This window comes from Myiozetetes cayanensis, unplaced genomic scaffold (genome assembly GCF_022539395.1).
Source record: "Myiozetetes cayanensis isolate MyiCay16 unplaced genomic scaffold, myiCay2020 scf1, whole genome shotgun sequence".
Classification (NCBI taxonomy): Eukaryota; Metazoa; Chordata; class Aves; order Passeriformes; family Tyrannidae; genus Myiozetetes; species Myiozetetes cayanensis.
The window spans coordinates 105,762,918-105,834,310 of NW_026086604.1; the positions used below are offsets into that span (position 1 = coordinate 105,762,918).

A 71,393-nucleotide genomic window follows, 5' to 3' on the forward strand; every position below is an offset into this window, starting at 1 on the left:
CACCCAAGATTCTCATCTAAAAATACAAAGTGTGCAAAAACTCCACGCAAGCACACACTACTGTAGCTCTCACACAAGGGTAACCCACCTTCTGCCCTGGTAAACCAGAGTCTTAAGAGTTGGTCATTATCTTCAGCCACCTTAAGAAGTCCATCACATCTGAACCACTGACTTGTCAAACCTAGTTCACTCACTAGTCTCATATAGCCTTTTTTTGTGTGTGTGTGTGGTCTAAAATATCTTTAAATAATAAATTTCAGCCACTGAGCTTTGGACACTGTTTTATTTTGAAATTGTCAGTGCTCCTTTCTGAGATGACTTCCAAACACATTTTGAATGATCACACACGAACTGTTTACACTGCTTTGACACGCAGTGATTGCAGCCTTCCTCGCAGCCCTGGTCCCTCTGGCAGACGTGGGTCAAGCCCCGTGTACATAGAGGAGGGAGATTCTGCCATAAAACACACCCTCCTCGGCAATCTTTTCTTCCCATGGGAACTGGAGGAAAACTTGCTTCTGTTCCCACCTTCAAATATTTATGACAGAATTTACAGCCCCAGTTTACGTTAATCTGTCCTAATAGTGAGGAGCACCAAGTAAAGCACTGGCCACACCTCCTGCACATGAGCAAACATCTCCTAAACCTTGATCTCTAACAATAACGGTAATAAAGAAATGTCAGTTTTGAGATATTCCATGTTAAAAAGCTTTCCAAATGGTTTGTTACGAAACGGGGCTCCAGCCAAATTAACCGGAGAGTCTGGTCCTTCTACTGCCATTTGCATGAAGGCAGCCATGGCTTACAGTTGGTTGAGAGTTAATAACAAGGGTAAATAAACCAGACTTCACTAATTTTCCACTATGTATGAAGATCTAAGGAGACCTGATGAATTTCAAAATGCAGAGTTCCCAGCTGTCATGTCTGCAGACCTATGAGGGACTGTGTCAAGTCACAGCTTCCCAGTTGACTGGATGTGTCCCACTCTATCACAGCTGCTACCCGAAGAGCTCCACTCCTCAGGGGTGAAGACCCATGTTGGTAAGAAGGAAAGGCACTCGGAGCACTTTGCCTTCCCCACCACCACATACGCCTCTCCCCTCTTTGAGGAGAAGACTTGGGAGCACACAAGCCTAAAAGGCAAAGGCATTGCCCCTCTTGAGACATGGTTGCCAGATGTGGTGAGCTACGATGGTCTCCTGAAGCAGGGGGCTCGGAGCAAACAGCTCTTGACCTCTTCTGGGGACTTTCCTTCTTTCTGATACGAAGAAGAAAAAGGCATGAACCCAACTCCAACAGCATTTCCATCCACAAGTCTATTTTATGCTCCTGCTTGATATGGCAGATCTGCCTGTCATGATAGACCTGACAGGTTCCGATATGGAGGCTCACAGAAACGTGTCCTTAGGTTTTCTGTACATGCCACAACTGTGACTCACTTTCTGTGGTTACAAGAAGAGAGAGACAACCTAGCAAGCCCAGAGCAAACAAGTGATATGCCTGAAATGTATGAATGATGCATACATTTACAGGCATCATTATATTTCTCAATTAGGATTCCAACTACAGAATTTCCAAGGGAAAAAAAAAGATGTGGGCAGGGGAATGGAGACGATATCTTACAAATGATGATTCATGACACATTCACCATGCTGACACCTGAGCACAAGAGATTTAGCAGGTATCTGGATACCAGTGATCTGGTTGATCACACTGCATAAATGGGAATCAGCATCATCCAGTGGTGTAAAAAAAACATTTACAAAACGTTAAAGCAATTGTCAACTTCAGTGGGATGGGGGATGTGTTGACCACGGACAGTCCTAGCGAAAGCAGCTGACCCTTCACATGCTGCCTGTTGTACTGTACCAAAATTACTGTTTGACCTACACACAGCAGGGATGGTGATCCAAACTCCGTCCTGGTTAAGGGTTTAAAGGAAAGAGCAGCAACCTTACAATGAGTAACATGTGAGGAATGCGTAAGTGAATATTAAAGGTGTCAGATATAAATGGTAAGTTAAAAGGTGTATGTGAATGATATAGGAAGCTGAAGGAATTACTAAAAGGCTCCACAGCATTATAGGCAGCACCAGACATGGAGCCATTTTAAGAGACAGACAGGAAAGTCAGGAACAGTGGAACAGAAATATCAGCTGCCTTCAGCATCTACTTCTGATTGCAATTCTATTTTGGGATAGATTGTTTTATGGAAAAGTACCAATGCACAGGCACGTTCCACAGCCACCATGTTTACTTTCAGCCTTCCCTGAACTGGGAAAGCTCCACAGCCGCAGGGTGTGAAGAGGAGGAGCAGCTGATAAGCCTCTGGCCCTGATTTTCACAATACTGACTCAGAGTGGATCAGCTCCCTCCGAGGCTGTCACTGCCACCACACCACTGCCAACCTGCCAGGAAAGATGCAAACAACGTGACTTTGCAAGTCAGCAGGTCATCAGGTGAGCAGGGGTCAGCAGGTCCTGTGTTCAGGTCGATGTGTTCGGAGGTTGGTGAGGACTGGGGATGCCATAACGAGACAGGCTGGGGAGGGGCAGCACGGCACCGTGCCCCCTCCAGCAGCTCTCACTCCTTCTTCTCCGCCGGGACCTGCACCAGCTGGGGTGCAGATGTGTGCAGCAGCACGAGCCCGCCCAGTGTCACGGAGAGGCCGACCCACCACAGAGGTGACCACGTCTCGCCGAAGAGCAGTTTGCCCAGGACTGCCTGAAGGAAAAGAGAGACATAAAGCTTTGCTGGGCTGAGCTGCTCCAAAGCCTCCTGCACTGCCAGAGCTGTGAGGACTTCTCCTGGGAGAGATGGCCCTGGGGAAAAAACGTGCTTGAGGAAACTCATGCTGGGACAGCCAACAGAAACGGTTGCTGCGGGTGATGCTGGAAATGACCGACTCTACCATCCAGCCTGGAAGCGCAGCTATATTGTGGTCCCAAAGCAGGACTTTGGCAGATGTGTCTGTGCTTTGCTGCCTTCCCATCACTTCCCAGGAGCCAAATCTCCTGTTGACTGGGCAACTTCAGTCAATTATTGGACACCACCACGATCTGTCTGCCAGTTGGAGCACAGATACAAGGTGGATTGCTGCCAAAAGTGAAAAGCAAGTAGAAAAAAAGTGCAGGTCAAAGATCCTCTTGCTGTCACTAGCAGCAGCGCATCTTCACATCCCGCTAGGGTGACTCTGGCTTGTCACAGGTGAGGTGTTGCAAAGGAAAAGCAAAGCAAAACAAAGCAAAGCAAAGCTCCTGGCTCTGGCTCTCACTGGCAGTTACTACAGTTCAGCTGTACAGCTGCTGCAAGGCACCAGGCTGGGCAGCAGTGCTCCTCCTCCTGCACCATCCAGAAAAGTTCCACCGCTTCTGCCATGAACAACTACCAAAGCAGCTGAGGCCTGATGCAATCATTTCATGTGTGCCTGTAACCCTCCCTTTGTGGCCACTGATGCTGGTTCTGCTGGGAGATGAGGTAAGACCAGTGGCATCCAGTGTGAGCACTCTCACATCGCTGTGCTCCTCAGGCTTCAGTGCCTGGGGAAGGGATCTACTCACCGAAGAGATGAAGTTGGAGGCTGTCGTTGTCACAGAGGCAGCAGCTGAGGAGGAAGAGAGTCGCAAGGCTTTTGCAAAGACTGTCCACATCACCGCATTGCATGCAAACACCAAGCCAACACAGCTGACACGAAGCAGCACTGGCAGCTGTAGGGAAAAAAATGAAAAGCCTGTGTATTTTCACCTCACTAATTCATGGGCACTTTGGAGCCAAACCCAGCGGCGTGGGCTTTTGAAGCTGAATTACACTGCTATTACATGAAGGTGAATATATAAGAAGAAAATGGAAGCGAGGAAACAACCCTGGACAGAGTGTGAGCCTGGTGTGTCCCACTGTGAGTTCAGCCTCAGACTACAAGCTAGGAGGTGTTAGGACAACATGCGGCAGCTGCTACGCCAGAAGCCAAATTTCAGAACACTCTCCAGCTCATGATGTGGTGGACACAAAATGCAGGGATATGCCCTTTACTCATCACTATACATATACAGATGTATAGAAAAGAACATCTGAACTGACAGGGAGAAATACCAAAGATGTAAATGCCGGCGCTGTGTTGGGTCCAGGACCCAAATGGTGTGAATTTGGACTGAGACCCCAGTGGTCCCAAAGCACTGGTCCTCACCAGCTCCAAGGACCTGGCCTGCATTACTGCTGCAGTGAGGGCAGCAGAGTTCTCTGTGAGGAAAGAGAGCTGAGGGGCTTCATGCCTTATCTCGCACACTCAGTGAAGATCAGATTTACTGAGAGGTCTCTGCTCCAGCATTTAGCAGCAACAAAACCACCTCTGAATTCAAGGGCTGTCAAGGCCATTTGGGTCCTCAAGAAAGACCTCCCTCCTTAGACAACCTGACCAGACATGCAACAGCCTCAGTCTGAAAAAAGGGCACAGAAGCACAGGGAGCACACAATGCTAAGGGAAAGCAAATCTTTGTCTAAGCCCATAGTAATCACAGCTTCACAGCCTGCCACCTTTCAGTCCATGGTGGGATTCATCTTGAAGAAGACAGAAACATAGGTGTGAAGTCACCAAAAAACCCAACTAAGAGGTGGTACCTGTCCCATGGGAATGGCTGCATTGCAGCCCCCTACCAGCTGCTCAAATCAATAGGGGCCACCAACTGTGTTCTGCTCCCACTCAGAAGAAAAAATTATATACTGTAAGCAGACAGGGATTTTTGAAGCAAGCAATGTTGCGACTACAAAGTTAAAAGGAAAAACCTGCAAAGCAAATCCCTGCTCGATGGCTGGTGCAAGCTCTCCGAGGCTAACCCCATTCCAGCGAGCGACAGTGCAGGTGCATGGTCTCATTTTGCCTCACCTGTGGCAAAGATCTCCAACCTGATTAGGGCAACAGTAAAAATCCAATATGACTCTCACCAGTGAAGCACTTTGCTTTCCTACTGCCACCCTGGCCAACCCTGTAGGGAGGGATAAGAGGGACAACCATTCACAGACTCTACTACTCCTCTGAGGATGAAAACTTCTGCCATGTTACGGCTCTCCATGGGATGAGGTGTGCCTCCTAATTTCAGCCTCTGCCTCTATGACCAGACAGTTTTACCTTCCTCGGGGCAGTTATGTACATTCACACACCTCTAGTGGGTAGGCAGATCTGGGAGTAAAGAGATGAGAGGGTAAAACAATTCTCCATGTTTCACCTAAATTCAGTATATTTCCATAGTCCAGGGGTTGGATCAGAGACCTCCACAGGTCTTGCCTGACTGGAATTAGTCTGTGAGACTGGAATCAGTCTGGTGAAACAAAGCTGGCTCCACGACCATCACGGCAACTATGTTATGTTCAAAACTGACCTTCAACCCATAGGTTTTTACTCTGATCTTCTTCCATTGCAGAGCCAGGGAAATCAGCTGCAGTATGCTCTGCAGGTGGCATATGCCCAGACTAAAGGTTTAGCAGAGAAAGATCAGGTCCCTCTGCACCTCCGGCAGTGGAGTGGTCATCACAATGGCATGCAGACAGAGAGATAGGAACATCCCCACGTGTTTCCTTCCCCACAAGGAAGGAGGGAGATATAAATTCCTCCCCAGCTAAAGACTCAGCTGAGCCACCCCAGTGAGTCAAGGATTACTGTTCTGATTGCTTTTCTAAGCAGAGATTAATTTCAGTGTACATTTCAGATAATCCAGAATCACTCCTGAAGTGGCAGAAGTAATTTTAGATGAAGACTGGCAGGGGAGCGGAGAAAGCAAAGTAAAGCTTTTGTTCAAGAGAAATGACCCCTCCTGGTCAGTTTGCTCTCATGCTTGGCCATCCCAACACATCCTTCTGGCCAGGAAATCCCTCTTTGTGCTGCTGTTGAATATCCTGCTACCCTACATTATAAGCTCTTAAAAGCATCAATACACTTCTAACATTTCCTGGCCCATTCCATGCTGCACAACTGATGGCTGCTCTTATACTTTCTTTGAGATTTCTGTAGCTCTTCCTTAAACGCAAAACTCCTCCAATCTCTTTGGCCTTGAGGCTGCTCCGCAGAAATGCCTTTGCAGCAAGCATGCAGGATTCAAAGGGAGCCTCTGAAACGCTTTAAGTGTCTATAGTCCTGCACAATTTAAGCCACTAGGAAGATTATGGCATCTACATAAAGCCTGGCTAGTTTTACAGCTAAACTGATTAACTTAATTGTCACCTAGAACGGACCTGAAAACTGAAGGAACCAATTTACCCAGAAAAAAGAAACACAGTCACAGAATCACAGCATGGCTGAGGTTGAAAGGGACCTCTGGAGTTTATCTGGTCCAACCCCATCACTCTTAGAGCAGGCTGTCCAGGTCCGTGTCCAGACAGTGTCTGAATATCTGCAAGGATGGAGACTTCATCACATCCCTGGGCAACCTGTGCCAGTACCTGGTCACCCTCACAGTGAAAAAGTGTTTCTAGATGTTCAGAGCAAACCGCCTGTGTTTCAGGGTGTGCTCATCACCTCTAGTCCTGACACTGAGCACCACTGAAAAGAGCCTGACTCCATCCTCTGTGCACACTCCCTCCCTGCAGGTACTATATACATTGAGGAGATCCCCCGAGTCTCCTCTTTTCCAGGATGAACAGTCCCAGCTCTCTCAGCCTCTCCTCCTAAAAGAGATGCTGTGGTCTCTCCATCATCTTTATGGTCCTTTGCTGGACTCTTTCCAGTAGCTCCATCTATTTTTTTGCACTGGAAAGCTCTGAACTGGACCCAAAACTCCAAGTGTGGCATCATTAGGGCTGAGTAGAGGCACAGGATCATCTCCCTTGACCTGCTGGCAACACTCCACGTCAGTGACATGACACTTTGTCATAACACTTAAAAAAGAAAAAAAAAAGCACCAACCCTCCCCCCCGAACACATACGCAGTATTTTTTACAAATTTCATCAGAGAAAAATACTCAGAAAAGATGTTGTCAACATTTTCAGTAATTCCATGCTCTAGTATTCTAGTCAGTGCAGAACACAATTTGGGGATTTTTTTTTTTTTTGGGGGGTTGGAAAGAGTATCAGGATTTAAATTTTTTATTTTCCTTTCTGCCACCTTTTCTGATCTATCAGAGAAGATCAACAGGATTCACAGATACCGAGTTTTTGCCTTTTTAATCCTTCCTAATAATCACACGGATTGATTTTCTCTTTTTTTCCTGGTGCACGGCTGGATTTTGTCAGCTCTAGTTTCAACTCCAAATGTACATTTGCCACATGAGTAACAACCTATACCTAAGTTAATCTCCCCAATGTGTTTTTAGGAGACGTGTACGCTGCCTACCTCAGCATCTCCCCACTCACACACAACCTCGTGTACCTCCCCACCTCCGCTGTGCCTGTGCCAGAGTTCACCCCTGTAGGTAAGGACACTGCTGCTGGGTGAAAGGACAGCAGTCCCACGTAACCCCAAGCATAGGAAGGTTTGAGAAACAAAACCGAGATAAAGATCACCACCAACGAACACACGAGGATCAGCCGAGCAGCGCAGGGGAAATCAAGGGCTCCACCTGCCTGCTCTGGTACGGACTGAGCTGAGAGAGCAAGAGGGAGAAGAGTAATGTTATAAGCAAAACAGTGGACTAAGAACAAGCGCTTAACGCTAAAGAGTACTGACATCCTGCTTCTAAAGTAACACTGACGTAGAACCACTGCAAATGCAGGGTTGGGCTTGGTCTGGGGCATTCCCGCACTACGCTTGTTGTCTTTACATCTTAGCAGCCTCGCTTCCCTCTCCCTGCTCCTTGTTTACGTCGACACCGCGCATTAGTCAGCCCTCCAAGGCTGGGCTCCCCCAGGAGGTGACTCAGCGCTCCGCTTTCCCTACAAATCCAGGGCAGCCCCTGGGAGCGCAGGAGGGAGAGCAGGAGCGCTCCCGCCAGCGCAGCCGTGACGCCCAGAGCCGCCTGCGGGGCGGCCGCACAGGCACCCGCGGCACCGCCCCCCTCCTTCCTTACCGCGCCGCCGGCCGCCTCCTCGCCCGGCCCCAGCGCCAGCTTCGCCGCGGCCGCCGCCGCCGCCCCGAGAAGGCCGGCGAAGGCCGCCGCCGCCCCGCCGCCCGCCCGCATGGCCCTCCGCCGGGCCCCTGGGCCGCCTGAGGGGCGCGGCCGCCGCAGCGCCGCCCCGAGCACGGGCGGGCCCGCTCCCAGAGACACAGCGGCGGCCGGGAGCGGGCGGGGGGACGGCAGGGAAATATGCCACGGGTGCGATGTTCGTTTATATACAAAGGCTTTTATTTGAACGGACAGAAAAGGAGGGAGTAGGAGAACAACGCAGGTCCTGCCGTAGCCAGATACAACACAGAAAAAGGGCAGAAATCGCCTACGTGGAAATAGTCCAGTAACAGACAGGGAGGAGACATTTGTAAACCTAGGACGCGGCAGTAACAAATAAAGCACGCAGGGGGCAACAGGTGTGTTATCCTTGATGTACCCCTCTAGGCCTCATCTGAACTAGATTGTCTACGGGGAAAAAACCCCAAACCCTACCGCATTTATAAGGTCAGCCTTTTTACTCCTGTACATCACATCAGAGCTCAAGTAGGAACTTGAACTTAGGCAACTTTAAAAGGCATAGATAAGCTGGTAGAAGTTCTTCCCCTCAGCCAAATCATGCAGAAACTCACTAGGTCTATCCTGGCCTTTATCAGACACATCTTCCGCTTTGCTCCATTTTGCCCCAGCGCTTGTGGGCAAAAGAAGTACTGTATGAAGTAGCCAAAAACTAGAATGATAGGCTTACTGGCAGTACAAAAAGAGCCTGTTTGATATTGCTAGATAAGTCAACATTTTGTGCTCCACTAACAAACATTTCATGTATCTGCAATAAATCTGAAGTGCAATTAAGTGAACTTCTGCTGTACTCCTAAAATGTTCTGCATATTTTCACAGCTTCTTTCGTAACACTAACTTGTTTGATAAGAAAATGGTTGCAAAATACTTAGAATTTCCTACAATTCTAATACAGAAGTCTACTATAAGTCTATAATAGGGGAAAAAAGGGTTGAAAAACATTTTAATTTCATATAAAGAAAGAACAGAAAGGTAAAATATATTTATAGTGCTATTTACAAGTCTGTTACTAAATTCACATTTATGCTTTATGGAACAAAGTTCACTATGAAAATTATTTTTAAGCAACCCAGTAAAATCATCCTATGTTTAGCTAAAGAAATAATCACAAACAAATTGAGCTTTTAAAATTTTGCCTCTGGTGGAAAATGTAGCATTTCAGAAGAGGTAGGAACCTGAATAAAAGCACAAAAGGAAACAAAGATCCAGGTGTGTTCCCAGTCAGAAAGTTTTTCCTTGGCAAGGTACAAAAGTTCCAAGGAAGTATCTTCCAGCACCTATACAAAATCAGTTTTGGAAATTGAAAATTACTGGAAGGTGTTAATATGTCATTGGAAGCTGCCCACATAGCTGGTATAACATTCTCCACTAAGAGTTATTACCAGCAAAAAAAAAAAATCTATGAAGTAAAATACTTGATTATTCCATGACCACAGCAAAAGTCAAGTTTGACAGATGGCTTTTGCTTATTCTGTACACTTCAAAAATATGGCTCTGCAGTTTTATTTGTGTCATTACAGCTGATCATAATGTCTACAAATGTCACATTTTTTTGATTCTTTCAAAAAAGCGTTTTCAATGCGTAGTTTTTCAGTCTCCTGTAAAACAGAAAAAAAGCATGGGTATATTAAGGAAATTTTCCTCACGTCTTTTATATTTCTAAATAACCGGTATCTATATTTGTTTGAGTGTTTTATATACTATATACTTGGGAAAATAAAACAGGGTGATCCTTGTCTGGGGCTCGTGAGGAGATGGACCAGCCATGACTTACTCAACTGCATAAAATCTATTGCTCTTCAACAGAAAGGCAAGAACTTTAGTTGTCATTCTCAAAGCTCAGCTCTCTTCTGTGTCAGGCCATGACTTCATCTGTATTCTACTCTGCAGCTTACCTCAGTGAGCTTAGCGTTATCTTTCTTCAGTTTCACAAGATACTGAATCTTCTGGTTTAGATTTTGATGACCAAGTAATTTCCCGTTCTCCTCAGCAAGAGAGTCAACTTGCTTCCTCAGCAATTCTATTTCCTGTAATTATTATAAATACATGGTGTACCTGTTAGCAGTAGCCTCTCCTTTTTTCGGAAGGAATAGCTTCTTAGAGCTACAAACATACTAACATTTAAGTTTGTTGTAACATATGATGCAAGAATTGGTTCATTCAGGAAATACATATTTGTCTTATGTCTCCTTAGATACTACGTTAGATCCTTCTAAAGGTCAAAAAAGAGCACTAATTTATTTGTATTATGAATCGCAACACCGTTTTCTGTACCCAGACTTCCACTAGTGCACAAATACTACAAATACAACTAAACTGTAAGACCTCTACCACTGCTGAATAAGATTCTACTGTAAAGACGAAAAAAAGATTATACATGTGTAACCTTTTCAGTTCTGTCTCTTTCTTCATATGCTTCCTCCAGTTTTGATCTAATATCTTCTTTTTCTTTAAATGCTTTGAGCTCCAAAGTTCTTGTTCGTTGTAGCTCCAGAGTCATTTGACGACAGGCATTCTCTTGGACTCTGAGGATATTTTTGCTCTCTTCTAATCTGCCAATATACAAGAAGCATAAAAAACTTTAAAACCAATATGCATGGCATATAAGTGAATTACTAAGTCAGTCTTGGACATGGAGGGAGACTCCTTTAAAAGTGTCCTTCAGAGACAACAGATTTTTCTTAGAACTTAGTGTTAAGGGAAGGCAAAATTTCATTCTGCTTCACAGCTCTTCTGTTTGATACTATCAACTAGGCAGTGTTTTGGAGATGCTCTTCTCTTTGGTAACTGTGCTGTTTGGGAACTGTTTGCAATCCAGGAGACACAACTCCACTGAGGAGAAAGCAGAAACAGAAGCTTCGCCTACAAGGACTCTTTGAATTAATCCACCAAAGGAATGTAAATTTTTCAGCTAAACTCAGCCGCTCTTCAAGTTTCCCCTAGATTGCTTGTCTGTCTGTGACTTTTCCCCCAGTGGTTTTGTTGTTCAGAAACATCTCTGAGCATCTCTGATGGCCTGAGCTTGTTTGGCCTGGTAACAGAAGGACCACCACTTAGGATAGAATTAAAACATTCTCAGCAGGCAAGATGTCTGTAAAGCTCACAGAATATTAAACTGTGCCATCAAACTTCAGAGTCTGTCTACTGATTATGTGAACTTCAGTAATTTTCCAAGTCTATTCAAATATTGTATCAATTAAATTCTTTTTGTCATCAGTTTTGTTTTACTGAAGCCTGGTGTTGAAGACCAACTCTGTGAAAACAGTATTCATTTGGTACATTTGTCAAGACATTTTCTTAAAGAGGAAAGAATATTTCCTTCTTTGTGCATTATTTGTTTGTATGAGACCTTGTAGCACTGTTATAAAGCGTATTTCAGAGACCAGACAGGTACAAAATGATCCCTAATTGCCAGACTAGGGTTTCTGGAAAATTTAATTCAAAGTTACTTTTGAAATGACCACGTGCATAAAAACTATCTTCCTCCTTAAAAGAAGTTACTTACATAGAAAGAGTACAGATTAGGAAAAGAATAGCAGGACCAACATTTTCAAACTAATGTTTATCTATTAATTCAGTATTTTCTTTCTTTGCTACTATCCATCCAAGGTGCAAAACACTTGAATTTTGAGGACTATTTGCACAATTGTGCAAACACAAACTAGGAGTCCTCTAATAATAAAAAATGTTCATTATTCAACATGAACTGCAAAAATTTAAACAAATAGCATAAAAAGAAAAAAATTAGATTATATTTAAAATTATAAACCAGTTATGATACTAATAAAGAAATGAACAGTATTTCAATTCAATTTGAAAGGGGATGTGCTTAGAATTCATTGCACGTATAAAACTTAACACATAAATAACTTTAAACAATTAGAAATGTCTCTTCCAATTCAAGTTTTTATGGTTCTACCCATTTCAGAGTATTGTTCTGATATAATGCTATCCTTTTCAGTAAATGTAGTAATAGGTGCTACTACCACCTACTGATGAGAAAGAGTAAGAACTCAATGTGTCTTGCAAAAGTATAAACATTTCCAGATTATGTCTTTTATAAATTCAGATATTGGACTTCTAGTGCTTAAATATAGCTTTTTTGTCATTAATTAGTTTAATACAAGTTTCCAGTTCAAAGAACAATATTTAGACTTACTCTGCTTTCATTTTCAGCATTTCCTCCATTGCTTTATTCTGTAAAAATTCAAAAGCATTAGATACAGTCCTAATGTTTAACATACAGATGTGTATTTAAAATTATTTATGACTTATTTGATGCTATGTATCTCATTACAGATCCAGCCAAAGTCATCCTACTCCTCCATAGCTCACATGTCTAATATTCACTCTAAGTTCATCTCTTTGCTATATGCAGGTATTTCCCATTTCATGCCAGCACAAATGACCCACAGCATATCTCTCTGCCCACTCACACAGAGCAAAGCTCTAACAGGGGATTTTTCTGCCTGGGAGATCCATGGCAACCTCCGCTGTGACATATTAACTTCCTTTTGACACAGACCTGACATTAGCAAGTGACACAATCTTCACTTTCCAACTCTGTGGAGATGAGTCAGATTTAGCAATCCGAATCTGTTTTTGCTTCTTGTGTAATCTGACACCCAGTTCACTGGTGTCAGGCTGAGATAGAAACCCTAAGAGCTAAGTGTCAGGCTGTGCCTATTAGAAGTCACTACAAATCAGTGTTTGTTTCACTGCTGTGAAACAGAAGAAAACAGGTTCATACTTCACAGCAGGCCAACAGCAACTGACGTGAGAACGATAATATACCTTGGCAAGTCGCTCCTCAGCGATCTCCTCCTCTTTCTCTTTGAGCTGCTGAACATCAGGATGTTTCTGATCACTAGGAAATTCAAGAATGAAGAAAGTTTCTCATAAATATAAGAAACCAGTTGTAAAAACATCTTATCCAGATTAAACCAGTAAATATGTGTAGTTGTTTTCAAACGTGTTCATACTCAAAATACTGAACACATCATGAAACAATTGTGGAAGGGTTTCTATATTCTTCTATATTCCATGAACACCACATTTCTTCTATATTCCATGAACACCACATTTCCTTTTGCTAGAGTATGGAGAAACTAGTGTTTGCATTAAAAAAATTACAAATGTAATAGCAATGCAACAGTTTCTTAAGACAGTTTTGCAATTAAGGTAAATATTTTATTAGTTGGTGATGTTCAGGTGTATGTTGACTGCAGAAAGCAACTCCTTCCTACAAGATAACCTAGCAAGACCACTGATCAGTTAAGAAAGTAAAAGATTCTTGTATTTAGAAGACTTCAATACTTTTTATTTTGTTAGTTTTTGATTAACGTGACATTGGATGGAAGTAAGCAAACACCATACAATTAAAGTAACCCACAAAGCAACATGCCAGTGGAACCACTTTATCCTTGTAGTGTGCCATAAGGAAAGAACTGAATTGGTTAGGAGTTTTATAATTGCATCAAATTGTAATAAACCCACTATTTTCAGTAACTTAAAATCTTTGTGAACAGATCAGGCAGGATACTGAATGATGATGCTGTTTCTAAGGCCTTCTGCTTAGTTTGCGACAGACATTTGAAAGTCTGTTGTGAATTGAAATGGGAATTGTAGAAAAACAAGAATGGTGATGTTGCCATGGAACACTGGATTCTGTGGCTTTGTTTTTCACCCAGTTTATGGAATAGGTTTCCTGGATCAAATTTTTCCACAGAAAAGCATTACTTTTATATTCCCCACTTGCTGGATTCCTGACTCGGACCTTGGGATATAATCTGCATATGCATTAACAATTCCCTGCTCCTGTTAGTTGATTGGAGTTATGGTTTGAATAGACCAAAGGCTAATACTATACTGGAGGCTTTAAAAGTTCATTTATGTCTATGTTAAAACTTGTGTTGAATTCATCTGGACATTTGCTATCTACTGAATCCATAACTACAAGAGTGATATGGCAATATATAATACGTGGGAATGGTTATGCATATAATTATTTTACATTCTATTTCCATTTCCTTTATAAAACTTTGTTGCATTTGAGAATTTGTGATTTAAGGGCAATAAAGTCTACAAGCCAGAAAAAAGTTTCCATGGAAAAGTCTGAGTCCATCTCCACATTTACAAACAATATGTAAGACTTTATTTCAAATAAACAGTGTACATTTTATCTTGCTTAATTATTTCAAGTTAAGATAGATTTTTTGTGTTTTATTTAACTTTACCTGTTCTTACTTGGTCTCCGAGTTTCTACAAGGCTCTGTAAACTCCTATTGTTTTCCACCAATATCTGCATTTCCAGACGCAAGTTCTCCAACTCATTTAATTGTTCCTAAGCAAGGAAAAAGAAAGAAGTTTGAAACATTTTATTTGAAGACCAAATTGCAAGTCCTGTTTTCATTTCCATTGAATATGTTTCTGAGTAAAATAGAAGACAAAACTGTTTATCAGAAAACAAGCACAGTTCTCTGGCAAATGTCTGCATTACCCTTCCATTTACAGTTGCATTAAAAACTTGATTTAAAATAAGTCAGAACAGTTTCAGTAGTAAAACCAATGTTAGCACTCGACATTCACGAACTTGAAACAACTCAGTTCTTGGGAAAATGAGATATATTGACATTTCAAGCCTGTTGTCACATTTTGAGCCTAGGGAAAAAGAGGATCAAAACCTGCTTTCCTGCTTTAATGGACACACTACCAAGCAGAGCTCATTCAAAATCTAAACTCTGTATTTTGTCTTATTTTAACCTGTAGAGATTAACTCATAGTACCTTCAGCCTTAGAATTTCATCATTTTTAGCTCTTCGTTCTTCATTCAGTTCATGTACAAGGTGCTCCAGATTTATTGCAGAAGCCCTACGATCAGCTATTTCTTGCTCATGGGTTTCCAAGAGCTTTGCCAAATTCACATCAAAATTAGGGGGAGTTTTTGGACACTGTCAAGTTAAAAGAAACAAACCAGACAAACTATTAGTAAGGAACTGTTTGCCATATGTATTGGTTATATGTTTTAATACTTAATTGGAGACATATATTAATAAATTCCTGGCAGACAAGTCATCAATAATACAATTAAGTTACAAACTATGTGACTGGGAATTGACCATTCGTGATACACTGTAATTACTGGTTCCAGCCTGAAGCCATGCTGTAAAGTTTGTAGTCATTTATCATGTGTTTTAACAGGCATTATAACGAACATGTTTCTCTCACAAGTGCCATACCTGAGAAAATGTTACTAAAGATGAGTCCACAAAGCAATCTATTTGCTTCATTTTTAGTTCATACTCATTCTTCCTGTTCTCCAGTTCCTCTGTCATTTTGTCCAACTAACAGAAACACCAGTTAAGAATTAAATTAGCTCATAATAAACACAAAATAGGAAAGAAAACAGAAGCCAGATCTCTATTTTGAGCAGATTTAAGTTATTTTAGATTAAGTTAAACTTAATTTTCAAACTCTTGTATATTTAGCTAATAAAAGTTAAACTTTCAACAGTTGTATGTAGCAGGCATTTTTGAAAGAATCTATACATTATATACTTAATACTGTGTAGTTAATCTGAATTTTGTTTGTGTTGCTATTTATTTTCTTGGCTTACTAACACGATCTACGTTTCAAAGGGCTTGCTAGTACAGAAGAAACTATTATGAATTTTGTTGGCACATATTACTGCTCAAAACATGATCTGATACAAAGATTTTTGTGGTATAGATTTGATCAGTTTCCCCCAAGAGAATATGCTAACTTGACAAAAGAACTCCTCTTTCAAATAATAACTTACCAGAGTTTTTGCCAGCACATATTACATAGCCCTATGGCAATTATGACAACTAGAGCTAAAATTTGGACAAAAGCTTAACATAGCTATTTAGTCTGCAAAAGCTCCAAATCATTCTCAGACTACGTAATTTATAGAGCTCAACACTTACGTCTGTTAGATAATGATATTGTTTGTGGATAAACAGAGGAAAAAGTAGTCCCCTAGATGACATTGCTGATAACAATCAGGTTGCTCAGTTGTTACAGGTACTGATAATTTTACTCTGCTATCTCTAGACATCATTTCCGAAACATGTAAAAGTTACCTAGCCTTTGTTCAGAAGTTTTTAGACTACTATTTTGCTTTTACAAGGAGCATTGCTCTTCACCAAGAGTACAAGATGCTGTAAAATTACATGCAAAAACTTCTCAGCTCCCTCTCAATGAGCTAATTATCAAAAGTTCTCTGTTTTACCTGTTCCCTAAGTTCCTGGATTACAGCTTCTTTCTTTGCTATGTCTTCCTGAGCACACTGGAGCAATGAATCATGTTTCTTGGAGGCCTCTGTCAGACTTATCAGCTGATCAGTGGTATGACGCAATTCTTCACACAGAAGGTCTCTCTATTTTAAGTCATTGGATGAGTAAAGAAAGAAATGTTAAAGTTATTACTCCAAGTCAGTTTGTTGTCAGGTGTTTTGTCATTGGTGTCAAGATTGTTAACAGCTACAAGCATATCTCTTTTCCTTCTACTTTTTCATCGTGAATTGTAGCAAGCGTTCATCTATAAATTTCTTATTTTAGCGTGTTTTCATATCCATAGTCTTGGTTGCAGAACAAATGTAAGAACTTTCCCACAGTATAGTCACAGTTCTTGTGGAAGATCTTTGGAATCAACCACAGGTTTAAAGCATAATGTGTACTTAAAAAGAGATACAATTCTCTGAATAAAAAAATCCCCAGAAAATAACACAAAGATTTTAATCCATGCTGAAGCAATTACAGCTTTTTTAGAGCACTCAAATTCTGTAGATACCTCTGGATTTATTCTCCCACCCGATCTGATGGGGCATTATGCCTACACAAGGTGCATTAACCTAGAAGGAGAAACTGAACTTGGTATTTCAAATGCTACCTTGGATTAGTTGTTCTTGTCCAGTCAAGAAAGCATGAAGAAATTAGTAACTGAAGTACAAAGTCGAGGAGAAACACTATGATTTTATCAGGAGCCAGATACACCTAAGAATAACACTGGATTAAGAACTAGTACTTCAGTTAAAAAAAAAACAACCGTAAACAAAAACCCAAAGTGATCCCTTTGGCAGATAACTCAGTTTTGGGTTCCAGAATGTCACATTTAGATATGATAAATCATGAATGTAGTCTGTTTTTTCTTAAATAGATTTCCACTGTGTTCAAAGGGTGTTGAGAAACAAACACTTCTCTGGAAGACTTTATTGGTGCCATATGATTGATTAGCAAATCTAATGATGGATGATCTTGTAGAAATTACTTGTAAGGAGGTGCTAGTGGTTTTGACTGATGGACATGTTCATCAAAATAAGGGTAAGAGCGGTAACAGAAAAGAGTTAAAGAACGATATAAATTTAAAAGGGAATCCAACAGCTGAATCAACAACGCATCCTAAATCTGTTTCCAGCAGGTGGAGCTTTTAGTTAAAATTATGAGTAAAGAAAAGATGTTACTGCATATAGTAGCAGTGGGGGAGGAGATAGTGTTAAACATAATATATTCTTCCAACTATTTTAATTTCTCAGTTGCATCATCTAAAGCTGCCATTAAATTCAGCTGATGATTCCTTAGTGGCCTTAGCAAAATTAAACCAGGCTTTCAGCATAGGCTTTTATGAAGTAGCTTATAAAATATTTATGTCAAATAACGTGATAATTTAACAGAATTTGTCAGGTATCTCATGAAAAATTCTTTTAAGAACAGCTTAACTAGCTATAGTTTGAACTAAAATGAGGTTAAGTTTTACATGAATATTTTAAGCAAACCCACATCCAATTGGTCTCGTTAAACAAACAATCATAATACACCAGTGTTAATGTTTTTACCTCAATGTTATCAGCTATTTCTCTTCCCTCCAAGGCTTCCTTCAGTTCTTCAATCTTCTTTTCCTGATCCTCTATGATTCCTTTGCTTTCTTCTTTTGCAGCCAGAACAATATTATACTTGCACTACAAAACAACATTAAAACAAATTTTAGAATATTTTAGGAAACATGTTATCAAGGAAAGATGGCAAACATAATACAAATAAATGTTCATCACAAATCCTATGGCAATTAGAAACATTTAGAAATCTGTCAGTGAATAAAACCAGAATGATATATCATACTTGCTAAATTATAAAAACTATGTTTTTAGAAATTAGTTGTCAGAATGATAGGAAAAGATTATTAATTTAATGTTAATTAGTCCACCACAATACATATTACACACTAAAACCATTATTAAAAGATAACCGAATATAGAAATTTGTCTCATCAACATTCTGTCTGTAGAACCTTTTGACTTTGTAGTTCACACATAATATATAATCTGAAGCATTCTGTGGGTTGTTTCACCAGTTTGGAAACCAGACCTATTTTAATAAATCAGGTGCATCATATTTATTTACAGTTATTCAAATACACATTTTTAGTTCTTTATACTTGTTTTAAGATGTAGAAGGTAGTAATATCAGCAACATAAAAATTCACTCCCTCAGAAAATAAACTTATAATTCAGCTTCAATTGTTGAGGTTTTAAATTGCCAGTTTCTGAGAAAAATCTAAATGTGACTGTCAGCTGAGTGTAGTTTACAAGATGTGAATAGGTCCCTTCAGAGACATGGCTTCTTACCCACCACATGGAGAGGGTTCAGTTTTCAAGACAGCCTTAGGCATAAAATGTTCAGAAGATTTCAACATGTCAAAACAAAGAAGTTTCCTTCTAAAATGGTACAGCAAGTTATATTGTTTGAGACCCATGATAAGACATGTCATTTCTAAAGAACGATACCATGTCCTTCAAAATGACAGAACATACATTTATATCCTTGAGCTCTCTTGTCAACCCATGTATGGACTCAGTTTTATGATTAATTGAAGACCTCAGCTCCTGGATCTGTTTCATCAAGTCAGTTACAACTTCCTGAAACATAAAAAAAAAAAGAATCCTATAAAATAGATATAAAATCTATATAATGTGTTACTGGACTTTTTTTGGTATATAATCTGCCAATCTCAAATTTCAAACAATCATATGAAAATGAGGCCTCAAATTGCACATGTAAAGGAATAACAGAAAATTTGTTGCTAAATCATTGGCTTTTGCTCTAGCACTTAAATAAAGAATTAAATAACCTGCTGTGCTCATCAGAAGAGAACACTGGCTCACTGATTTAGTATTGGCTTGTAGTGGGTTTCTAATAGGAGAACAGAAGTACCACACTTTAAGGGTACATTTGCTTGTAATGGAAAAAGACACATTCAAGAAATAACACTGCACTGACAATACCAGGTTACTCTGACCTTATACATGTCAAATTTTTGGTTTTAGCATGCAAAAAACAAGACTTATCATCGCAACATGCTGGGTAGTAAACGCACTATGTGGTTCCTTATGCCTGTTTTACAGACAGGATACATACTTGCACTAGGGGAACTCCTCATACACTGCAACAGCCTTTACATGAAAAAGTGCTCTGATTTTATTTATAGATACACATAGTCACATTCCTTCCCTTTTCCATTTGTCCATTACAACATGGCACTGACTGGAACACCCTATTAATCATGAGGGGAATTGTGCATTGTTTAAGCATTGAATGTTTTATCCAGTAGACAGCTTTACCTTGATTTTTTTTTTTTTTGTTTAATCTTCAGTTAATTTGTGTTTTCTCTGAATGCATACCAGTTTTTCTATCTCCCTTGAAACTCCATGCTAGGGAAAGGCAGGATTTATTTAACCTCTATACACAGCCAGGATTGCCCAAGAGCACAAAATTACTTAGTATCATGGGCTTTCAACTCTGCTACAGAACAGTTACCCACAAAACCCTGTACCAGTAGCAGAAATAAGCCTAAACCTTATCTGTATCATTTGTCTTCTTCAAGGAAGCAATAGTCTCTCCAGCAGCAGCCAGCTCCTGTTCCAATGTCCTGATTTTTGCTTCCTAGAGGAAATAGTATTGTGAAGGAGAATCTTTATTACCTTTGAAGTGTGTTTTGTAAAGCCTCAAATAATGGAAAAAAAACCAAACAAACAAAAAGAAGGAAGTAAGTTGGTAACCTTAATAGAATGATTAAGCAGTAGCTTAACAAAATGATATGTAACCTGAGCACTCTACATTTATTTTGCTGGTAATCAATGGAACAGTCAGCACAGAAATAAAAGTGCACAAGCAAATCCATGAACACACAGTTTAAATATTCAGATTTTCTGCTGTACCTGCTGCTCACACTGTGTCACCATTTCAGAGAATGGTTTCTCCACCTGTGCTTTTTCAAGTATTTTCAAGAGCTCCCTGGTAAAGAAAACATTTCTAGTGAGAAATATAATTAAAACATATGAGAGCTTTAACAAATTCAAGTCATGGGATTTATTCTTATATGGTTTATTCTTATTTGCACTTAATTTTTTTTTAAGAGTTCTTCAGTAATCACCTGCTCAGTGCTATACAAAAGACCAATAGTTTAGTTACACTGCTATCAGTGGAACTTTAGTTTTATATGAAGATCTATACTTGCAATAAAATTACTTTTGTCATGTTAATTGAACACATTAAAATGAAGTGCTGTTCTAATTTGGATAAAATAAAAAAGCCCATTATGAAATTATTGTCAACCACCCGGGGAAATACACCTCTACAAACAGGATCCCCATCTGAATACGAAACATAGCATGGGACCAAAACAATGCAGTCAAAGGAAAATAAACCCCACCACTAATTAAAACTTACTTTGAATTGTTTTCTTTGTCTTCTTGTAATTGCAATGTTAGTTTTTCGTTATGTTCTTTTTCTGTTTTCAGAAGGTGAAAAAGGTTCTAGAATATCAAAATATATGTTGCTATAAGAAGTTACAATAAAAGGTCTTTAAAATAATCTAAAGAAAATAAAAATCTAAATAAATTCTTAAGATGACTGAAACCTGCCTACCCCCCACACCTTAAATGGAAACAGAAAGATCCTTAGCTTTGTTCTGGTCAAATTCAAAAGTAAACTCTTATTCATATTAGGTAATTAGTTCTTTTTACCTGCCATTGATAATAATTTCATAAAGCTATGATGTTCCTCAATATCTAAGGTTGTGAAGGCAGAAATTAGAATTTTCAATTTTAGAATAATTTAGGGGCATTTTTAAAATTCCAAGTTTGTTCAAAATACTAAATGAATAAGGAATTTATATCAATAATTTTCAGTCTGTCAGCATTCCTTTAAACACCAAAAAAAGGAAAAGTTTTATCAAGCTTCCTGAGCAGGCACAGTATATGTACACTGTGAAAAGCAGACAAAATCATTTGCAAAAGCCCTTGAGCAACCTTACTGCTGTTTTGCAGTCACTGCAGTCTGACAGGCTTTCAAGGACAGCATCAACTAAATTGCAGGACAGTGATCCACCACAAGCCATAGATCATTTTAACAAGATCATATCCACTATGAAAATTTTTAAGAAACTACTTTGTAAAGATAGAATAAGTAGGCTAGTCTTGGCTAGCACTGAGATGAAAGGTCATCTCAGCATTTCAATGTCAGGATTCTTTTTCAAAGAAGTTCCTTATTCCTTTACTAATTAACTCATCTCCCTTAACATTTCCAGGGCAATTTCTTTAGTCTAAAAACTTACTACTTCATGATGCTATTGGATATTTCTTGTAGCCTACGGTTGCAGAAAACTTGCACCAAGTTTGGAAAAAGGTTTTGGGTACATCTTCCAAAAGAAAGCACCAAGAAACCTATTATTACTGTGGAATCTGTATCAATGATACAATTGAATTAAACAGGAATTAAACAATCTGGCTATGGTATAATGAACTCCTCTGAAACCCTCGACTGTCTTACACAAAGCTCAGTTTTCATTGCTTCTGCTTCTTGTTTTCTGTCCTCAAGTTGTTGCTTCAGTTGATCCATCTCAAACTTAGTTACTTCCTGCAAATTGTCATAGTCATCCTGCAGACTTGCTTTTTCTTCAAGAATCTTTTCATGTTCTAGCCTTTATTTAAAAAAAAACAAACAAAAACTCTGATAAGGTTTGTGTCATTATAAAAATACTCCACAATCACTTGTACTTTAAAACTGTCAAATAATATACAGAGCACAGTTATTTTAGAAAGGAGTGACTGACAAAAATGGTAACTCTCTTTTCAACTCAGAAACGCCAAATTTCTGAAGGGCATGGGAGATTGAAGTGGCACTGGTAGACAAGGTTTTTTCTGATCCCGAGAAATAAATTACTTCTTACAAAATTCTACTGAAATTTCAGCCACTGTGTCTTGCTAATGGAGTTCATGATTAAAAAAATTTTCTTTTTTTTTTTTAGGCAGTTGTTGGGCAAAAGGCTCTGCTAGAAGAACCCTCAGTATCAAAATCTGCTTAGCTGATATTTAGGTCATTTATCCCATTTAAAATCTTTATATATTCTGGACAAGTTTGGGTTATTTCTCTCTAAATTGTTGCACTGAAAATTTACTTTATTTGATTTTTCACAATCTATTATAATGCAAAACGTAGCTAAGCTTTCCAAGATAAAAAAAACAAACCCAACATATAGCCAAAACACAACAAACAAACAAAACCCAACAACAGAAGCCAACATAACCAAGTCATGCTAATGATTCAAAACCTTGCTGATTTTCATTTCCCAATAATAATGGCAATTATTGCAGAGAAGGTAATGAGCTTTTCTAGTTTCAATAATCAAACTTCAGTTGTTTTTTATGAATTTCTTTCTGCTTGTATTTTTAGAGCAGCATCGTTATGTCACCTAATTCATGTGATCAGACTGACAAACTCTGTCTCTTCAGCCACTTAAATTTTGGAGAGCAATGAGTTTATAGGTATATCCTACTTAATGGGAAAATGCTAAAGTAAAGCAAAATTAAGGTAGCCTCATTTAATTTCTTTCTGCTAATTTCACCATGGTTCCTCCCCATCATGACTCTGAAATAAGCATAGGAGAACTGAGCACAAAAAAAAAAAAAATAAGGGACATAGGACATAAACAAACACAAAACAACTTTAAAAAAGCATGTAAAGTTCAGATGCAAGAGACAAGGACTAAATCACTGTATGCATTCAGAGAGGGTGTTAAGGCATTTTACCAAACTGCCAACATACCTCACACTGTCCAGCTGGAACTGTACATCCATATGTCTACCAGAAAGCTGACTCATTTCTTTCTCTTGCTTTTCCCTAAAGGCGTTATATTCCAATTTTACAGTAGACAGCTCCTTGTCTGCAGACTGCAGGACAATGCGCAAGTCATGGACTTCACTTTTTAATACTGTCAAAAAAATCCCAAATAATTTTCATGTTATTTGGAAAACTGTGCGTAATGCTACAGAGCCTCCTGGGAAAGCCTTACAAAATTGCTCATTTTCAGTGGAACTAACCTTGCAAGTCACACACAAAAGGGCTTTGTGAATGGAAAAGGTCAATGAAACATCTAGTTTAAGAAGTAAAGGTTAATCAAAAACATTCCAGACAATATCACTGCATTTCCATAGACCAATAGAAGATTTTCCTTTCTTTTAATTTAATATTTTCTTTTTAAATACTGTATCCTGTAACAACTTCACAGACTAAAGAGAGCCATTTTGAATTTTGTGCTGTGCAAGATTAAACAAAGATGTTCTGCAAGTATGAAAGGTTGTTTTCTTAAAAAAAAAATCAAACCAGTATGCCTAACAACCCAAATAATTACTCAGCATGTGCTATTGTTGATTCAATAAGACACCTTTAAAGTTTTTATGAAGTTTCAGTATTACATAGACTTACTATCAGCCTTGCTTTGACTGTCTTGAAATTGCTTTTCAAGTGATTTTATCTGTTCGAGGAGCTCCTGGCGCTCTTTACTCCAGTCATTCCTTTCAGATGAAAGAAGCTTGAGAAGAAAAGTAAAATTTTTAAATAGAAGGAAGTGTAGGAGTGGCCAAGTCACAACTGTAAAAATAATGTAATAATGTATTAAAGCATTTAATCCCCTGACTATGAATGCAGGGCACATTTTTCTTTAAAATCCCTATTTGGTGACTCTGAAATCCATACAAGTCCAAGGGAAAAAATAATTTATATAACTGAAGATATTACCTTATCTAAAAATTTCATTTAAAAGCAACCCACAGCTTAGGAGGTGAGATCTCAGAACAGAGCTATCAGAAGTGAGACTGATCTGAAAAGAATAGAGACCTCATTTCCTTTTCTATCATCAACCCCAGCGATTAAGCAGGACTTATAAATATTTGATAGGTAGCTCCAAATGAGACAAATAGTATTTTCAGCATTCCAAAGTTTAAAATTTCCTTGTTACTAATGTTGTTTCCCAGAAATCATCAAGTTGGCCAAACCCAAGAACAACAGAGTTTATTTGCTTATATTTCAGATAAAGCAGGTCCAGAATCACAAGATTTAAACCAACAAAACCCAACTCAAACCTGCAGTGTTATGTTAAATGAATGTCCTCTGCTCAGTCCAACTCCAACGGGGTTGGATTAGGTGGCCTTTAAATCAACCCAAACTATTCTGTGATTTTAAGTCCTTGTCTTCCTGCACAGCCCTGAGCTAAGGTGCTATGTAAATTTTTCAAAAGTCAAAATGCAAGGAACATTGCAAGACCTCCCTAGACAACACAGCAGTATGACTGTATTATATTGTTAAATGAGCCTTGAATTATATTGTTCTCTCACCTCCTGTATTTGTGTAGAATGATGCTCGAGTTTATTAATATGCTGCTGGAGTTTCAAATTCTTGCTTTCCTCTTCATCCAGCTTTGTCTGCATTGTGCTCAGTTGCTCCTGTGACACAACAGACACTTAAATTTAGAGCACCCATCTTCCACTTTTTCTCACATGCCATATGGCAGTCTGTGCATATTAAATATAAAAATGTCAACAAGTTTCTATTTTTATGACCTGAACCAACAGAAAACAGAACACTCAAAAAATAAACTGGTATCTCAAGTAGCTGATTTCTCCTATTTCAAACAGAACTGCCAAAACACAGGAAAATCCATCAGGGAATACAAGGATTGAATCCTATAAACACTTACTTTTCAGACATGTGTTTATCTTCGAGAAATAAGGCTTTAAAAAGAAATTATTCAAAATATACAGTAGTTAAATTCCTTACAGGTTCTCTGCACTACAGTAAGAATCAAAGAGGGGGTTTGGTTGTTCTGTCAGGGGTTCACATGCACTGAACTTATTTCCAGCTTCTAGAGAGCAGTTCAGATAACTTTGTAGAGCTCTTCTACGTGACAAACTGCCCATTACAAGAAAATCAATATTAATGGTGGGCAAGTATTACGTGGTAGGTTTCTTAAAATAATGCCGTGTTATATATTAAGTTTGGGTATTGTTCCCAGTGTAGCTGTCGACAGGGACTTATAAAGAGGACTCCTCAGGGACAAGTTATCAGGTTAAAAAAGTAAAAATGTTGTGTATATCTTAAACTATTATGATATTCAACTCTCAAATCCTTTTCAGTATTTTTGCTGTAAATCCTCTTTCAAGTACAATGTGTAATTAGAGAACTGTTTCATGTTAAGTATTCATGAAGTGCTTCAGTTTCCCATGCAAATTAAAATATAATTGGTGAGGGGAAAGTATTTCATGCCAAAGTCCACCCTATTATAAAGTTACACATATAGACACTTCAGTTTTTATTCAGAACAATCACCTGTGCCACTTTGAGCTCTTCAGCAATGGCTTCATATGCCTGTTCACTCATCTCTGGAGGAACTGGCTCTTTCAGAATGTCATCCATTATCTCTTCAGAACACTGAAAATCTTCAGAATTATAATCTGGACTTATTCGCGGCACCAGACGAGACCTTAGCTGGTAAGCTTTAGTTGGAGTGGTTATGTTCTGTTATAAAGATTACAAAGAAGTCTTTACGTTAACTGTAAATTTAAATCAAGCCTTTGTCTAGTATTGTACTTCATAGTTCTATAAGCAGAATAACGAAATAAAATGCTCGAAGTGGTTAGTTCTAAACCACTACCACTCGTTCAGATTTGTCATCTGATTACAGTAGCAAGTCATTCAGTTAACACTTCAGAACAACAAGTAGCCTATTTGGTTTATCGCATATGGAGAACTCTCCAGAACATTAGTTAGGTTAAGGGATCATACAAATGACTGCCTGTATTCTCATAAAACTTAGGAGTTAGTATGTGTGGCTTTAAATAAACTCATTCTCATACCTTAAGGCTTTCTCTATGTAGCTTCTGCAACTGAGACACTTCTCGGCGCTTGTGTGCTTTGGTTGCCTCCAGAATGTTTTCAAGATGTTGGTTTGCTTTGCGAAGGGATTGAAGCTCTGATTCCAGTTCCATATGCTTCTTCCTGTTTAGGAAGTATTTTACTACTGTCAAAACTATTCCAGCAGTACGCCCTACCATCAGCAAGAATACGCTGCAGCATTGCCAGTGAGCAAACTGCAGCTGAACTCTTGCCCAAACACTGAAATGCACTATTTTGAGAAGAAAGTCATCCCTTCTGTATTAAAAAGTAAAAATAATGTATAGAAAATTAAAAAGCTAAGAAGCTTATTTGCGCTTGCATAATGAAACAAGCAGATGGATAACTAAACATGTCAGAAAAAAATCCATTACACGGTAAGAAATAAGCTGAGAGCTCTGCAGTTCCTTTTATGAGAAAGTGATATCACCCATACCAATATGGTTTTAAGCTTTAAAAATGTTATCCAGTTATATGAGAAGTCTGAACTGGAGCTTGCCAGGATTAAAGAAAATCCTTTAAAGACTTTTTTTTTTTTTGGAAGTGCTGCTCTGTTAAGATTATTTTGCCCTCCAAGAGTACTTTAACTGAAATCCAACAGTTGAGCAGAAATTTAGGAATAATTTTCATTAGGTATTTTGCAGAGTTACAAGCTGTTACTGTGATAGTTGTGCATTACTGACATAATGGTAGAGTCAAAGTCTACAGACAAATGGAAACCTGCTATTTCATCTTCTGGCGGTTCTATCACTTTCCCTCATTTTTTGGGCATCTGCAACAAAACTTATGGAACAGAGTTCCTTAAGTTTAATTCTGACTGATATTACACAGCAGAAAAATAAGCATACATTGATTTTTGTGAAATTGTTCTTATGCTCAACTAGTTCACTTACACCATATAGTTACACTTGCATGTAAAATTAAGCATCCAGTTACTCTGAAACTGGAAACAAGTTCAAAATTTAGTGTAATTTAGTGATTCTGTAGGCTTAAAAGCACACTTGTGTTTGACTGAATTCCACTATGAAAATGTAGTAATTGACAAAAAAAAGGCATACATACTATCAAGAAAGCAAGACATGCACAAAACATGAAATACATAAAATAGGAATATATTTAATGGTCAGGAAAATAAAGTAATTAATATATGGAGATATAAATAGACCACTGTAATTAATCATACGGGACAATTGATGGACTGCTGAATTGATAACCTCAGTAGGCTGTAAAATTATTATTTATGAACTTCGTAGGATTTGATGCACAGAAATCTAAGAATAAAAATACAGATTTGTACAATTGCCTGAGTAAGCAAAAAGAACATTAAAAGCTACTTTGGAAAAAAAAAGTGGGGAGGCAAAAATGGAACTATCTTGTGCCTGATGCTTTTCAAATTACACTCTAAGTTCACTAAAATCAATAAAAAGCAACAATGTTAGGTACAAGCTAAAAATTAATACATAAAAAAAAAAATCAGGTCCCTTTTGCCTTCCAGGTTTGCATTACATTTGCTGGAAATGCAATGATTTTTCTTGTATCTCCAGTAATAAGGCCTGAATTTTTCAGAAATGGGGTTAATCAAGTCATGTTTTATTCACTTGCATATGAATATAGGTACACTGAAGGTATTAGTCAGGCCTTTCACATTATCTTGTGCTGCCCTCAAGAAGAATAATGACAGTAAATTCTTCACTACATTAGTAAGGACAAAGTAGACCTTTATCTCATGTTTAGATGTCAAAGCAAATGGACATAAATGTACTGCTGACACCATATCTTTTCGCTACTTTGAATTTAATCTCTGTTTCAGTAACAAGTTTCAAGACAGTGGTATTACTGCCTTCTTAAAAAAAAATCTTTGAAGTAGAGACAAAAACATTAACCAACAGATTAGCCAAAACTTTCTGGGGTTCTTGGATTCTACATTTACAGTGACTCAAACTTGCGCTCTTGAAGTGGTTATATTAAAAAGTACTGTTGCACTAAAACAAACTCCCAAATACCCCTTTATTCTCCCCGAACACCATCAACTCTTAGTTCTTGTCACTGCTTTCATCTGTAACAATTCAGTTACTGAAAAACAGTTGCTCAATGTGGAAACTAAGTCAAACTCTACCTGTGTTGTTAAGCAAGTAACTATCAGAATTTCAGGGTATGTCCAATCTCCTGCATGTTGTGAGGCATTTTTTTCTTTTTTTGGTGTGTCTGAGTATAAAGAGCAGCTTTGGAAAAGACAAAGAAATCTGCAACAGTGCAGTCATGCCTTCAGACTGAATCATGGTTGTTCCCTAGTCTGGAAGGAACCATGTTCACCAGGAGTACATTCTGTGTGCATGCCATTGCTCTTAACCTGGTCCTCTCTTTGCAAAGAACAAACTTTGAGTGTATGTTCAAGATCTGAGACTAACTTTTAAAAATCAATATAAATAATTACTTAAAGACATTTAATTACAGACAATTCTACACTGTTTTGTCTCACTTGGTTAGCTCTTTAAATTCTTCATATTCTTGCTTTGAACTTGCCAGTTCAGTTTGAGTCTGTAGCAGGCGTGCTTTCAGCCTTTCAACAGATGCCAGAGAGTTGCCTTCTGCTGATATGGTGGTGGAATAGAAACGATGACCTAAAGAACAAACGTACACCCTCTGAAATCACAGAGTAGCTCAAATATCTTAAGTTCTACTAAAAGGAAAGCATTAAGGCTTTTGAACAGCACAGCAGTAACTAAAATTGATGAAAACAGGTATTAGCAACAGTCCACATGAAAACCAATAGACTAATTAATATTACTGCAGTCTTCATGACAACTAAGGAACACAAAATGAGATTATAAATGGCATTCACAAGGTGCAAATCCAAATTCCTTATTGCTTGAAGGCCAATATGAATAAAATGAAGTAAACTTGTTTTATCAGTCTTCATGTATCACTTTGAAGAAGGCAAAAGTACATTGACAGTCACTTTCAACACTACACTGCACACAACAGAAATATGGTAGTAAACTTAGCTGGAAAAAATTAGCATATTCTTACCTCCAGTATTTTTCTCTTTGGCTGAAGCTTCCAAAAAAGCTTTTTCTAGCTCTGCAATGGTCTGAGCATCAATTTCCTCAGCCTTTTTAACTGACTGTAAAGAACGAAGTTTTTTATTCTCCTCTCTGAGGTTATGGTTCTCCATGGCATACTTTGCAATTCGTGGGTGTTGTTCCATCTGTGATATGCAATATTTTATTCAACAGTTTTCCTTTTCCAAACAATGCTATACCTATCTAGTTGTTACTCTAGTAATAAGCAGTAAATTGTAACGGAAGTTACAGGAAAAATAGTATTCCTGACAGTGGCAAAACCTGCGCCCTTATTTCTTTGTTAGTTTTCTTACTGTCTTGGAATCTACTCTCAAGACAAGACAGTGAGCGTACATCTTATGTAAGCTGGTAATAAAGTAGCAGACACTTTCCTTGATGCTCTTGACATCCCTTTTCAGTTTCAACTTTGAGGTTTCTTAACACTGGCCTTGCATGCCATAGGAATGTTTCTATAGCATTAAAGGACTGTCCTGACTTCTGCATTTCCCCATCCTAACCCTTTACTACAAAGCTCAGTTATGAGCTGCAGATTCACGCTAAAGAACTTGCCTTCTCAAGCTTTTCTGTTGTTCAAAACTGCCTCACAAATGATGCCACACCTACCAGATACATGAATAACCTGAAGCCTTCTCTCCTGAAGCCTTAGGTATGTACTTTGCTATTTGCCTTCTTCAAACAACTCCAGGACTACATCACCCCTTATTTGTCCATCTGGCATCTGTGTTATTATCCTTCAGAAACCTGCTGCATTACTTGCATCCTGCTGTCTTTCCTTTTCAACAAACGTCATATAGCTTAAAGTCTCCTATAAGAATGAGGATTTGTCATTTCCCTGAGTTGCTGAAAGGATACTTAGTCCTCTGCCTAAGCCAGAAAAGGTGGCCTGTGGCAAGCTCCCAACCATAACATCACCCTTACATCGCCTCTCCTCTTATGCAAACTCACAAGCTCTAAACTCACCCATTGTCCCTTCTGTAGGAAAACTCCATACATTTGACACGCTGCTATAAAGGAAGCCACCATCCATCCTTTTCTTTCCTAAAAAGACTATCCACCCACCACAGAACTCAATTACATGAGCTATTCTCACAAAAGAAAATGGTTCTACAAAAGAAAAACCAAAGACTTACCTGTTCTCTGAGTGTCTGCACTTCCGCCCTCAAGTCACTAAGGAGATCATCTTGGTCTTTTGGCAATAAAATTCCACCAGCCTCTTTATGTAACCTCTCCAAGCGAACAATATGGTCTTCCCGGAATTTAACTATCATTTTATTGGACTGAACAAATTTTTCCTTCTTGGCACACAGATCTTCTAGTTGAGCAACTTTTTCTAATAAATTCTTAGAAAGTACATATACAGAATTTTTAAGATGCACTTATCACATACATATGTACAGGCATATATAAATAATGTAAAACTCAGTTAACAGTAATTATGTGAATATAAAGACTATCATTTGCAGCAGATTCACAAGAGAACAAAGCTCATACTAAGAACCCAACTTACAGTTCATATTGCAAAAATTGTACTTAGAAATTCCAGTATGATTGGGTAGACTAAGTATTCTGTTAAGCACATAGGATACACACCAGTAGAGTGCCTGTTTCAGTTAATTTTCTTTAAAAAAAAAAATGAAAAAGAAAATCCATTTTGGCTGTTTCAGTACTACACCATGACTGGAAGCACAGTAAAATGAGGATGACTGAAAGGTTTGCTTCAAAAAACACACTGTTGATCCAGATACTCAAAAGCACAGTGAATATGAAGTGCAATAGAAATTTGTTGTTCAATTCTATTTTTTATTATTAGAAAAAAACAATAAACAACTCCCTAAAACTGAACATACTATGAAAGATATCCTATGTCTTGTTGGAATTTGAAAGACAGAATCGGAGCATAAAATCATTTAGTTGGAAAAGACCTTTATGATCATCAAGTCCAACTGCTAACCCAGCACTACCAAGTCCACCACTAAACCACATCCTTATATGCCACATCTTCATGTCTTTTAAATACCTTCAGGGACACAACCATTTCCCTGGGCAGCCTGTTCTAATGCTTGATGACTCTTTCAGTGAAGAATTTTTTCTTAATATCCAGACTTGTGTGTATCTAAGTGATGTAGCAGAATGCTGACCATTACCTCTTGGATTATGGGGGTTTCATTCTGCTCCCCATCCCTGTCTTCCACCTCAAGTGGCTGGGTACCTGTTCTGGTTCTACTGAAGACTGAGGCAGAGGTGGCATTAGGTACCTCAGCCTTTGTCACTATGTTTCCCCCCACATCCAATAACGGATGGAGTTTCTCTTTAGCCTTCCTTTTGTTGCTAATGCATTTATAGAAGTATTTTATGGCAGTAGCTAGATTAAGTTCAACTTAGGCTTTGGCCTTACCAGTTTTCTCCCTGCATAACCTCATAACATCTCTGTAGTCCTCCTGAGCACTACAGATTTTACCTTAAATGTTATTTGACTAAGCTCCCTTGTTACTAAACCTTGTTAGCTTTGGACAGAGTATTTTTATTCAAACCCAAAGAAAATCATTAAGAGAGTCAGTTTCAATATGCTCACCAGTGAGTACACTGAATGCACTTAGAAATATTAGTGCAGAAATATTACCTTCTTTTCACCTTCTGATTTCTCCCAGAACAACATTGCTTCAATAAAATTGTTCATGTAATTTATGTTGTTCTTTCCGTTTTCAACAGCATCTGTAGGGGAAGTCAAAGAAACAAATGTCATACTTATTAAAATACTAGTTAACCAGGGTTTTTTTTGCTACATATATAAAATGACAATTGTGTAAAGAACATTTAAATGAATTCTTCGAACAGTGTAATTCCTCTACAAATATCACATGCCATACCCAGAGCATACTGTGTAGACAGTAATTCCTAGTCACCTGCAAGTGCTGATAAAGAACAGAGCCAATATACGTAATTGTATAATTAACAAAGTTGTGCAAGCATTGAATGGTCTTGCAATGAACTTTTATTAAAATGAAAGAATCAGTCCATTCAGCTAAGTATATCTATAAAATGCAAAATCCCTCTGAAATTAATTTGATAACACTAAGCTATTATTAGCATTATTAGTACAGTTTGTACATATTAAAAGTGGACGGACTGGTTTATGAGAAGGAAATTCAGGAAAATAAGCATGAATTATATGGACAATTAATGGCTTAATCTGGAAGGAAAGTGTCCACACAAGGGATTTAAAGGGTTTAATAATCCACTTAGAAATTAATTCAAAATAGCCTTTCTGAATATCCTCACACAGACAGGACTACTTATTTATGGAATACTAATCACCACAGTATCTAGGTGCATAATAACTACCCTATTGTAATTCAATATATTTTAAAATGACATCATGTTTTTAGAGTATCTAGCAAGCAGATTTTATATTTGTGTGATCAACTATTACAAACATAATTTAAATGCATAGAACAAACACAGCTCTGATATATATTTAGTTCTGCACAAAACTCCTCCTCAGTGTTTAAGCATCATCACTTGCTTTCCTCAGAACTCTATTGCAGGTCTAAACATTGAGCCCTCCCTCTGTCAATACTCGTGTATTTATGAACAGTGATGCAGTGTCCTGCATCATTACTGACTTGTTTTTACTGATTAAATATGTATGCAAGCAGAGAACTACTTTTTCCTTAGGAAACCTCAACCACAGATGCTTTATGTTAGACAAGGCTTTCTAACTTCTGTAGTAACTTCTATCTGTATCTTGCATTTCTTGGCAAGGTCAGGAAAGAGTTCACTCAGGAACACAGTAGAAGTTACAAGACAACATTCACTACCTTGCAATCAAACATTTTAAGTAGATAAATACAACCCCTGTAAGTCAGTTCCTACAAAAACATTAATTGTTCAGAAACTTGATGAAGGCCCTCAACCCTCCAGGCTACAGACAGCAAAATCTCTCTTCCTCACCCCCAGCCCTTACCTTGTGATACAGAAATACTGCGCACAGATGGCACTGAACCAAGCTGAGCAAGCTGCTCTTTCAGCTTCTTGACCTCAGCTTGCAGCTGGCTCACATTTCCTTGTGTGTCTTCATTTACCACAGCCTTTCAAAAATATGAGAAAATTAGGAAAAGTAAAAATAAAAATCTTACCGAATAAAACTCAAGAGACCACAAAGCAACAAAGCTACTGAGAAGTCTTCCTATCTTAGGAGAGGAAGAACTTACGGGAAAAGCAATGTTCCATTAACTGAGAAACCAGTAAGCTGCACTTGAGATAGAATTAGAGGTTAAAGTATTTAATATTTTCTGCAGAATTTTGTCTGGAGTTTTTTGACAACAAAGCAGTATACATCAGAGACAGTTCCAGCTAAAAGTCAAGAAACTTTCAAAACCCATGAGAAATTACCTTTTTTATACTAGCATATATATAAAACCAGGTAACTGAAATAAATTGAATCAAAATTTTTTATGACAATTTTAATTTTCAGTACTTTTTACTTTTCTAATTAAGTGCAATACATACTATTATCAGCCATTACCTAGTTCTGAGCTGTTGTCCTCTATTCATAATCAAGAGCAAACAAGACCTTTTCAAAAATAATTGGTCATTAAAAAAAATTAGAAAGCAAATTTAGTGTTTTCTAACAAGCTAAATCAATTTAAATTAGTGAAAGCACAGGATTATTTCAATGAAGCTACCCTGCTTGCAGATGTGCAGGCTAAATGACAAGAAATTGCTTGTTGCTTCAACAAAAACATTAAGTCTCTTACCTTGTTTTTAATCAGCTTTGCTCTCTGAGCAAAATTAAGAGTGGACAGAGTTTCACCAAAACACTTGGATCCTGGATGAACATTTGCAATTATACACGTTTTTGCATTACCACCAAGGGAATCCTATTTAAAAACATGGAAATTAGTCTTATTTGCATGTTTTTGGTGGCAATAGAAAGCCAAGAGCTCTAACCTAAGAGCTACTGTGTATCATTTTGAACAAACTGCAGAAAGAATTTCATTTAACAAATATCCATGCCAGGTAAGTTTCTCAGATTTTATTTCAAATGTGGATATAAAGGATGACTGTAAATAAAGACTTTATTTGGGTTTCCAAAAGCCTGACTATATTACTTAACAACAATTTGAGATACTTTTTACATCTGAACAGCAGGTAGAGGAAAAAATCCAAACAAACAGAAAAATATTCAGGGAATAAAGCAGATATTTCACTTTGATCTTGGTAATTGTTAGAACTACTTTGCACATTGCCGAGCCTGTTGATTGTTCAAATCTATCTTCCTTCTGGTGGCAATTGCCAAACAAACAAAATCACAAATCAACAGATTCTTGACCAAGGATATAAAAGGAACCTCTCCCTTTTACATGCACATTTCTGGATACTTCTGTGCTGTTAAACAAGTAGCTCTCAAATCTCTGGAGAAGGCAGCAGTTTATACCTAAAACTAACAGTCTAGTGCTACAGAATAGTCCACAAGCCTCAACATCATTCTCTCTCTCTTTAGCAGAGAAGGTCATGTTTATGGATTTCTTCGCAGTATAGACACCTAAAAAAATATAATCACTTAAAGTAACAGCTCAAACAGTTGCAATTCTCCTTCAATTTCTGTGTATTTTGGGTTGCATTGGAAGAACAGAATTCTTCAGAGTTTCATGAATTTAAGATCTACATAGAACTGGGATGGAATGATTGAGAAATTTTGCTGTGATCACAATACTGTGTTGTAATACAAATACTGTATTATGTACAAGTACTATGTTATAATACAAAAATGTATTACAGATATTCATTATTTTTCACAGAATTTTAGTGAGTCCATAAATCTTTGACTGCTTCTGTCTTTGTTTTCTGTTCGTCTTGAAAAAAAGCCTATAAGCTCTTGTTATTGTGAATTTATCTAATTCTTAACATCAGATCAACACTTAAGCACATGCAGGTTAGTTCTGGAAAGCATGTCAAATATTTCAACACATCTAATATTACATTTTGATACACCGTATTTCCAAAATTATAGGGATGAAAACGTGTGCTTATTTTTCTTTAAAACTTGTAAATATGGAATAGGAGGTTATGAGCATAAATAAATTTGTCTTCAGTTAACAGCCATAAACTGACTAGAAGCCTGTTTAGGTTAAAAATATATTTTTCAAGCTTTCTTTCGCTTGCCCAACATTGAAGCAATTATAAAGTACTTGAGTTCAGCTTTTTACAGTAAAAAAAACCAACCAAATAATTTTTTCTACATCCTAAGTAACATACAAAATCCAGAGGATATATCTTACCCGTAGCAGAAAAGTGAGCTTGGAATCCCGGTAACAAATGTGTCTCTGTTTTCCATTACCCACATCAACAAGTGCTGTGATTACTAGGCCCAGGCAGCTTAGTGATCGATTTATGTTACCTGCTTCCTAAAAACGAGAAAGCGAAGAGAGCAAAGGCGAATGGATTTGGAGGATGGAACAGGGCAGTACATTTGAAAAGAGAAAGATAGCAAAGATGTTACGGAACTGACCTTTAACCTCAGTCCTTCTGCATGGGTGTCTTTCTGTCTCTCAGATCCTGCCAAATCTACCAGGTTGAGCAGGGAAGACCGAATGTTAACAACCTCATTGTTCTTCTCCATGGATTCCACTGTGATAGTGAAAACCGCATGTGATCTTGAGGATTCTCTGTTCATTGAGGTCGATGCTACACGACGGTTTCTCCAGCCTGTAGTTAATACCTAAGCATGAAAAATACAACAGATAATGTCAAGTATCTCAGACTGTACTTTATGCACAGGTGACATAAGCAGTAGTAGGCATATTTCAGTGCAATAGCTTTCAAAAATCTCAAGGACAAGGACTTTGACTATTTTCCAATAGAACCATGTTGAAAGTGCAAAGATATAGCTAGTCAGGCTTAACAGAAGTATTAGTTACAATATTCACTTCTTTCCTCCAAAAGTACCACTGGTGTTTGAAAGCGTAACATATTCAATACTGATGTATGTTAGCAGTACCCAAAGGAAAAAAAAGAAATATTTGAAGCCGCACAAGTACTATGAGTTTGTGTATCATTCATGGAGAAATAAATCTGACAATTCTGGAACATACGCTGTCCAATTAGCAGGAAATGTAGTTTTCTGTTGCTATTTTGGAGATGTGTAGGGTAAACACTAGGGAAAGGTTACTGTAATTGCAATTCATATATTCCAAACTCCAGAACTGTATATGATTTATTACAGGTGTGGGATAGTCAGGAAGCATTGCCTAGAAACAGCTTTTTTTACACTGTGTAGAGTACGGAAATATGGGAAGAAGGCCTCACAGACACTGTGGAAAGAAAAACGTGCTTTAATCAGAGGAATATTTACCAAATAAGCATCAGATAAATAATCCAAACATTAAAAAGTGACAAAAAATACCTGGTATGCTTCAGCAGCAGATGACAACACCTGTTCAACAGCACCATCAACAAAGACTCCCTTCTTGATGTGTTCTCTGAGAAAGAGTCCAGCTGAAGCAGAATCTAGCAAGTCAAATATCTGTTCATTGTAGATTTCAATAAATGAGCATTTGCAGAGAAAACTCTTCCCACTGCCAGCCTGAAAAAACACAGTAATTTACATTATAAACAGATTGGATTTATTAAGTCTGGCATTGTATGGCAGCGAGTCTCTTTTCACACATATCTAAAGCTACTAGTTTGCATATACATTCTGCACACTATACATTTCTGATGCCCAGATGACAACTAACATCCAGAAACCCACTTGCATTTTTAGACTCAAAATATAAGCACACTTGTGTCTGAAGAATCTGTACCATAATTTGGTAGAGTACTGGATGCAAGTGTTTCTCATCAACAAATCTGATGCAAGATGGCAATAATCTTGGTAACTTAACGGCTGCATACACAGTTTATCAGCCTTAACTAATCTTTACTTCGAGACATTACTTTCACAGCAATAATAAGTCTAAAATAAATGTACCTTTTCTTTTTCCCGCTCAATTAGAAAAAATAAGTATTCAAAGCTCCGTGGAATTACACCTCTCAGACTGTGAGTGAAATTGTCAGAATCAGATGGTCCTAAAGAGATTTTTAATTAAAAAAAATTATTAGTAGTACAACCTCAAGAGTAATGGTTCACCTTTTCAAGATGTCATTACAGAAGATTTCAGCAACGACATTTAGTCAATCAATTTATTACAAAGCTACAGAAGAACTGCAATAAAATCAGCTTTCAAGATCTAAGATAATACTCCATAATCAAAGTAATATGCAGTCTAAATAATGCTTATGAAGGTTTATTTTACCTGTCCGTAGGCTACTTAAGTCTAAACTAGCATCAACTATTTGGGCTTCCACAGGAAACATGCACAGATGTGCAGGTATGCCAATACAGCTATTTAAAACTGATGTGAAGAACAAGAAAGAGGGGGGGGAATTGTCCCTATGTTTACTTAATTTCTATGTAGTCCTTGAAAAATCAGCCAAAATGGTTTTAGTTATTTCAATAACTTTCTGATATCAAGCACAACACTATTTATCCTGGAGAAAAGAAGGCTCAGGGATGACCTTATTGCTCTCTACAACTACATGAAAGCAGGTTGTAGCCAAGTGAGGATTGGCCTCCTCCCCCAGGCAACAAGTGACAGGATGAGAGGAAATGGCCGCAAGTTGTGCCAAGGGAGGCTCAACTCACCCCGGGGGGAGGTGATGGAATCACCCTCCCTGTAGGTGTTCAAGAAACAACTGGACATGGCACTTAGTGCCATGGTCTAGTTGGCAAGGTGGGGATTGGCTGAAGGTTGGACTGGAACGTGGAGGTCTTTTCCAACCTAAAGAATTCTGTGATTCTATGATTGATGTATTTAAAATCACCACTACATAAAGAACAGGCTTACAAGGGGATTCCTCTACACACAGAGAGACCTTAAACATCTAGTTGGGAAACAAACAGTTATTTTGAGAATCTCAACATATTTTAATATGGAAGACCCATGCTAGAACATAGGTCAATGCATACTAGAATATATTTTTACATACTTAAGGGATATCAGCCAAAAAGGGATATCAGTAGAATAATCATTTTGAGGAAACTTACTAAAAGTGTTTTATTTAACTGAAAAGCTTCTCTCCTGTTAAAAACAGCAAAAAAAACCCAACTAGATCTTCGAAAAGATTGAGGAGAGTACCTATACTTCACTCTTTTGATATAAAGCAAAAACAACTGCACTGAGCACTACACCACTTCCTAAAGTTATCTGTAAGAAGACAAAAACGTAAATTATTCCTGGTGTTTGAGCAATACCACATTTCAAGTCAAGACAAAAAAAATAAGAAACCACTGAAAGATTAATCTCTCTGGTGCACTTACCCATCATCGTAAAAGTTTTTCCTGACCCCGTCTGGCCACTAAAAAAAGGGGGAAAAAAAGTTATATAAAGCTTTATTCTGGTTCTGAGTTTTTCATTAATCTGCATATTTTAAGGAAAACTCAAAGCTCAAAACAAACAAACAAAATTTCTTCTAAACTGAAGATAAAAAGAGAGGTAAGCTGAGAAATCAGTCAGCTGAAAAAGTATAAAAGTAGAACCGTAAATTTTACTAAGAAATTTCTTTAGATAAATCACCTTTTGTCTTCCCCACCACCTACCATTTTCTTCCTTATTTCTCTCAAAAAGTTAAATAGTGGAATTTAGCACTAAAATTAAGGCTTTTAGAGTATACATTAAACTAATTTTTGGGTCAATCTTTTGAGTTTTTTGTCACTCAGTAGTGCACATAAGGTTATGTTCGACTTAAAAGTTTTTTTTTTTAGAGCTATGGGTTTTTTTTAAATGTAGTTATTAATTATGCTAGAGAAACTTCAGGGCAACTTAATTTCATTTCCCATTTGTTTATTGTAACAAAGTGGACTTCACAGTTTTGCAAAAGCTGTACTAGGCTAAAAACCAGTACAGTTTTGATTAGAATAGACTGGTAAATCAGCATTTCTTGACCAAAATACTTCCTCAGTTTTCAAAATGAAAAAATATTGAGTTAAGATAAGGATATTCATACTCCTAGTCACAGATATATTTCTACCTTGAAAACATTCTGAAAGCTAAAATTATCATTAATGAGTTTTCCCACAGGCAGCTGAGAGTCACTAAAGAGCCAAGCTGGCCAAACGTCAAGCTAAAGCAATTTTCATTCCATTTTACTGTGGATATACTGAAGATAACTAGCTTCCTCCGTAATAGTACAATAAAGCTACTTTTTAGACAAATAATAGTAAAATTGAAATGAGTTTACAATTCACATTATTAGCTGTAAGTATTAGAAGCATAACACCTGCAAATACATTCCTCCAGAAGAGGAGTAAGAAGTCCTATTCAGTGTTGCAAGAACATTCCTTGTGTTGTGCAGCAGAAGGAAGCACTTCTAAAGTTCACTGTAACATTAAGCAGGCTCTGGCTCTTAAAACCACAACCACTCATTAGCACAGTCTCCTCAAATGTTGCAACTGCCATGAAATAACTGTAATTGCTGTGAAATGACTTACTATGCGAAGATGGTTCCATTGTAGCCGTTCATACAAGATTCAACAATATTTTTAGCCACACTTGAGAACACAGACTCCTGGGGACAAGGGAAAGAGAGAGCACTTGGCACCACTTGTTTCTATATCTTTTATATCAGTGTTTCCCCTGTCATAACTTTACAGTGTATAAAACAGATGTATATAACCCTAGATATGTACAATGACCCCTGGAGTTATTGCAGCAAAACAATACATGCTAAGTCTTCATGACATAAATCACTCCCTCTGACAAAATTACATTCCTTGATAAACCAAAAGAAGAACAGTATCAGCATCATAGTAACAGCTTTTGAATATATAATATTAATTTTGATCCAGTGGTTTTGATTACATTATGCAGTTTATACCATCAGTAGGTCAAAATTGAGCCTATGACACTTATCAAATCTGGTTAACTTCCAACATTTGTCACTGCACAAGGGCATACTCAACAAACCTGCACAACTGTTAGCCTCATCTTGCAAGAAGAGCTTAGCTACAAATAACAGCCTACGGCAGGTGAGGGGTTTGGGAGGTTGGGTTTGGGTTTTCTGACAGAAATTAAAGGAAATTAAGAGAACTGAAGCAAATAGAACATAAACTCATAAGTTCCTTAAATACAAATCACATCTTTAATGTCAGCTACTGACTGCCAGTTATTTTTATAGGTTTGTCTCAACAGGCAGATTTATTTTCTATGGTGTTACTGTAACATTTACAAATGGAAACTTCAATTTTAATGCAAACTTTAATTAAAGAAACTAACAGTTAAAAAAAACCCACATCAAAATTATTTAAAGAGCAAAATTTCACGCAGCATTTCTGTACCATGACAATGTGTTGCCAATCTGACCACTGCAAAAAATTACACCTAGGGTACTGCACCCGTAGAAAGGCTTAGCATTAGCAGTCACTAAAATCTGGGGAAAAACTGTAATAGATACGAGACTCTGGAAGTGATTACCTGAGTTGTTTCCATATTTGCAACATAATCAAAAGTGAAGATCTTTGGCTCAGGCTTCGAATGCAGGCGGATGGTATTTGATGAAAGAACAGATAAACACAAGCCTTGATCTCCATCGGTTAATGCAGTTCTGTCTGAAGGGGGACGCACCCTTACAAAAACTTTGATAGCATCACCTTCAACACTAAATGAATTTTTATGCATTAGATTGCTTCAAAATACATCGATCAGCTGTCTCATAAAATACAATCACAACAATCAGATTGAGCATGTGAAGTTATGGAAAGGTCTCTCCTGAAATACTACTTCTAGCTGAACATCAATTCACTTTAAGATTTATTAAAGGTAAAAATGTGGTAGATTTAAAAAACAAAGAACATGCATGTTACTGGAATTTATTGCTGTTGCACGTAACTTTAGCTCTAAAAGAACACATTTCACAGTGAACTTGAGATATACAAAACCAGTCTTGTAATGAAGGTTTCACTAGTTTCTAAGACTGTGGGCATCAAGCATCCTTCTTACTAATAGAAGTTTTAACAGACAAATGGAGCACTTGATGCTACAGTGCAGCAGGAAAGCTATTAGCATTTTTCTCTGCTGCTCACAGGAAGGGAAAGAAGTACCAATTCTTGATCAATGAATCAAATAAAGCATAGCAAGTGCCTGCCTCTAATAGGTCCCTAACATGTTTTATCACATTTATCAATGGATAACTGTAGCTTGACTAAGTAACTGGGCATGACTTATATTAAAGCTTTGAGCAGTTCTGGCATAAATACCAACACACCCACAAAATATTAAAGAATTATAAATTTTTACATGAAGTGGGTTTTTTTTAGGTTTAGGACTTCCTTACATAATTTAAGTTTGTAGTGGAATATTTCTACAGATAAATTTCAGAGTCCAGTTGACAAATGAGAATTTACTTCACAGCAGCACTCCAAGAGGAACCCAACACCTCAGAGCAACAGCAACTTTAAGGAAGTTAGGAGAGAAAGGCAACGATTTTGTGCAGGAAAACACTGAAATAAAAAGCTTTAAATTATTTCATAAAGTTGTAAGTTTTGTTTGCATTTTTTGTGCAGTTTAATTATTCATATATGGGAACAATTGGTCAATGGCCAATATTACTTTACCTAGGTGAGTTCAACGAAGATATTGCAGAGTCGCGCAAATCTCCTGTAAAAGGAAAGTGAAACACACACACACAAAATAAACAAGATTAAAATTATTGCTCAAAACCCCTGCTTAAATAGCAAACACTATAAGCAGTACAGAGGGAGATGATAAACAGAGAGCCTTATAAATATCAGTCATGCACAAATGAGAACTGCACAAAAATACTTGGTAACAATCTTCCTTTGGCAGAAAGACTGCAGTTGTTACAGAGGTAGAGAAAGCGCTATCCTGTAACATGAGGATGCACAAACTTGCATCTCAATGTACATAAGGGTTTTTTAAGTGTTTTGGAGAATTGGAAACATAAATGCTAATAATATTATATATTCCCATGGTATTTTAAAAATTGCAAACTTAATGCAGACAAACCATTACAAAATGAAACAGCTTTACTGATGTGACCGCAAAACCTCAATATCCTAAACCTGCAGAACTGACCAGCTGTGTTGTTTTTACTATTATGAAGTAATATTGATCGCTCGGTAATACATAAAGCTCTCCTGTACATCATCTGGAGCACAAGTCCTATCAGGAGCACCTGAAGGAGCTGGGGTTGTTTAGCCTAGAGAAGAGAAGGCTCTCTACAACTCTGTCACTCTCTACAACTCTCCGAAAAGTTGTAGCCAGGTAGGGGTCAGCCTCTTCTCCCAGGCAACAAGCAACAGGACAAGAAGACTCAGCCTAAAACTGCACCACGGGAGGTTTAGGTTTGACGTCAGGAAGAAGTTCTTCACAGAAGGGGTGATGAGATACTGGAATGCACTGGCCAGGGAGGTGGTGGAGTCATCATCCCTGGAAGTGTTTAAGGAAAGGCTAGATGTGGTATTTAGTGCCATGGTCTAGTTGACATGGTGGCGTTTGGTCACAGGTTGGACTCAGTGATTTCAGAGGTCTTTCCCGACCTAATTGATTCTGTGATATGAGCCTCATTTTGCATGGCTTCACATTTCGAGGAGATGGCACATATTACCCCGTAGGTAGACAGGGTTACTTATTTTTTTACTTCAGGGTGAATATGACCTGAAATTATATATATAAAAAATAAAGTCAAAATACTACCTAAGTAACATAGCCACATTTAAAAATACGTAAAATGACGATGAAATATGATTCCTCAAAAATAGTCCAATAATAAAGACTTTATAAAAAGTCTCTAAAAGTATAAAGGTTTTATTGCGGTATGATTAGTTTAGAACTAATAAAAACGTGCAAAGGCACTAGTCTTCTCTCTAATACATTCATGCTACCTAAATACCCTGCTGCTATAGGAGCCTAACTGCTTTGACACACAAACATCAGAGAAATGTTTTAGCTTCTCATACAGTTGTTTCTAACACAGTTGTTTATTCTTTAATTGCACAAGGTATCAAGGAAAGTGGTGCATTTTAAGGCTGAAATCAGACCGGTCAGTACTTGCATAGCCCCGTGAATGGCCTAAAGTTGTGACAGAGGAGGTTTAGGTTGGATATTAGAAGAAGGTTCTTCCCCCAGAGAGTGGCTGTGCACTTGCACAGGCTCCCCCGGGAAATGCTCACAGCACCAAGCCTGAGTTCAAGAAGCGTCTGGACAACGCTCTGAGGCACACAGCGTGATTTTTGGGGTGTCCTGTGGGACACAGACAGAGGAGTCGGACTCGGTGATCCTTACGGCTCCCTCCCAGCTCAGAACATCCCGTGATTCTGGGACAGGGATGATCCTCGGGTACCGCGCACCGCCCGCGGGCACTGCCCACGGGAACTCCCGAGGAGCCCCCCCAGCACCTGGCCCCGCTGGTTCTCACACACGGGTAATCCCCCGGCAGGGCAGAGCCGGCCCTAGTCCCCGCTGCGCGCCGCTCCCCGCCCTAGGGGCACATCCCTCAGCCCCTCCCGGCCGCCCGTGCCCCTCCACGGAGCCGTGACCCCGCCGGGCCGCTCACCCCTCAGGCCCGGAGCCATGATCCCGCCAGCGCTCCAAGATGGCGGAGCCTTTGAATTTGGCGCTCAGCGGCCAGGCCCCGCCCCCTTCCCGGAGCCAGCGCAGGCGCCGCCATTGGCTGAGCGCGGCCCCGCCCCGTGACGTCGCGGGCGCTCCGGAAGCGCGGGGATGCCGCGGGGGGGGGGTGCGGGCGCCGCCGCCATGAGCAAGAGGAGCCAGGTGTCCTACGTGCGGCCGGCCGAGCCCGCCTTCCTCAGCCGCTTCAAGCGGCAGGTCGGGTATCGGGAGGGCCCCACGGTGGACACCAAGGTAACGCCCTGCCCCGGGGGGTGGGAAGGGGCAGCGCCCGCTTCGCGGCTCTTCCTGAGGTGCGGTACCCACCCCCGCCGTGGGCGGTGCGGGAGCAGCGCTCCGGGGCTTTGTCCCTGTGGGGCGAAGGAGAGCAGTTGTTACCCGCTTAAGAATGGCTGGAGTCGTCTTTGTGGCTTGTCTTCGCTTCTGTGTTGGCGGTTCAAAAGGACAGCGAGGCGTCGCAGTGCCCCCCTGGCCGCTCCTGCCGTCGTCGTAGCCTTCCAGGGCAGCCAGTTCCTGCCTGTCAGTGCCCGAGGGGCCCGTGGGGCTGCAGGGAAAACAGCCGGGATGTCCGAAGTTGAACTGGCCCGTACAAAGCCCAGGAGGGAAAAAAAAGTGTTCTAAGAATGTAGTTTAAAAAAAAAAAAAAAAGAAAAAAGTATTGGAAAGGAGTTATCATGAGTTCAAACTGAAATATGGGAGGTTTAGATTAGATATACGGGAAAAAATCTTTGCTATGAGGGGGGTGAGACGCTGGAACAGGTTGCCCAGACAAGCTGTGGATGCCCCATGCCTGGAAGTGTTTAAGGCCATGCTGGATGGGGCTTTGTTCAACCTAGTCTAGTAGAAGGTATCTGCCCGTGGCAGGCGGTTGGAACTGGATGAACTTTAAGGTCCCTTTCGACCCAAACATAGGTCAGTGGTCACAAAACGTGGTGTGATGGCCAGGAAAGCAGGACAGGGGCAACAGGGTTTGAGCCAGCTTGTTAAAAGGCAGCCTTTCCTGGGGCACATTTTTCTTCTGTTTCCAGTGTGCTGTTTGCATGTGTTTCTCTCTAGGGTTTTACAGGATGCCTTAAGAAATCAGCCCATCGTAGTATAGCTCATGTGATGTTGTTTTTCTTTGATGACTAAAGAAATTTAAACTTAATCTACGGTAGTTCTGTTTGTGGAGTTCTGTTGTTACCTAGCTGTACTTGCACAAAATGTTTGGATGATGCCACCCTGAGCTGTATGTAGCCAAAAACTAACCTAGTGAGACAAACCCCCTTCCCAGTGGCCCATTGTTATGGCCTGGATTTGAATCGTGTTTGTGCCACTGTGGATAAATACAAGTTGCTTGTGAAAATAGCTTTTTTTACAAGCAGTCAGTGTTGTCAGAATTGACACTCAGCTCTGGTTCCATTTGCCTGTATTGCCTTTTAAGCTTCAACTCTAGTATATTCTGAATCTTGAACCGAAGAGGCCATTATCGCCTAACCTCTCCAGGCTGATCAGTAAAGTAATAGTCACAATGATTTATTAAAAAAAGGTAATTATGAGCTAGAATTTCAGATTAAAGTATGCCTTTAATAAATTTCACTTCACTAGAAAGATTGTGTTTTGTCTGTCTCTTGGTAAATTCAGCAGATTACGGTAATACTATCTATATTCTTCCCTATAAAATGAAGTATCCAGTTCCTCTAATATTGCCAAACTTTAGGTTTGTTGCGCTGAGGTTTCCAAGACAGGAAGTTTGTTTTTATAAAATTTTATCCCAAGTGATTCTGTCTCAGAGCACAAGTTTGAGGGAATGGAAGCAGGAGCATGACCTTCCTGGTGTCAGTGCTGCTTGCAGGGATTTGCTTTGGTAGCCCAGCCACCACGGTCCCACTTTGGGAGGGCCTGGCACTGACAGCTGTCAGAGCATCTCCCCACTGACCTTTCTGCACAAGTGAGGCCAAAGAGAACTGGCCCACCCTGAGCGCTTGTGGAGTGGTGATCAGAATTGCTTTTACTTCCCTTTCCTAGAGAGAGCAGCTTCCCCTTGCAGATGATGATAGTGACAATGGCAGCGACAAGGAAGATGAGCAGCCTCAAGTGGTAACGCTGAAGAAAGGGGACTTGACTGCTGAAGAAGCAATGAAAATTAAACAGCAAATCAAAGAGGCCTTAAAGTCAAATGAATCAGGTGAATTTCAAACTACTAACTTCTTGCTTTGTGTAGTCAAAGAGATATAACCCATAAAAGGGAACACGATATTTGCTCAGTTTTCTGCTGCTTTAATATTACCTTTGATTAGTTGTCCTGAATTTTTCAGCTAAATAATTTGCACTTGTGATTCCTAATCTCAAGTCATTGAGTACATATATTTAAGATGTCTGGCTTTTAATAGTGTTGCAGTTCTGTGTTTCTTGATTGTGCACCATCCTACCTCCAAATACCACCGTAAATTAATTTTTTATTTGTTGAGATAGCATGTCATTGTTCTGGTACACAGTCTTGTGACACCACCTGTGATAATTTTTGAACTCATTCATTTGCTCATCCAAATTTGACAGTGGAATGGATGTCCTAAAGATAATTGTCTTGAGTTCATGAAAGAGAGTGTCTGGGCAGAAGGAGGAATCTCAAGTCAGTGCTTCAGTGGAAAGAATGACAGGTGTGTATGTTTGGGAATGTGTTCAGTTTGCTGACTGATCCATGCTATTACTTGTTATTAATCAAACCCAGTAAGCGTTGTGACTTGCAAATATATTAAGCAAAACTGAACAGATGATAAAATAGTGCAAGGTACAGAAAAAAATGTTTCTTTTCTATGAAGAATTAGACAGAAAGGAAAGATGGAAGTGGTGTGAGAGGTTGCTGCAGTTTGTCCATACATGAAACCACAGCTGATGAATACAGTTATGTTAAGAATTTCTGTCAGTATTCATCATTCAGATAGGGTGGACATAAGTGCTTTGAGTGTCCAGAAACTTCAGTCATCACACAGGGTGTGATGAAATGTAGCTTTATTTTATGCTGACAGAAGAGTTGACAGATTGAATGTGGCTATTGTTGTCTCTAGCATAAATGTCTTAGCAATTAAGAATATAGGACTGGAACCTCACAAGTATAAAAAAGGAGGTGATTCATAGAAACTGTGGACCTCTCCTGTGATTAGCCATTGTGGCTATTTGCAAAAGCTGTAAATTGAATTTAGAGCACACTGAGAGGTCTAGCACAAGCTATCAATAAATATGACATCCTCAGCTTCTCTCTTTTTCGGCCATTTGGATTTGAAAATTTGGGTTTGTGCTGTCACTATGTAGTAGCATGTGTTAAAATTTAAATGGTATAAATGAAGTAGACAAATAACAGTAGAGGGAGAGAATATGTTGAGAATCCTATATTTTTTGAAAAGCAGATTGATGAAAAATCTTAAATTTTAATAACATAGGTTGGCTTGAAACTAAATAAAAATTGTGTTTGATTTTTTTCAGCAGGTAGAAAATGTTGGGTCTAACCAGGCAGTGGACTATGGGCCGTGTTTATGTGATTTGAACTGCTCTGAGAATATATGTTCAGCTTCAGTCTTCCTTCCTGGTCTCTTGTTACTGAAGTGTAGTGCATGGAGGTGCTTGGTGTTGCAGTTTGTAAAGTTGTCACATAATTTCTTTTCGCCCTCCTAGTATTGGGAGAAATGTCAACCTATTGGAAAGAAGTGGAATGGTTCTTTCTGAGAATTGGTTTCCTTTTCATGTAAGCAACTTGAACTTTGAATGATCACAGTTGGAGGAAAAACGGTTTTGTAAGGCTGGGCAAAAAGAAGTAGTTGTCCATGAGAATCTATTGAGGTGGAGTCCATGCTGTGAAAAAAGTCCAAAAGAGCTGCCAACCTGAATACACAGTATGAAATGGAAGTGTATTTGAATGGAGTGACTGAACTTATTTTGGTGGAAAAAGACATTCCTAAGACATAATTATGTGTAGTGAGGATGGTAGTATTGAGTCCCTGTAGGACTGTGGCACCTCTGCTTATTACCCCTTCAGTAATAACTCGCATTTGGAGGGAAAAATCCATAGTAGTAGGTAGCAGGAGTGTTGGAGACTGCTGCCTTCTGTTCTACATTATTGTGTTACTAGTCATTCATCTACTTTTGCTGTTAATATGAGGTCTTGGCCTCCTTTTTTCTTTTTATGGCTTATGGGAATAAACAGGGTACGTGCCACGATGTTCCTCTGCTATGGAGAGGACCTGGTGTGAAATTTTCAGTGAAGGAACGTGTGGGTGACTGTGCTACATCTTCCTGAAGGCTTTTTTGAGTCTTGGGCCATTTTTGCACTGTCAGTCTGACCTCTAGATTTAAATTCTGATTTCTAGCTGGAGGCAGGTATTTAGACAACTGGTTTCTTCCAGTTTAATAAAGAGAGTTTTGAGTAATGTGTGAATTGCTTTTATTTTTTTGCCTGTCTATTCTGAAAATGAGGAGTATAAAGAAAGTTTGGTGCTGCATGATTTGACTGCATTTCATATTGCTTTGATTTTTATCCCAGAGTTGAAAGTGAAATTAATGTAACGTCTCCTAGACCGTAATATATAGCCCCAAATCAGATCATTGGTGAAATTACATGAAGCTGAAAAGGTAATAGGGAAGTAAATTTCTCAACTGATAATCTTCCTTTCCAGCATGCATCAGTGCTGAGGCACCTTGGTAGATACTAAGAAGTGTGCTGCTAACGATCTATTGTGAATACAAATAGTCTTTCAAAACACAGAAAGTACTCGGTTTTGAGGTTCTGCTCTCTTTTATATCTGTAGTGATTGAGTTCATCCGAAGGACCTTGTCTTCAGGCTTTGTATTGGGATATTATTCTAGGATTTTCCGTGTCTCATTTACCTCCTTCCTCCTTCATTTTCTTCTATAACCATTTTGACATGGCTCATGGCTGCGCTTTTTATTTCAGACACCAGTGGTTCCCATGACTTGCATTTTCTTTTACAGATGAATAACACTTCTGCATTAATTTGGTAAAACCAGTTGATTAATGTCCAAGCTGCACTTAGTTGCCTTCTAAGGCAGAACAAAAGTCTAGTGAAGTTTTTCTGTTGGCTTTTGCAAGTATAGTCACAGGGATTTTTTTTTTTTAGGGCTGAACCTTTCCTATATGAGAAAACACCCTTTGGTATTGAAATATTTTTCTCCATGGAGCACAGACTCAGAGGCTTTTTAAAAAGAAGTTGTCTGTTTGTCAACAGTAATTTTCCTATATGTTTTATGCATAATTTTATAAAATGCTGCTGTTGATTCAGAGACAAAGAAAAACAGTCTTATGAGAAATTAAATTTTCACAAAAGAAAATATGTCAATTAGTGCAAGATAGTTTATCCTAGCATTCATTACAGCTTATGAAATTGATTTTTTTTTCTACTGCTTTCCTAGTTCATCTGGCCTCTGGGACACTCTGATACATGCAAATGACCAAATTTGGCCAAAGGTGTCCTTTTTCAAAGCCTTGTAATACTACTCTTGTTTCATTCTGTGTGCTGGTGCTGGGGGAGGACAACAAGAGAGGGGAGAGGCAATGAGAATACAGGCTGTGCTGCTTGGGCATGGGAACTCTTTCTGATTAAGCATAAGCTGTTCTGATTTAGCAGCTGTTATATCAGATACATACCACAGAGTTCATGCTGCTCTGCATCATGTGAAATAGCAGGAACTTAAATCAAGGCTCATTTTGCGGTATTTAAGTAACAAAAACTTTCCCAAGTGTTCTCATAAACAATTGAGACTGACTACCAGAGCAAGACTGGCCTTTTTGTCTTCATACCACCAGTGTGCCGGATTCCTGTAGTAAATGCTTCCAAAGGCGTGCATGGAGAGAGAATGGGTGGGCAGGAAGCACTATAAGGAGCATCTGAAATGGCTGACCTGAACTTTCGACCTTGGAAACCATTAAGCAATGTACCAGGGTGTCATACTTTTTTCCCCAACCTTCTATCTATGAGTAGACATACATGGTTTTTGCTGTTCCTCCTATTGTTCCTGACAGTTTAGTGCCATCTGTGCTCCCTGTTGTTGCCTCATTGACCCACGTGGACAGAAACTGCTGAAAAATGGTGTTGCTGACTGCACAAATAACTACTAAATTAAAAAGTACTGTAAACTGAAGAGTAGTGCTGCTTTTTCAGACCCTCATTTCTACTTCTCTTGTAATATATAGCTTGCAGTTAAAAAAGAAGAAAATATTTTTTGACTTTGTGGATTCTTAAATTGTTGTCACTTGTGAAATGAGTTTTCAGCTTAACCTCTGGCTGTGCTTCTCTTGGTCAACCAGTTTGTGATCCGGGTAAAAGCAGCAAAGACTAGGAACAGTCCGAATTTGAACTGTTAGTGTGTTTTTTTGACTCCTTTATTAGAAGTGAATTTTATTATTTCTCCTGCGATGCTTTTATGTATTTGACTTTGTGTATTTCTGTGTGTTTATCGGAAATCTTGCTTCTCATAACTTGTAACGCTGACACAGTCTTTTGTCAGGACTCTTTTTTAAAAGCTACAAACACTGAGATTGTTTCTTCAGTCTCTTTTTTTTTGCATTGCTTAATGCAAGTCAGATTTTTTGCAGGTCATTGATGCAAACCAAAAAGATAGCTGACACGTAAGAGCCTGGTAAAATCAGAAAGAATAAAGTGAAGTTTTTTTGCCAACTGGAAAAGACAATCTTAACAAATCAACACAAATTTCTTGAACTGCTTCATCAAATTCTTTCAAAAAGTGTAGTCTGTCTGCTTCTCCTTCTTTCCACATGTTGCTAAGGTAAGGCCAGGCCTACTGTGTTTCCTCATCTGCTTCATTCTTTGTCAAGCACTGCCAGCTCACATAGTTCTCTGAAGCTGGCCTGGGCTTCCTGCTGAAAGGAATGTCCTTGAGCATATAATGAAATTTTGACAGTGTTAAACCAGGCCAAGAGCTAAAATAATTTCCTTTGATGCGGAATGATGTGCAAATAGTATTGTGGTCCTGGAGGTCAGAGCTGAGCTAGTTGCCATTTTGGTGAAGTTTTTGAGCTTTGCTGTTTATGCACTTAGCTTATTAGGTGTTTAAATTCATATTGCAAAGATACTTATCAGTTTCTCCATCTGATGGGCAACATGAAATTATTTTGTGCAGTTCACAGCGGGGGTAGCAGGACAGTTGTGAGTAAAAATGACATTTCTGTCCTGTATTTTCCATGGATTATGAGTACATAGCTGTTTATCTGTTTTCTTTTGTGAATATGCTTTAATTGCCTTTTTAGGGGTTAAGTTTTAAAATATACCACTCCAAGAAAATGCAGCAATCCCTCTTTAAATAGTGTTCAGTGAGGTTTGGTTTTTTTGCTCATGCTTATGCAGTATCTGGTTGTCCTGTTCCAACAGCTGTAGGGGTGCTGCATGCAGTTTGCACACTGACACATAGACAGTTGTGTTTGTGCATAAGTGAACTTCTACTTATAGATACATTTTCTTTTTTCAGAATTTGGCTTATATTGTGCCTTAGGTCTTGTTTAGGTTAGATCTGTGTTTCCAAATAAACATTGTAGTTATGCAACAGACAGTAAGAAGAATTATTTGCTATTAAACTTCTGAGTCCAAAACTGGAGGACCAGGTTCTGAGGATAATGATACATAGTGCATTTTGTTTCATTAAGTGTGATATACTCTCAGAAATAATTATATTTCCTTCCTGAAATTCACTGGAGGCACTTCCTGAACTTGTGCAGCATCTAAACACCTCAGCTTTCCATGGAGAATTCACAATGAATCTATTGAGAAGTACTCTTTTCATATCTACAGTTTATTGTTGCGTGTAATTCCTCTTAACTGTAATGCTTTTCTAATGCACCAAGACTGAAATATTTTTCCCCCAAACCTGGTTAGTTATTTTCTCCATAGTATATTTTCTCATAATCTAGTGTAGAATCATAGAATCAAGGAATTGTTAAGACTGGAAAAGACCTCTAAGATCCACTGAGTCCCAACTATTAACCTAGCACTGCCATGCTGCCACTAAACCATGTCCCTAAGTGCCACATCTACATGCTCTTTGAATGCTGCACGAGATGGTGATTCTACCACTTCCCTGGACAACTTGTTCCAATGCCTGACCACCTTCTCAGTAAAGAAATTTTTCCTGATACCCAATCTAAATCTCCTCACGTGGCCATTTCTTGTCCTGTTGCTTGTTACTTGGGAGAAGCTTGTTACTTGGGAGAAGAGACTGACTGATCCCCGCCTGCCTACAACCTCCTTTCAGGTGGTTGCAGAGACAGATAAGGTCTCCCTTTGAGCCTCCTTTTCTCCAGGCTGGACAACCCCAGGTCCCTGAGCTGCTCCTCAGGACTTGTGCTCCAGCCCCTTCACCACACGCACCTTTCGGAAGTACACATCCTGTAGAAGCCATTGGCAGAATTGGTGGTTGGTTTTTTAAGCTAGGTTTCTTCTTAAAAAGGATCTCTGAAGCTTAAAGAATTCTAAGTGAAATTTGCTACTCAAGTTGATGTCTTCATTTGTACCACACAGCCTCTAAGACAGCAGATTTATTAGTTGTATTGTCTTGAGTATGCACTGAAGAGAGTTTCAGCCAGTGCTGTGTAGATCACGCTGAAATGTTAGTCTTCTGCCATAGTGCTGATAAAACTGAGGAAAGGATTTGTGCTAAAGAGAAAAGATATTTATTGGTTATAATTACATAGCACATAATCATGTCAAACACATTTCTGTTGAATAATGAATTTCACAGAAGTAATTTAGGAAAAATATCTTGCATGGAACCTATGGCTCTTGAACATCCTGTCATATATACATTATAAAAATTGCAAACTACTGCAGCATAAGCCTTTGTGTCTGATTCATTTACAGTTACACTTTCTTTTCCAGAAATACTGCCCTGATGCTGTTACTTTGCAGTAGCTTTCCCCCTCTGCCTGAAAATCATGGATGGGGCTTCTGTTTTTAAGATTGTTATCTGTTCCTTTGCGTGCACTAGAGCAAAATTATTGAGTTGGAATAGTTTGATAGATTTTGCAGATACAAAGAAACCTTGAAACTTTATTATGATAATAAAAGGGCAGTTTATGACCATGTGATCTTATTAGCTATCTCAGCAGGACAGAATATATTAGAAGAAAAAAACACACTTTTTCTTGTATATGTGTTATTTTGTTCTTTAAAGAATTCTATAATTCTCAAATAAGTGCATTTATTGTCATGAATTTTACAAATACTGAAGAGAGATTAAGGATCCTGTGGAGTTGCCCTCCCCACTTCGGTAAGTGGATATGAATGGAGTGTGTTGGAAAAGCTCTACTGCTCACAGTTCTGAATTAGCTCTAAGTTAGAGCTCTGGTTAGTGAAAACCCACTCCTAATAGGAGCTGCAGGAGGATTGTCTTCGAGGGCTGGTTGCCATGGAGCAGGTGTGTGCGCATGGAGGACATTCACAGATACAGTCCTTGTGGCCAAAATGTACATTTTCATGATTGTTGTATATTCTCGTGGGGCTCTCGCTGGTCTTTGTTCAAGATCGTGGTGGCTCAGGGTAATAGTGAAAGTCTGTGAATGTTTGTGAACATGTGCAGATGAGTTCTGATTTTACTCTCTTTATTACAGATGATGAACCAGAACCTGCTGATGGAAAGATTATGTTCAGGAAACCAGCCAAACGTTCGTCAGAGAAGTGTTTGGACTTCAATGTAAGTTCAAGTAAGAAGATGAAAGAAGCAAAGAAAACGAAGAGAGAAGCAACTACTTCTCAGAGTGCAGCTAAGCAAGTAAAAAACAGCAGTCTTCTCTCATTTGATGATGAGGAAAATGATGATTAGGGGTTGTATTTTTTTATGTTATACTTGCCTTTCTAGAGATCTGAGTAACATTGAGGACTTTCATAGAAATTGAAGCATGGTGTCTGAGTATTCTCTTACTTTGTTATAGTCCAAGTAGAGAAACATAGTATAAAATTAGCTAGAGCTAAATCTTTGCAGTTCAGCTGTAAATGTATGAACGGTGTGTCATGTCTTTATTTTTAAAGCGAATTTAACTATGTATGTAAAAGCTCTTTGAAGTCGCAAATGACTAGCAAGATATACCTGTACATATCCCGCATATGTAAATGTTCAATCAATACATTTTAAAATGCCCTCCATTACTAAAAATGTATTTCCTCTGTACTGGATAGCATCAGTGGGCAGTTGTGTGGTTTTTACCTGTTATTGTTGACTTGACACGCATAAGAGGGAGACTTCATTTCTGTGGAACAGAGACTGAAGTTTTCTGTCTCACAGCTTAACAAAAGTTTGCACAACCTTTGCACTTGCGGTTTGGCAGGGCCAGCTCTTTGCAGAGCTTTGCAGTTGATAAAATCACATAGTCCTAATCCTGTCTGTGGTCAATGCAGTCCAAGAAACATCAAATTTGTTTGAATTGGTTGTAATAGCAAGATATAAAGATTTTGACTATAGTTGATGATATCAACTAATGCAAAAGGAGCCTAAACCATTGGAGATTGTGCTCTTTGGATTTGACACTGATGGGCTCAGTGGTTTGGTGGTATTTTGGGCTTAAAGTGTATTTGTTCCAGTTGGCTACCTATGTGTTCATAAGTATTTGGGATCCCAGACAGCTTGTTTAAAAGGATGTATTTTATTTTTATGCTGTGGAAAAGCATTATTTTATTCTTCTTCAAGTAGGAAGTTGTAAACAGGAAATTTAAGTTGGGAAACATTATAGCTGTGATACAAAGCTTTAAAATGTTTCAGTTGCCCATGTAAAGTACACTGAAAGTGACCATTTCAGCACCGTTTATGTAACAGAATGCTGAAATTCAAAATGACACTGAGAGCTGATGGGACTGGGGAGAACAAAGTAGTGGAAATGGGACTAATGACTTTGAAATTATTTGGAAGCATGATGTGTTCTGTAACCATATATAAGCAAGAACTGACATTACTGCAGAGTTACAGGGCTATGAAACCAGTTGTTCTGCTGTGTTGACAGGACATTTTAAATTATTTGGCCTGTAAAGCTTCACTGAGGAGCAAATCTCAAGTTGCTGTGTGAAACAGCTGGTTTTAGTTTGTTCGTCTGGTATTAAACAATAAATTATTTTTTCTTTTAAGTGGTCCAAAGATATTTTAATAAAAATTTCACTAAATGAGATGAGATTATTTTTTTGTCACCTACCATTAAAGCCTCCTGTAACTGCTACCTGTCTCTGTACATACCAGCTTACTGCAGCATAATGTCAGATACAATTCTGCATATTGTTTCACACATTTGTGTGAGTGCCTGTTACCCTTATTTTGAAAATGGATAGATCTGTTGTCCTTTCAGAAAATTGAAGCCAGACCTATAAATGGATATAAAAACTTCTTGTAGCACTGGTCTCATATTAGAAGTGCCAAAGAGGTGCAGTGTGACAACCTGACTATTCCCATGAGGACATGTTACATTTGTAAATACATAATTTGTCTGTATTCTGCATATATAAAAAAGAAGAGCAAATTTAGGAAGAAGAAATACAGAACCAAAGGTTCCCAGGAGTTAATATTTCCATTCATTTTGTATACTTTAAACTTGTTTGAATCTATTAAAAATATATATATATATATATATGATTACACCTGTGAGAAGTAGCATTCCAGTATACCAAAGGAATATGTGGGCATATTTCAAAAACTGAGTAAATACTGTCACTTGATTGCAGTCATCTGAAAGAATGAATTAACCACTGACTGTTTACTTAAACTTTTCTGGTTGTGTTCGTCAGCACAGAAATGCACTTGCCTACATTTTTCTTGCACAGCCTGGAAACTCTTCACTTTAGGTGTGAGGCAGTTTAGCAGACATGGCTATAAATGCTTGCCAAGGATTAGAGGGTATTTGGATTTGCCTTAAAATTATAGAGGGCCTCACAAATATGCAGCTAATTTGGCACGTTCAAAATGAGATTGAGATATTGTTTGAATTTTATGAGTAATTGCATTTAAACAAAAATTAGCATTTTTAGAGAAGGATGTGGGAGACTGGAGTCCAGTAAAAAGAGGGTTATCTCAAAATACTGGGTGCAGTACTTTTGTTTAATCATGCTTCTTGCCCTACAACTTCATGACAGATGTCTGGAGTGCAAATAAATTAATTGGGTTTACTTGGGAGTAATATAATGGAAAGTATGTTGTTCTTCACGCAACACAGCAGGGGAAAGAAAGGTGGATACGGAAACCCAGTTTATTTCCTTTATTCTGACTATGATTTGTAGTGCACTGACCAGGAGGAGACCTTTGTACTCATTGTATTGTACTCCCAGTTCACCTAACAATAACTAATTGGATATATTTATTAAGACGTGTGAGTGATGCACAAAAGCATTTTAGTCAGGTAGTCACGTAAAAATTCGGTGCTCTTAACGTGACGCACCAGGAAAATCACACACGCCATCAACTCCCCGTGAAACCTGTGACTAAAGAGAACAATTACTCTTTCATTTAAGAAAGAAATGTGGAACTGTCTTAAGCAATCACCTCCTTAAGCAATGGATCGTAGAAAAATAATAATCACAAGAACTTTCTAATAAAGGGGAAGCCAAAATAAGTACATGGAACATGGGGCTAGGACTGGAAAGGATAATTTTCCTGGGTTTTCCTTCTCTCTTGTTCTTCCCTCCCTCCATCCACAGTCCTTTTCCCCTGCCACAGTGGTGAAGGTACATGTATTTTCTCATGGGACTTGCCCAGCTAAGTGTGAGAGAAGTGCTGAAGGAACAAGTTGAGAGTAGCTGAGGCTTGTTTACTAAGATGTGGGAATCTTGGTCAGATGTGGCCCATTACCTAATAAAGGAGTCTTGTACAGTTTCTATTAGTAAAATACTTGAAATTTCCTGGTTCATTAATACTAAAACATTTATTGATGGCGTTAGCTAAGTAGTAAGCTGGAACAAACCTGGTGAACTGTAGTAGCATTGCAGCAGTAGATGCTAATAGTGGAGGCTTTTTACGTTGCAGAGGTGCTTGAATGTCATTAGGAAAGGTGAGATGCTCTGTCACCATAATTTCTTTTGAAAAAACAGGATCTTTCTCTAAATAACAGGAATCAAGGTGCAGCATCAAGAATGCTGCATTTTGAGGTAGAAATTGGAAGAAAAGGGGACAGAATGACCAAGAAAATGCATGTGGGGGCAGGTGGCCCTGGAGTTCATACCCTTGGTTGTATTTCTAGCCTGAAATAAAAACAGATTTGTTATACTGCAAATGTACATTTAATTGGCCTAAAGAGGAAGAGATGAGTCAGAATTCTATTCTTACAGTTTTTGAGTCCAGCACTTTTCCAAGAAATATCATTTGGAGGATCAAAAACTGTGTTTTGTAGACACTGAGCACAAGAAGCCTGTGTTTAGCTGTTTTAATTACACATTTTTTAAGTTTCATCACAGGACATAATGTCCTTTTTTGCAGTGCTTCAGTATATAATCCTGTTAGGAAGCTGCAGATTTATAATGAAGCAGGAAGTAGCAATGTCATCGTTTCAGCTGATTGTTTCCCGTCTGCTGTAGTGTATTAACTAAGTAATGCTTCACTTGGCTGTGCAGAGCCAATTGCATTCTCAAGGACATCAGGCATGCCTGAAGATGAGTCATTACCTTTTGTACAGCACAAGAGGAATGATATGCAGTCTCAGCAAGTGTTTGTCCATTGAAGTTGGTTAATAACCTATAGGCCTCTCCCATGGCCAGATGCCATAAATCAATCCTTTGTGCATTCAGCAAACTGAAAGGCTGGTGTCTCAGCTGCCTCTTCAGTATCATCCCTTTGTTCCCATTCCTAGAGCAAGGTATTGGTCTGCAAAGACATTTTTCGTGTCATAGACCTCCCCTTCTGCCCCACTTCCTTGAGAGCATTCCACAGGCGACAGTCACAAAGGTAGCCATTAAAACCACTGGAGACACAGCACACGTGAGTGACTGCAACCTCTTCTAGACTTCCTCAAGATTTTGAGAACCTGTAAAATCTCAGAACCTGCCCCTGGGAAGTAACTTCCTCCTGAGGAAAATGAATGGGACCAGTCAGGAAAATAACACAAGATTGAATTCTACAGTGTTTACCCCACTATCACTTCTTATTTTTTGTTGGAGGTAAAGCAACAGCTGGCAAAAGCAGGTTTTTTCCTCTTATCAGGAGATGTAAAGTGGCTTTGGTGCCATTCCAAACCATATGGCAAAGGATTCCTTTTCCTTGACTCTTGTGGCCATCCACAGTGCAATGCCTGATTAGTTAAGGCCATGGGCAAGAGGGAGCTACCTTGTAAGAGGCAGAAGTTATTAGAGGAAGGTGTTGTCAAACCTCTGTGGGGTAACGGTGATCACTGCACACTTTTAGTTTTGATATCATGAAAGAGTTGTTCCCTTAGGGACAGCACAGTAACAAAGAACTTTAAAAGGGCAGATTATAAAACTATGAGGAAAATGGTTAACAGCAGGCTGAAGGGCAAAGAGAAGTACTTAAAAACCATAGAGATCTGCCTGGAGGCTATTTAAGAACATTGTATTAGAGGCACAGATGGTTTGTATACCTCTGAGCAAAAACAGTGTATGAGGAAGGATGAAACTCAGAGGGTTACGTGGGAGAAAAGCGAGAGTAGAGAAAGGTTGAAACACATCCCTTAAAATGACGACTCTCTGAATGACAGACTAGGGAATGTTACCAGGAAAGTGGAAGGAGCTGGAAAGTCAGTGCTAAGAAAAAGACTACAGCAGCTGCTGACTTTGGATCCCCAGGATGAAACACTGAAAAGATTGAGTCTAATAATGTCCAGGCCACTCTGCCTTTGAAAACTGTGCTACACCAGATGAGACTATATCAGAAAACCTAGCATACTCTTAATTGGAGTTAGCTAGCACAAGCCAAAATCTTAAGAAAGCAGTCTGCAGTTTTAATATGTAACCAGGCCAAATTTAAGAGTAAAAGAGTCCATTCAAACATAGTTTCTCTATGCTAGGACTTAATTTTCACCTTGTGTTATATTCAGTTCCAAAAATGTTTTTAATCTTTGCTGAAGAAGGTAGAGATTAAAAAAAATCAGTCAGTCCTAAAAACTCTAATTTTAGTAAAAGCTAAACCCCCTACATTTGTTTTAGTACAGCTTTGGGCTGAGAGGGAGACTATCTGATAAGGATGTAGTGAGGTTTGCAGGGCATTTTTACACCAATGTATAATTATATAGATGCGGTATTTTGTTGTCGTATATCTGAGAATGAGAACACACTGATTATAAATTAGACAGGGAACATCTAAAGTATCACAAACCTGATGATGTGTGCAGAAAGAGTCCCTGTGAAATCAATGGAAGTTATTTTCTGTTTAAAACCAAGGAAGCTGGGGAAGGTTACAAAAACCTTGATGCACACAGTCTCACTGGGACTAGAGCCCTGGCATCTAGGCTGTTTTATTCTGCCCTGTTAAATTGAAACAAACAATTCAGCTGCCCGAGACCCTTCTTTTCTCCTCTGACATGCCAACTATCTTGAGAGAAGAGATTAAGCATTGTTCTGATGAGTGCCACAGCAGCAGCAGCAGCTTTATAATTTAAGGGCTGCATAAAATTTATGGAGCACTGAGAAGAGCTTAAATCAGTTTTATGATTTTCATAAATTATTTCAGGCAGATGATGTTTGTGTAAAAAACCAAGGATTTTTGAGCTGTTTATCCAATGGACAACAGCACTGAAAGTAGGGATTTTCAAAGGCACCTGTGAGAATTATGCATTAGAGTTTGATGGGAGTTAGAAGACTTGCTCCTTTGAGGTACTTAGTGTTCCAGTATAAATTTTTAATCATTCCAAATTGCTTAAAATACTTAGTAACAATCAAAATTAGAGGAGGGTCAAATTCAGAGCAATTAAAAAATTTCATTTAAATGCTTAATATGCTTTTAAACAATGGATGGGTAACTTGTAATTCCATTTCAGGTGAAAAATCAATTTGGCAGTTGAAGAGTTAACCCTTTTCTTGCCACAGTGTATTTTTGGCTTGTTGTTTAGGCCCCATTACTGAGGAACCTTGTTCTGACTGCTTGAGACTGTATCTGCAAATTACTCCAGCTGCTACAGAGAAGGATCAGCCTGTAGAGCAGAAAGAAAAACTGCAGCTGATTTCTCATAGCACATTTCAAGATTATATAATAGGACAAATATAATTTCATCCATTACAGATATTAATAGAGATTGAACTTCACTTCTGGACAACTCATCAAGATAGAGCTGATAGGATGCAATTCCCATTTCATCCTAATTTGGGTATTATTGGTGATTGAAAGAGCCTTGAACTCTCTGGGCATTAAGGCCATCAGGATGCATGTAGGTTGGAGACACTTTTCATCTTATTGGGGCAGCTCTGAGCTATAACATTTCATGAGTAATTTTCTGTATTTTAAGTTGCTTCAGCTCCTCTAATCTGACATTACTGTGTTTCAGATTATTTCAGAATATACTAAACATGGTACTAATGGTAAGAACCACTGTTGAATTCCTCTGTGCTGGATGAGCAACTTGAACTAAATTATTTTCAGATGTTACTGTATTACTCTCAATGAAATTACTCTGATAGATACATGAGCTCCTTAGTAAACAAGGTAGTCTGAAGTGAGTTGGTTTGGATTCAAACAAGTTAAGTGTTGGACACTCCAGGATCTTGCCAGTGAATTCCTATGGCCAACAACATACATAAATGATGGCAGCAACTGACTCAGTGATCATTATTCTGCAGGAGGGGATTTGTGACTGCTGTGAATTAAACACTGAACACAGGCCACAGTGTGAGGAAAGCTAGTGCCATTTCAGCTCTATAAATAATGTCATGGAGAAGAAATGTGAAATAATCTCACCCTGTTTATTCTCTGCTTCTGACCTTAACTGGAGTAATGTGTCTACTTTTGTGCACTGTGCTTCAAAAAAGAAAGATGCAGTCCAATTGGAAATCCAGCAGAAAGCATGACCTGTGAGGACAGATTGAAAGAACCGGAGAAAGGAGATGCAGGGAAAGGAATAAGAATGTGATACCAGTCTTCAGACATGTAAAGCTCGCTGCAAAGAGGAAAGTAATAAATTGTTCTCTGTGTCCACTGGGAATACAAAAAGAACTAATGGATTTAAATTGTGGCAAAGGAGATTTAAGGAAGACATTAGGACAGGCTTTCCATCTGTAACAGTAGTGAAATAGTGAAACAGATTGCCTGGGGAGGTTGTGGATCTTCATTGCCAGACATTTTTAAGAACAGGTTAGACAAACTTCTGTCAGGAATGATTTGGGTATAATTGATCCTGCCTTAGGGCAGAGGGCTGGACTAGATGACCTTGCAAGGTCCCTTCCAGCCCTATTTTCTATAGTTCTCTCATTAGGAAGGCTGATGTCATATTCCTAGGACCTTACTATTCGTTTTAAAAGCAAAAACATGCTATAGTGATGGCAAGAGTCAGATTGAAACTGACAGTATCTGGGAAAATTCAAAGCTTGAGGTTGATATCCCACCCTTAATTATTAACACCTGAATGCTTGTAACACAGATGGACTTTTTGAACAGCTAAATACTTGGGGGTTACACAGCTATGAGTCTTTTGTGATCATATTTTGATCTTTTTAATAGCATGAGAATTTATTTCTTCTAAAGTGTATTAATCCTACATATTGCAACTTCTGTTTTTGTCATTTGAGTAAGTAGCCAGCAATGGCCTTCTGCATCTGACATATTCCAGGTGGGTCACTCTCATTTCACATGCTGTCACACATTTGGCCACATGCTGTGCTTCCACTCACTCACTCCAAAGCTCATTCCTCTGCTGCAATTTATCATGACGCCAGTGCTCAGCTTCATTATGTGGCTGTGTTTAAATAAAGCAGTACCGCTGCTAATGTGCTTGGTATCCATCTCTCCATTCTCACACGCTGGATATCCCTCCTGCTGCGTTCTGCTCACATGTTCTTTTATGTCCGTTGATAAATTTCATTTTCATCTGTCTTTTGCTGCTTTCCCTTCATGGTGTGCTTGCGTTACAAACTGCAGTTCAGCAGTTTAGTGGTTGGATTGCATCCAAATATTACCAAATGCCACACCTTTTAATATCAGGCAGAGCAGCTTGAATTTTCTTCCTTGGAGTGCTGCAAAAGACACACTGACATGTTTTCTGTGCAAATGCCAAAAAAAAAAAAAAAAAAAAAAAAAAAAGTTTAACAAAAGATGGAGGGGTGTGAAGCAAGCTGAAAAGCCTGCATTCCCAGAATTTTCTGTTTTCCCTGATTTCAGGATTTAGTTCATGACCCAGCTGCTGATCTATGGAACTCTGGAACTATGCCGGTTTCTAGCAGCCAAGAATTTGCTGTTGTCACTCTTGTGACTGGTAATACCTTCATGTTCAGCAATATGACTCCATATGTTTTTCTCCCCAGAGGCCATGCCTGGACATTGATGATCAAGTGTTGCCAAGCTCTCGGGTTCTAAAAAATTCTATGTGTATGAACCCCATTAATTTGGGTTATAATATATATATAAAAACATACATGTGTGTATATATATATCTATATATGCATATATTATATAAATGAGTTTGAATTTGTCACAGAATCACACAATCAGCTAGGTTGGAAAAGACCTCTGAGATCACTGAGTCCAACCTTTGACCTAACACCACCTTGTCAACTACACCATGGCACTAAGTGCCACATCCAGTCTCTTCTTAAATACCTCCAGGGTTGATGACTCCACCACCTCCCTGGGCAGCCCATTCCAATGCCCAAGCACTCTGTAAAGAACTTCTTCCTCATGTTCAACCTAAACAGCCCCTGTCAGAGTTTAAGACTGTGCCCTCTTCTCCTACTCTTGGTTGCCTGAGAGAGGAGAGTGACCCCCACTTGACTACAACCTCCTCTCAGGTAGTTGTAGAGAGTGATGAGGTCACCCCTGAGCCTCCTGTTCTCTAGGCTAAACAACCTCAGCTCCCTCAGCCTCTCCTTATAGGGCCTGTGCCCCAGTCCCTTCACTATCATCCTTGCCCTTCTTTGGACATGCTCCAGCACCTCAACATCCTTCCTAAACTGAGGAGCCCAGAATTGGACACAGTACTCAAGGTGAAGCCTCACCAGTGCCATGTACAGGGGAGGAATGACTTCCCTGGTCCTGCTGGCCACACTGTTCTTGATGCAGGCCAGGGTGCCATTGGCCTTCTTGGCCACCTGGGCACACTGCTGGCTCATGTTCAGCTTCCTGTCAATAAGATCCCCCAAGTCCTTTTCTGCCTGGCAGCTCTCCAGCCACTACAGCTACAGCCTGTAGTGCTGCATAGGGTTGTTGTGGCCAAAGTGCAGGATCCTTCAGCATTCATGGCTTTTGAGCTTTTCTTTACAGATACATGGAGAATAGAAACTAAAATAAAACTAAAACCAAAACCAGAATAAAACTGGGTGTTTTGAATAATCACATAATGCTTCTAGAAGCTGAGACTTGAAAAAACCCAGCATTAATGTGAAATCTGGTAGTGTTATGACTGGATATTTGTCCATTAAATTGTTTAGCATCCATCAGAGAGAAGGATGCTATCAGTTGTTTTTCATAATGGTGAAATTCTTGCCAGGATGCTTCGAGACACCCGTTGCTTTATGTATCTTTGGTATTTCCTTGTTACAGACTGATCATATGCACTGGAGCTGTGGATACTGCATGTGGGTTGCCACAGGGGACTTCCCTTAATTGCCTTGTGCTTTGAGTCAGAGTCCAGAGCAGTTTTTGCCATGTTTCTTCATCTGTTTTGCTCAAGACTTGCCCTTCACCTGTTTTGGTGATAGATGGACCAACTACACAGATACTCTGGCGCATCCAGGTCACAGCTGCGTTCCTTGTCCTTGTGCATTCTGTGTGTGTATTCCCCAGCTTCTGCTGGGGGATTAAGTGCACCATCAGGTCAGTGCTCCAGAACCCACGTGCCCCCAGAGTTTCAACCTAAGGTGCATTGGCTCAGAACAGGCTTTTGTCTGAGGGCAGATTTCCCCATGTCACTTGCTTCTATTTTGTGCTTTGCATTGCCCAAAACGCTCCTTTTCTCTTCCCTGTGGGTATGATCCGTGGCAAGGGATCACTTGACCATGAAATGTGGTTTCATTCATTTTGCCCACTGGTTAATACTGAGCTTGAAAGGAAGGTGAGTCTTGTTATTCAGACACTGCAACTGTGACGATTTCCTGCTCCTGTCATATGTTTCCTGTGTAATACTGCTTCTTCATGTTTTGCTTTTCCTTATTGGCAGGTTTGGTGGCAACGTTTTTGAATTGCAGGTGCCCCAGTACATTTTTCCTTGTACTTCTTGGACTGTTTGCTCTTTAGTTGTTCTTACTTCCTACAGCCCCAGCACTGGGGCTAACACATCACCCTGCAAATCCTCGTGAGGAGGGAAGGGGCCTGTTCACTGCATCTCTTGAGCAGAACCTGTGGGAGCGAACATTTGCCATGCAAGACTGTTTTTCAAAGGTGATTGCATCCTATTGCACTCCTGCAACCTCCTGCGGTGCTCTCAGCTTTGGGTTGGCACATACAGAGGGCAAAAGTACCTGTGAATTGCAGTCAACCAGTTTCCCCAGCTTCTCTGCACCTTTAAGAAGCTCAGAAAGTCCACAGTGGCTGCAACAGCATGAATTTGGGTTTTGAGTGAGTTAGAGACTTTTATGTGTGGATGCAACCTTTTAAAGGTACCTTTCAGTGCTTAAGAGCCTGTGTAGGCTCTAATAAATAAATGCTTTTATCTGAAGTGTTGACTTTAGTGCAGTCCTTCAGTACTACACACACAAATACATACTCATGAATCTTCTGAGCTGTGAGGTTTAGGAATCCAGTTCCTTGGTGATGTTTACAAGGCACCTACCCCAGCAGAGCCCTAATCTGTGCCACAGTCTCAGGGGTGCTACTTCAGTATAGAATAATGATAGTAATTTGTAAATGAATCAGGGAGATTTTAAAATCAATTTTCTTCAGCAAACAGCAATTGTTGAAATAGTTGTGGTTATTGCTGAGGACTGAGTGTATAAAACGCTTCAAGACAGAGAATTGGATTCTATAAACATGTAATTCTTTTATCAATAATTCTTACAAGCAGACTTCTTTCTACACTCTCCCTTTTGCCAAGACTCTCCCCTCTATTCTATACTGAGCTCATTTGCCTCCTGGATAGTTGCGGATTTGTTGGTATACAAATTAATTTTGCTATTGACTAGAATGAACATTGTGAACAAAACAGTGAGAGGCAATAGCATCTCCCTCTTGTTACCAAAGGTAAGGAGGGAGAGAAACTTCTCTCCTGGTCTTGGGTGTTCCCATACTCAGAAGTCACTCGCTCATAACAGTGTATATTTACTCTTTCACTGCAGTGGTGATAATTGTTTGTCCGTCATCAATTTATTACGTCCAACACAGTGGAGAAAAAATAAATCCCTGCTTGAAGCACCTTGACATCTCCTTGGAAATGGCAGACAGCGGTCTGTGGCTACACCGTTTAAGAGAAAGGGTGTGAGGGGATATTACGATGATGTGGTGTGATCTGCATCAGCCTGGGATCTGTCTGTGAAACGAGTATTATTAGCACATCAAAAGCAAAGTAAAGGGGAAACAGTAGCAACGACAACAACAACAAAAAAAGGTGGGGTTTGCCCTGTTCCTGGCCTATTCCACTGTCCGGTTCCAGCTGCTCCTGACCGATCGTTGGTGCCATTTGGGGTGTTTCAGGCTTCTCTTGCCCAGAGACACCCAGGAGATAGGCGCTCCCTTGTAGCCAGACTGTGCCTTCATTTAAGCCTGATACCAGCCGGGGGCGAACAGAGCGTCGGAGGTGAATTTTGCTTCCCTTCAGCCCGCGGGTCCTGTCGGCGGGTTTGCAGAGGAAACGTCGGGAGTGCGAGGGAGGAGGGCGCCCAGCCGCCCGGGCGAGCCCGGCTTCCCGTCGCGGATGGGCTCTCTCCTTCCCGGTGCTCCTTCCAGCCGACAGCAGGTGGCGGCCGCGCCTCAGGCTCTGGGCGCGGGGCCGGGCCGGTCCCTGCCGGGGCTGTCTCCGGCTCCGCCGCTGCGCATTCCCGGCCCCGCCGCTGCGCATTCCCGGCCCCCGGCGCGCCAGGAGCGCTCGGCGGCGCTGCCCGCCCGCGGCACCTTCGCCCTCCGCCCTGCCCCGCCCGCCCCTCCCCGCGGCGGCGCCGGGCTCCTCGGGGCTGCCGGCACACGGCGCAGGGATGGGCCTTGGCGGGGTTATTTTATTTATTTTTCCTTTTTTTTTTTTTTTTCTCCCTGTCTTCCCTTTCTCTCCTTCCCTCCTCCCTTTTCTGTATATCTGGGGTAACACCTGCTTCTCGGGTCTGTGTTAAGTTCTTGATGAGTGAGGAGCAAAGCTCTGTGAGGGGCAAGATAAGAACGATGCTGTGCTCCGGTGTTCTTGGGTTCACAGAATCACGGAATGTTCTGAGTTGGAAGGGGCCCATGAGGATCATTGAGTCCAACTTCTGGCCCAGCACAGAACCATCCCCACGAGTCACACCGTGTGCCCGAGTGTATTGTCCCAATGCTTCTTGAACTCTGTCAGGCTGGGTGCTGTGACCACTTCCCGCGGTAGCCTGTTCCAGTGCCCAACCCTACTCTGGGTGAAGAACCTTTTTCTAATATCCAACCTAAGCCTCCTGAGACAAGTTCAGGTCATTCCTTCAGGTCCTTGTCACTGTTTGTCGGTGGTGGCTACTTGTTAGGGACTGCACCGTGGGGCACCTGCTGCGTCCTCAGTGCCCACTGTTCTGCCTTTGGTGCTCCCAGATACCGTGTTGGCTCCTGCCTGCACTGTGCCACCATGGGCGAGTGGGAGCTGGAGCCCAGGGTGCCCAGCTGAGAGTGTCAGGGCCTCGAGGCTGGCCAGCCCCTGGGTGAGGATGGGGACAGGGATGAGACCACTGACTGCCACAACCCAGGATTAGTGACCTAACTGATGGGCGATGCAGTCAGGCCTCTTGTGTTGGCTGGTTGGGGATGGGTGGGAGATTAACTGCAAAGAGCGTGGGAGACTGCCTGTGGAGCACCCAAAAGCAGACTAAAAGCAGAGCTGAGCAAGACAGCCACAAAATTCAATTAAGCAAAAACAGTGGAAAAGATTCCTCTTTCCAAGGGAGGGTACTGGCTGTGTTTTGCAATCAGTATACACAGAGATGGAAGCTTAGTTAAGTGAAAGTCTCCACTGGCTTCAGTGGGAGCCTCCATAACAGCCCCATGCGAGGGAGCCATACTGAAGTTTCACACTCTGTTGAAGCTTTAGTATCATCAATATCTGAATCTTAGAAGTCCTCTTTGATTTGGCTCTATTTGCAGTGCCCTGACCTGTCATCTGTTCACATTATTTATCACTTATTTCCCGAGCACAGATGTGCCCAGAATTTTATTAAGCAGAACAAAGTGGAGTTGAATATTTAGGCTGAAGTGCAATTGGTAATGCAAAAGGAGTGGCCCTAGTAAGGTGTGATTTCTAATATGCCATAAAGTGCAGAAGAGTTCAGGTCAATTAATCAATATTTGTGGAATTGCAGAGTAAAATTTCCAACTACTGAATGTTTGATACCTGAGTATTTAATCATTAGACCACTGAGCCTGTATGCATAGGTGATGTTGTAGAAAGGCAGTATGTGCTGGAGACATAAAGTCATTCTGGAGGTGATAAGGTTTTCTGATATCTTGAATTTGACCTCTTCTGGGACTAGGATCCATGCACACTTCAGGTGATGAAACTTGCACAATATGATAAGGAACAGGAGCTCATTTAAATGAATCTGCCATTTAGTGGCTGCCTGACTACTCACAGTTTCTCTGGAGTGCCAGTCCCTTTTTTTTCGAATGAGAATAGTAAGATAGCTGTCCTTTGCAAAACAAAATGAAACCTGCTGGTGAGCATTTTCACATGCTGTTTTCTCTTTGTTTTGTAGTTATAATTTTTAAATAGAAATGAGCAGCCATTGAGATTTTGAGCTGAACACTTAGGAATGTAGATATAAGCGGAAAGCCAGTCCTATATCCACAAGGTACACCTTTCCTTCTTAAAATATCAATTCCATAACCTTGAATGCTTTTTGGAGACATCTGTAGGCTCAACTGAAGAGAACCAACGGATGAACAAGTCATTTTTCTTTTCAAGCAAAAAAATACATCTGTATTATTAAACATCAGTGTCTGAAGTTAAGCATCAAAAATCGTTTTTGGCATCTGAGTATCTGATCCCTATACTCTCATTGTTTTTTTAGGTGGTAGCTTTTCAGCTTTCTGTGGCAAAGACCAGTCCTTTCTCCATGACAGCTTCCAATTCCTTAGCAGTGTACCCAGTGCATGGTGTGAGGAGTGTAAAGTAGACTATCTCACCTGCACTGGGTTTCCTTTGCTGCAGCAGAGCAGTTTCTTTAAGCACCATCTCTCTTGAGCATTTGGAGGCATTGAGCACAGCTTCCCCAGCCCTGCAGTTGGCTTCTGTAGTCCTGTTGAGGGGGTTCCACCCAGATAACATTGAGACACATACCAAAGAGCGGGGAGAGAGGAGGAAGAAACATGATTTTGTCTCTAGACACCTTTATTATGTCCTACCTTTATTTCCCTGCCACTGGGAAGCATAACTTCTGTATAGGCTGTCTGTCTTCATCTGTGAGGGAGGGGGACAGAGGTAAGCCAGGCACCAAGGCAGCAGAGCCATCACTACTCATTACTCCTCACAAAGAATAGGACCTGTGGGAATAGCTATGCCATTGCCATTCCTGGTGCAGGCCAGGAATGATGCTACAGCCACTGTGGTGAGATCTCACTTAAAGCTGCAGTTTTACCACTTTCCTTTCTCTACCGGCCTTGGCGACTGCTCACCTTGCTTATACCTCTGATTGGCCTTCTTTATACCCCCACTGATGACAAGGTGCTCCTAAGTGCAAATTATTACAAATAAATGGTATAAATATCTATTAAGAATTACAGAAAGTAATGCTACTGATAATTAAATTGGCAATCCTATCTGCCATGCAGCTGACCAGCTTCACTTTACTTCAGCAGCTGTGTTCACACTGTCTTGAGGTGAAACTTAAGTTCCCCTTTGCCTGTCAGGGAGGCAGTGATCCTGTAAGCCTTACTCTTTGAAGCCAGGCCTCTTTACATGGCTAAGCACGTCCAACATGCTCCAGTGCCAGCCAGTACACATGGGGAGCTGGGCCACAAGCTATCTGTGGGGGGAGCAGAACTCCCAGCAACTAAAGCCGCTCCAGAAGTTGTTCTTTCAGAGAGGTCTGGATGAAACAAGGGAGGCTGTTCACTACGTGTGAAATAAAGGTTTAAAAGCTCAGGCATCCTTTCTAATCTAGAGCGAGGGGGATTCTGTTGGTTGTATTGTAGATATTGCTCTATTTCAGGAAGTCTGAGTGTGGGGCAGTTGTCCCCCCTCCCAGTGGGGGACCACAAACAGGTGCCAGGGTTTTATGACTATCCAGGCCTTCTCCGGTTGCTAAATGGGTGAGGGAATCCCTTCTAGATCCTGCCCAGCTGAGAAGGGGATTCCAGGGGGCTCCTGCTGTGGAAAAGGCTGACAATCCAGCTCTGCTCTAATTATAGCATCACAAGGAGGCAATATTAGAGGTACAGATGATGGAGGGTATTTACTACCTCGCTCCTTTCTCGAGGAAGCACTTTTTGTTCTTTGCACCCAGTTTTAGCAGCACAGGAGTACCGAAAGCTCAAGAGCTCTTGGTGCTTAAACAAAAAATGAAACAAAGAGTGAGAAGATTGATTCAGTTTCTTGTATAACAATCTCCACCCTTCAAACTCTGGGATAAGTGTTTGCAGAATGAGACCCTTCAGTGAAACACACGCTTTGAATTTCAAGCCCAAACTTCTCCCACCATATGCAAAGACTTTGTCATCGCACAGTTCCTTGTCATCACATCTGCTTGATCAAAGCATTCCTGGACAGAAAGTGGGGGTTGCAATTGCCAAGCAGGAAAAAAAAAAATATAGTAGCTGTATGCCTTATCCAAGCCTGCTGTTGCTCTTATGGCTGCACTCACAATAGCTACCGCCTTTCCCTGCAGAGCCAGAGTTTAACACCTTTGTTTACCAAAGCTCCAGATAACCAAAGCTCCACTCCTCTGCAGGAGGTGCTACAGAAAAGCAAGAGTATCTCCTAGCTTATTCAGAGTCCCGGGGTTTCTGAGGAATGTACAGGAAGCCCTGTCTAGGAATAGTTATTCCCACTATCCCTTGGCTGTTTTTCAAAACGTAATTTCATTTCATGGGGTTTTAAAATCCAGGTAGTCTTTCCCACATCCCTTTTTCTCCACACTGTGGTGATTCATTCCTGGACTATAAGCATTTGCACCAACCAAACACATCAGCAGGTTTGAAAAAATGAAACAGGTACTTTACATGTAATTAATTTAGTGATTTGCTCAGTTGCTGATTCACGTGCATAACCTCAATTAACATTAATGGGAGTTATGTAGGCATGTCAAGGGCAGAATAGACCCCTAATAATCTAACATGGAATGTTATTACATTACTGCTGTAATTATATCCTGCACACACATCATTTCTACTTTGCTTCATGAACTGCTCTTCAAGTGTGGTGGCTACTCATCTATTATGCTGCATATGTTAATGCTGAGGTTACACTAAGCATTATCTTTTCTTCTTCATTGTTCTGCTGCCTGTCCACAAGAGATACACGAGGCTGAATAAGTAACCAGCCAGTTGGTGTTTTTGCAAAGCTACAAGTTTTGGATTTTTTGAAGGTGATATTGAAAGCCAAAAACAGTGAAAAAACAGCAAACTTCAGCAGAACAGCATGTCATCTCTCCTTCAGCATTTTATTTTTATTTATTTTTAATTGGAATCTGAGCAAGCATGGCTGAGACACCTTTAGCCTCATGGTCAAAGAAAGTCACACATACATGAATCATACCTCTGAAGGAGGTGTTGAAACAATTCTGCTCTCCCAGAGGATTTTTAGTCTTTGCTAAATACTTCTTTTTTTTCAGACGGGAGAAAGAAGAGGAGTGGTCCTATCCTCGTGCACCAGCTGGATATTCCTGGTAACTACAAAAATTGAGGAAAAACTAATCTAACTGATATAAATAGGAATTTTCAGGTGATAAAGCTTTGCACAGCTGGCTCAGTCTGTTCTGTCTCTTGTTTTGTCCAGTGAAGTTGCTGTATATGGACAATTGCTTTCTGTGTTTTGCTGTGGGATATATTCTGCCTCTGTGTTTG

General features: G+C 39.6%; 3 protein-coding genes across 4 annotated transcripts; 1 reads left to right on the plus strand and 2 right to left on the minus strand.

The window, feature by feature from the left end:
* Positions 1–264: 264 nt before the first annotated feature.
* TMEM42 (transmembrane protein 42) lies at positions 265–8,103 on the minus strand. Its single transcript, XM_050313830.1, has 3 exons — positions 7,992–8,103; positions 3,560–3,706; positions 265–2,723 (listed from the first exon to the last, which is right to left on the minus strand). The coding sequence occupies exons 1-3, from the start codon at positions 8,100–8,102 to the stop codon at positions 2,583–2,585; spliced, it is 399 nt and encodes a 132-aa protein (XP_050169787.1). The 5' UTR covers position 8,103; the 3' UTR covers positions 265–2,582.
* Positions 8,104–8,249: 146 nt separating this feature from the next.
* Positions 8,250–44,079, minus strand: KIF15 (kinesin family member 15). 2 transcript variants are annotated; one of them, XM_050313768.1, is made up of 35 exons: positions 44,044–44,079; positions 42,083–42,125; positions 40,944–41,127; positions 39,962–40,038; positions 38,792–38,829; positions 37,403–37,500; positions 36,836–37,015; positions 35,942–36,151; positions 35,712–35,837; positions 34,188–34,310; positions 33,395–33,518; positions 32,051–32,142; positions 30,561–30,770; positions 29,378–29,555; positions 28,827–28,968; positions 26,311–26,452; positions 25,784–25,972; positions 24,793–24,900; positions 23,885–23,990; positions 23,225–23,390; positions 21,950–22,100; positions 20,849–20,934; positions 20,338–20,413; positions 19,976–20,062; positions 18,934–19,038; positions 17,959–18,081; positions 16,357–16,503; positions 15,344–15,448; positions 14,891–15,055; positions 14,342–14,448; positions 12,900–12,972; positions 12,265–12,302; positions 10,492–10,657; positions 10,001–10,132; positions 8,250–9,703 (listed from the first exon to the last, which is right to left on the minus strand). In XM_050313768.1, the coding sequence occupies exons 1-35, from the start codon at positions 44,060–44,062 to the stop codon at positions 9,620–9,622; spliced, it is 4,200 nt and encodes a 1,399-aa protein (XP_050169725.1). In that variant the 5' UTR covers positions 44,063–44,079; the 3' UTR covers positions 8,250–9,619. The 2 variants fall into 2 exon arrangements, with proteins under 2 accessions (XP_050169725.1, XP_050169714.1); XM_050313757.1 differs by having other exon boundaries at positions 10,492–10,684.
* A 123-nt stretch (positions 44,080–44,202) lies between these two features.
* On the plus strand, positions 44,203–55,267 carry KIAA1143 (KIAA1143 ortholog). Its single transcript, XM_050316939.1, has 3 exons — positions 44,203–44,351; positions 46,125–46,284; positions 53,728–55,267. Exons 1-3 carry the CDS (start codon positions 44,211–44,213, stop codon positions 53,937–53,939), a joined length of 513 nt encoding a protein of 170 aa, XP_050172896.1. The 5' UTR covers positions 44,203–44,210; the 3' UTR covers positions 53,940–55,267.
* The last annotated feature ends 16,126 nt before the right edge of the window (positions 55,268–71,393 follow it).

Bases quoted from the DNA above. Each gene is read 5' to 3' on its own strand.
- TMEM42 (XM_050313830.1), bottom strand. From the start codon at position 8,102: ATGCGGGCGGGCGGCGGGGCGGCGGCGGCCTTCGCCGGCCTTCTCGGG. The intron at 3,707-7,991 runs GTAAGGAAGGAG...TTTTCCCTACAG, and splicing joins AGGAGGCGGCCGGCGGCGCG to CTGCCAGTGCTGCTTCGTGT. The intron at 2,724-3,559 runs GTGAGTAGATCC...CTTTTCCTTCAG, and splicing joins CCTCCAACTTCATCTCTTCG to GCAGTCCTGGGCAAACTGCT.
- KIF15 (XM_050313757.1), bottom strand. The intron at 37,016-37,402 runs GTACATTTATTT...GTGTTTTTTCAG, and splicing joins TTGAGCGGGAAAAAGAAAAG to GCTGGCAGTGGGAAGAGTTT. The intron at 34,311-35,711 runs GTAAGATATATC...GTTTTTAAATAG, and splicing joins AGCTCACTTTTCTGCTACGG to GATTCCCTTGGTGGTAATGC.
- KIAA1143 (XM_050316939.1), top strand. From the start codon at position 44,211: ATGCCGCGGGGGGGGGGTGCGGGCGCCGCCGCCATGAGCAAGAGGAGC. The intron at 44,352-46,124 runs GTAACGCCCTGC...TCCCTTTCCTAG, and splicing joins GCCCCACGGTGGACACCAAG to AGAGAGCAGCTTCCCCTTGC. The intron at 46,285-53,727 runs GTGAATTTCAAA...TCTTTATTACAG, and splicing joins CTTAAAGTCAAATGAATCAG to ATGATGAACCAGAACCTGCT.